The sequence below is a fragment of the Salmo salar genome, chromosome 17, assembly GCF_965601325.2.
Source record: "Salmo salar chromosome 17, fSalSal1, whole genome shotgun sequence".
NCBI lineage: Eukaryota > Metazoa > Chordata > Actinopteri > Salmoniformes > Salmonidae > Salmo > Salmo salar.
In genome coordinates, this window is record NC_138307.1 from 61590350 (window position 1) to 61660751 (window position 70402).

At 47.8% G+C, this 70402-nt stretch overlaps 3 protein-coding genes, 1 long non-coding RNA gene and 1 pseudogene across 20 annotated transcripts in view; 3 read left to right on the forward strand and 2 right to left on the reverse strand.

Moving 5' to 3' along the window:
• Positions 1-696: 696 nt before the first annotated feature.
• LOC106576014 (inactive histone-lysine N-methyltransferase 2E) lies at positions 697-37308 on the reverse strand. Of its 16 annotated transcripts, none has more exons than XM_082963999.1 (23): positions 36984-37308; positions 29166-29419; positions 27297-27481; positions 21371-21485; positions 18583-18812; positions 18068-18222; positions 17155-17363; positions 16676-16915; positions 16393-16523; positions 15963-16080; positions 15690-15799; positions 12895-13162; positions 9669-9773; positions 7084-7155; positions 6389-6562; positions 5877-6212; positions 5419-5712; positions 5045-5186; positions 4666-4901; positions 3965-4579; positions 3496-3859; positions 3314-3390; positions 697-2910 (listed from the first exon to the last, which is right to left on the reverse strand). In XM_082963999.1, exons 3-23 carry the CDS (start codon positions 27365-27367, stop codon positions 1864-1866), a joined length of 5109 nt encoding a protein of 1702 aa, XP_082820125.1. In that variant the 5' UTR covers positions 27368-27481; positions 29166-29419; positions 36984-37308; the 3' UTR covers positions 697-1863. The 16 variants fall into 16 exon arrangements, with proteins under 16 accessions (XP_082820125.1, XP_082820127.1, XP_082820124.1 ...); XM_082964001.1 differs by lacking the exon at positions 29166-29419 and adding an exon at positions 35961-36014 and having other exon boundaries at positions 21371-21482; XM_082963998.1 differs by lacking the exon at positions 29166-29419 and adding an exon at positions 35961-36014.
• Positions 37309-40929: 3621 nt separating this feature from the next.
• On the forward strand, positions 40930-42366 carry ndufb2 (NADH:ubiquinone oxidoreductase subunit B2). Its single transcript, XM_014153479.3, has 4 exons — positions 40930-41139; positions 41542-41686; positions 41823-41923; positions 42255-42366. Exons 1-3 carry the CDS (start codon positions 41054-41056, stop codon positions 41895-41897), a joined length of 306 nt encoding a protein of 101 aa, XP_014008954.1. The 5' UTR covers positions 40930-41053; the 3' UTR covers positions 41898-41923; positions 42255-42366.
• On the reverse strand, positions 42337-63639 carry LOC106576355 (lysine-specific demethylase 7B). Its single transcript, XM_014153477.3, has 16 exons — positions 63392-63639; positions 54754-54839; positions 54075-54192; positions 53668-53828; positions 51774-51915; positions 51233-51419; positions 50418-50580; positions 48170-48364; positions 47972-48063; positions 47606-47692; positions 47069-47311; positions 46527-46818; positions 46187-46281; positions 45927-46069; positions 45232-45611; positions 42337-45095 (listed from the first exon to the last, which is right to left on the reverse strand). The coding sequence occupies exons 1-16, from the start codon at positions 63574-63576 to the stop codon at positions 45007-45009; spliced, it is 2658 nt and encodes an 885-aa protein (XP_014008952.1). The 5' UTR covers positions 63577-63639; the 3' UTR covers positions 42337-45006.
• A 1489-nt stretch (positions 63640-65128) lies between these two features.
• Positions 65129-66666, forward strand: LOC145861410 (uncharacterized). The gene is made up of 3 exons (XR_014381196.1): positions 65129-65274; positions 65867-65990; positions 66519-66666. It is a non-coding gene; the product is annotated as an uncharacterized LOC145861410 (long non-coding RNA).
• Positions 66667-66670: 4 nt separating this feature from the next.
• LOC106576358 (endoplasmic reticulum-Golgi intermediate compartment protein 2-like) overlaps positions 66671-70402 on the forward strand; it is a 12567-nt pseudogene continuing 8835 nt past the window's right edge. Inside the window, exons 1-5 of the transcript XR_014381195.1 lie at positions 66671-66899; positions 67014-67060; positions 67213-67316; positions 67747-67848; positions 69514-70402. The exon at positions 69514-70402 is cut by the window's right edge and continues 1560 nt beyond it. The product of XR_014381195.1 is annotated as an endoplasmic reticulum-Golgi intermediate compartment protein 2-like (transcript). The remainder of the gene's footprint in view (positions 66900-67013; positions 67061-67212; positions 67317-67746; positions 67849-69513) is intronic.

A 70402-nucleotide genomic window follows, 5' to 3' on the forward strand; every position in this document is an offset into this window, starting at 1 on the left:
TTGTAACCATGAAGAGGCTGCTTAATCATTGTTCATCAAGAGCGGAGTGTCCGCATTGATATGCACACAGCATCCCAGATCAAAAAGAGGTGTGTCGCACCATCTGCTTACCAGTGATGAACTACCACTACCCAACATGCACCCCTGTCAGGAAGAGAGGCAGGCACTCATTAGATGCAGTTACTATTGCTCTCCTGATGTTACTGTCTACAATCTGTTGTGATAAGTAAGATGGGAGGCAACCACTAAAGAAATATTCATTAATGGGCATATCTGTTGCTGGCATGATGGTACACGTTCCTTAAACCTGAAAGGTAATTCACTCGGTAAAGGAATTCTCAGGGGACATGCTGAAGATGGTTCAGGTCTCTATGGTTCCATGATATGGTGAAGTTGGTTTTCACAGGAGTTTTATTTGGAGGCGACAGGCAGCTTGCTGGTGGCTTGTCAGGTAGGTTAGTGCTACCCGGGGTTCCTTGGGACATCCCTACCCTAAACTTAACCATAATCCTTACCTAACCCTTTCCTTGACCATTTTCAACGGTAACTTCAATGGAGTAGGGACGTCCCAAGGATCCCGGATAACAAGAACCACGTCAGGTAGGAGGCATCCGTTAAACCGTTTGAAAGTGATGCCAACATATCAGCCTTCCTTCTCCCAGACAGACAGAACATACAGACAGACAACACCACCAGTGGTATAAAACTGTCATTACAGTGATTTATTATAATGAACCATGAAAATAGCCAACCAGTGCAGTGTTTGAGTCTCTCTCCTCTGCACAAACATACTCACACACACACACAAATAATAAAAAAGACTACACTGAATAGTCCAGAGAGGAAAAACTAAATAAAAAGTGCTATTGTCACAGAAACATTCATCTTTGCCAAGAAGAGCGCTCGTATTTACAACCAGATTCCAAAATGGGATGGGAGCCAATTGTACAAGCATAGGAAAGAAAAGAAGCAAATATATACAACCTGTTTCCGGAGAAAGCTGGAGTAACCACCTATACATTAAATTACAATTTCTACAAATAACCATTGATATTGAAAAATAAACCGCTAACGTCCTACCTACCGGTGAGACCTCACTCTGGCTACCTCAGAAGACTACTGCACTCCTTTCACACTATCACTCCCCTTTCTCCCACTGACACACAGCACAGACACACACATACAGTCCATACACCTCCCCACACACACACACACAGCCTCCTGGGGCAGTGAAGCGGTCTCCCAGAAGAGCATTTTCTGAATCACTGCAGCGGTGCACAGATATTTGTTACACAGAGGAATAAAAATAACTCTGTATTTTTTCTCTATACAAAAAGCTTTCTGTTTGCTATAATGAGCCACTAGATAAAACAAATAAACGGTGTAGAAGAGAAGACAATAGACAAAGAGAGGAAGAAGTGAAAGGCAGACTAACTGACAAAGGGGGGTGGAGGCTGGAATGTACATTGATACAGAAAGTGCGGGACCTTACAATAGAAGTCCAAAACAGACAGACAGACGGTCAGGCACTCTCTCCGCCACAGGAGGGAAATTGAAAAGAAAACGGAGGGAGGGAGGGACGTCGGAGAGAGTGGGATGAGCACCGGGGGAATCGTCCATCTTCATTTCAAACACAAAGTCTCTTAATAAGATTGTTTCACAGTCCTTGTTTTCAGTTTGTCCTTTAAAAAGCACCCCTTTATCCCACGTTCTCCTGTTTTTCCATTGGCCATGTGTTCAGGTACATAGAAAATATTTACAGCTTTTGTTGCTTGTTGTGTTCCGCTGTCTGTCGGTCTGTCGTCAAGCTCCTCTCAGAGTGAGTTCACAGGGGCTGGCAGGGCCAAGCCTGCATGGAGGCGGTCAGTGCCACCCCGTGCCCAGGTACCCAGCGTTGTGAAAGGGGGCGGGGGACGCAGGGGCCCCACGTGTTCCGCTGGGCATCTGAGTGGCGGTGGGCACGGCCAGGGCCGGCTGAGTCTGCTGCTGGGGAGGGGGAGGAGGGGGGGGCAGTCCAGTCTGCTGGTGGGGAGGGGGGTAGGTGGAGGGGGGCACAGAGGGGTTAGCTGTGCCGCCGGTGTGCATCAGCGGGGTTGGAAAGCCCCCCAAGTTCTGAAAGTGGTGAGGGGCCTGCACTTGCATGGGGACACCGGTGGAGGAGGCAGGAGGAGGGGGTGGGGGTGGAGGAAGAGGCAGGCCATGGTTGAGTGACAGGAGGGTGCTGGCACTGGGCTGCTGCAGCTGGTGGGTCTGGCCCTGTGGGGGAGGGGGCGGAGGGGGAGGGAGGGAGGATTGGGGGGCTGTGGTCAGGAGGAGCTGGTGCTGCTGGACAGGAGGAGGCTGCAGGTTAACGTGCAGCAGGGCTGGGCCGGGCCCAGGGTGTTGTGGTGGGGGAGGGGGAGGAGGAGGGGGAGTGGTAGAGCTCTGGTAGTGCAGGGCGTGGGGAGGAAGAGTCTGCAGGAGGGGCTGGGCTCCAGGGGGGAATGGGGACGTCACGGCAGGCTTGAACCCAGGGAAGGATCCCACGGCGGGGGCTGACTGGCTGGGGAAGTAGGCCGCTGAGGCTGGAGGTGCTGGTGGAGGAGGGGGAGGCGGAGCGGACTGTGGGCTGTACTGGGAGAAGGGGGGCGGCCCTGGTTGAGCCTGTGGCTGGGACTGAGGAGGAGCAAAGAGGAAGGCCCTCTGGCTGCGGTAAGGGGAGCCCTGGGCCTGGGGGTTGGGGGAGTGGAGGAGGGAGGGAGCAGCAGGGTGCAGCTTGGTGGGGGTCAGGTGGGTTGTCTTGGGTACGGCAGGCTTGCTGGGCTGCTGTGGGGCGGCCTGGGAGGGGGTCCGAGGCCGGCTGTCACTCTCCTCCTCCTTCACTGGGCGACTGCCAGGCTGGGACGGGCTGATGGGACCAGGAGAACACGGCTAGGGAGGAGAGAGAGACTGAGCGAGGGAACGGGTAAGTCATGAACAATAACAGCCTACATCAGGGGTAGGCAGCTACATTCAGCCGCGGGAGGATCTTTGTTGGAACGAATGGTCAGGGGGCACACTGCAAACTGACTACAAAAAGAGATTGTATTTGAAAAGAACAATCATGTCATACCTTGATTACATTGAGACACCATCACGTCTCTTATTCTTTGTGGGAATACTTGAGAACAGATTTCCTGAATTAAACACATTTTTTGCAGAATTTTACAGACCAAAAACTAAAATCAAAACTTTGCTGACCCCTGGTCTACACTATAAGCTGTGTGATGGCTGTGTTTGGCAGCAGCATGTACTTCACACTACTGTTTGAGCCAGAAAGCAGAATGTTTCTTACCGTGTGGGTTGGGGTCCTCTGCAGGCTAGGAGATGAACAATCTCTGACTGGGGCCTCACTGCCCTCGGTCTCTCCATCTGTAACAAGCACACATTATTACAATTAAACTACCATCAGTAAAGAAGTTATGTCCAAGTGGTGTGTGTGTGTGTGTGTGTGTGTGTGTGTGTGTGTGTGTGTACCTTTGTCCTTGCTGTGGTCACTAAGCGACAGGGCTCTGTGGTAGCCACGCTCTCTTGCCTGCTCCACCGAGGTGGACGAGGTCCACTGTCCCTCTCCCCCCTCTCTCTCCCCCTCGACGGGGGGCTCTGTGTCCTCGCTGGGCTGGAGGGTATTTGACTCAGGCGAGGTGGGGGCCACTGCAGCAGGGGCCACTGGGGCTTGGGCCGGAGCAGGAGCCAGGGGTGGGGGCTCTTGGGTGGTCTCCAAGGGCAGAGGGATCATCTCCACCAGGGTAGGTGTTGTAGAGACAGGCGAGCCGCATTCCATTTTGGAGCCACTGCGCCGCGCCTCGCGCTGACGTTTCCTGTACTCCAGCAAAGATACCTGGGAAAACACATGACATCACACGAAAACAGACATACCTTTATCAGTCCAGCAACCGTAACACAGCTTGAATGGGCAGGCTGAATAGAGAATATAGCAACTCACCTTTTTCTTCTGTGGGGGATTCTGTCCTGACCCTCCCTCTCCGGTGCTGTCTCCACTCAATGAACGAGAGAAGGCCAGGGTTCCCCCCTCCTCAGGGCAGGGGTAGAAGAGAGACCCTGCAGCCTCTGTGAAGGGTCCTGCTGCCAAGGGTACTGGTACTGTCACTGCCACAACACCAGCCCCAGCCACAGCCACCGCCTCAGGCCTGAAGGCCAAGATGGGCTCCAGGGTGTGTGAGGGGGTAAGGTCCCTCAGGTTAGAGTTGATGGGGGAGAAGGACAGACCCCCTGGCCCTGACAGACCCACTCTCTCTGGACTCTTCATCCAGGGGGGGAGGAGGGAGGAAGAGGCTGGATCTGTGGAGGAAGAAGGGGCCTCGCTGCTGCCCTCGGCCTCCGTCTCTGGCCCCTCCTCTCCCCCACAGTCCTGGGACTCGGCGGTGGGGGGCTGGGGGCTCAGGGGGGCGCTGGTCTTGGCCTCGTGGGGGGGCAACGCGTCCAGACTGGGAGCCCTGACCGCTACACAGGGGGAGGAGAGCAGCGAAGGTGGCCACTCAGCCTCTTGGGGGCTGGGTCTGCGACTGCCCTCTGGTGAGCTGTCCAGAGAAGACTCGCTCTGTGGACACAGGAACAGGGATATTAACACATCGTTCACTTCCCTCTATGAGTGTGGGTGTTTGTAGGTGAGAGTGTGTGTCTTACTTCCTGCGGGGCACTGAGTGTGTGTGTGGGGGTGCTAGGTAGAGGCTCGGGGCTCGGCTCCTCCGTACGGGTGATGCGGGGTGGCGTGGCCAGCAGCAGGGGTGTACCCGGAATCTCTGATAGGTCGGCCCGGGTTGGCGTGGCGCAGGGAGAGCCGTAAGGGGTGGAGCTCTCTGACATGCAGGCATCCAGCGGACACAGACCCAGGCGCCGCTTCTTCAGAGGAGTGGGCAACTCTATCACACACACACACACAGAGAGAGAGAGAGAGAGAGGAAGGGTTACTCACATGCAAAAAACCAGACAAGTCTTGCATACAAGACAACAGACAAGTCTTGCACACTTCTAAGTGATGAGAAACACATTCCTGAGTCCTCACCTGGCAAGGTGCAGCTGCCGTTGTAGGGGAGGGGGCTGTCAGAGTCCCCGTTGATAGGGGGGCTGAGAGGGCCCTCGCTGGGCATGACCAGGGTGGGTGGAGGGGTGGTGGTCTCCTCCTCTAGAGCCTGCTTCAGCCAGCGCTGTGGGAGAAGACAGGGAGGGAGAGGACTTAGACATGTCAACCACAAATACAAATCACATTCACTGATCTCCAAGGCAGCTACATCTTAGAAAACCTAAGTCTCTTAGAAAACCTAACCCCGTCAGCCTGTCCCTCTGCCGGTTAACCCCGTCAGCCTGTCCCTCTGCCCTGCAGCTATACCTGACAGTTAACACTCTCTCCATTCCCCTGTGAGCTGGTGAACAACATACCTTCTTGCAGGAGCCTGAGGTGGGCGGCGTGTCGGGCAGCTCGCGGGAACGCCGGCGTCCGGTGGGCACCCCAGGGGTGGTGGGGCTGCGGTTGGCCAGGAAGGGTGAGGAGAAGCGGACGTAGTGTTTGGGCGTGCTGTAGACATGTGGGCTGGGGCCCATGCCGGGCAGGGCGTTGAGCTGGGTGGCCAGCACCTCCGGGTCGCTGCTGATCCTCAGGGGCCTCTCCGGGACCGGCTCTGGGGTCCGCAATGACCGCTCCTGCTTGTCGACGCACCACTCACTCACTAAGTGCTGTAGAGAAACAAAGAGAGCGAGAGAGCTTAATCACAAGCACACTGCATTTGACTAAAGTATTGAGTAACATTTCACTAGAAGGAATAGAACATTCCTATTAGTCTAAATAGAATAGTGACTAGACGTGTTTAGGGGTGAGCACTGAGCAGTGGCTAGGGTACCTTTTTAGTTTTGGGGTACTTCTGCCCGGAGCGGTTTCTGTCAGGGGCCAGGGAGCCACTGTAAGGGGGGCTGGTGTCGGGGGCATGGGAGGAGAGGGCCTCTGGTTCAGGGTCCCTGGAAGCCTCTACGTCTGGGCTGTCATTGGCCAGGGGGTCCAGGAGTTCCCCGGGCGAGCCAGGAGGTATGTCAGAGCAGGTGCTGATGGTGCGCGCTCGCCGCCGCTGCTGCCCGATGTGGGTGCGGCTCCGCGAGAAGCTCTTCCTCTGCTTGCTGCCTCGCAGCTTGGCCGGCGTGGGCTTGTTGAGACCCGGCTCCTCCTTCACCTCTAGCAGGGGCTGGGAGAGACAGGGTTAGGATAGTACAGTAGCGTAGTTTTGGATGGGTTTATAGTCACCTTCTGCTAACCCTTCAGATTATTGACAACATCCTCTTTTATACTAACGACCTGGTGGAACCAATGTGTCAGAGAGAGTGCAGGCATAAAGAACATGTTGAGTCAACTATCACTTACCGTCATGATACCAGGAGACTGCATGTCGGCCTCGGGGGTGGCAGGGGGCTCCTCCTTGATGCCCCCCTCTGACTTGGTGCCGATCTTCTCCAGGGCCTGCTCCCGCCTCTTCTCCCTCTTCTCCATGCGGGCAAAGGCCTGCAGGATGGCCTCCATCTTCCTCTCTTCACGGGTCTGTAGAGGAGAGGAAGACAGAGCGGTAAGCGTTAGTCCACGTGGCCTAGTCTCCTGCCCCACTGGGCCTAGAGGGGGAGGGACACGTATTGCAACACAGGACAGGCAAGAGGCAGTCTGGCTGGCTAGCTGGCAGAGAAAAAAACAGCGGCGGTGCAGAATGACAGAAAAAGGACCACCATTTCCCCTTCCAGTGGAGGGAAAAAACCAATGGAGATGGAACAAGTAAAAACCCTGTTGATGTGAGACCAAACTAACTGAATCTGGGAGGTGGGAACGTAACATTAGCCCTTACCAAACCATTCAGGGTGTGTGGTTTATAACACCACGGCTGCCCCCACCAGACTAGTTTTACCACCCCCAGCAGCAGAGACACACTGGGGTCTGCCACAGGGCCGGTCAGTGGAGAGCAGATGGAGGTGGGGGGGGGTTAGTATGTTTGTCAGTCAGTGGGGTCCCCTATGAGGTGGAGGGGAAGGCAGGCAGTGGGGTATGTTTGGGGGTTGGTGGGTCAGGTTTACCTCCGGTTTACTCAGTCCCAGACAGCTGGAGGCCCCCACGCCTTGCAGATGGGACTCCTCCGCTGGGCTGGCCTGAATGGTTTACAGAGAGACAGCCTGGTTTAGAAGACAAGAGGCCCGGCCCCCCCCCAATAACACACATAGAACATACACACTCCACCACGGTTCCCCACTCTAGGGGTGTGTCGCCGACCCTCAGGGATCCTCTGAGACAGGTGGGGGTGTGGAGAGGTGACCTGGCCACTACAGGGTTATGAAAGAGGGGAGAGAAGAGGGGCAGACAGGGAGAATGGCTGCCTTATGCCTGTAGACGCGTGTCAAGTCAGGGCTTCTTCACCTTGTCTGCTTACACCAGCATATCCAGTAGGAAGACTTTATTTGGGCTGAATGAATGAACAGTGATTTCAACACAACCCACCACCACTGGAACTCAGCCACATGTTCACCACCTCACCACAGTGTCATTAACCACATACTGAACCCACGACACATGGAAAGAAAACAAAGACAATAGCAACCAACCCAATCACCAACTTTCACCAAGATCGATGACAAGCAACTGCATACCATCTGCAACACCCAAACCAGACCTTAGTGCAACCTTCAACATATTAACTGTGTGTTCCATGCCGTGTCTGTATCTTTAACATGAGTGTGGGAGACATACCATGCCTAACACACAGACATCACCAGTGTTAGGAGCCCATGGGGACAGGGCATTGTTGTGGATGTGTGGTTGAACACCGTACATACACCAGACCAGAGGGCGACGGTTACGCCCGCACGCCAGGGGGCGACGGTTACGCCCGCACGCCAGGGGGCGACGGTTACGCCCGCACGCCAGGGGGCGACGGTTACGCCCGCACGCCAGGGGGCGACGGTTACGCCCGCACGCCAGGGGGCGACGGTTACGCCCGCACGCCAGGGGGCGACGGTTACTCACGCCAGAGGGCGACGGTTACTCACGCCAGAGGGCGACGGTTACTCACGCCAGAGGGCGACGGTTACTCACGCCAGAGGGCGACAGTTACTCACGCCAGAGGGCGACAGTTACTCACGCCAGAGGGCGACAGTTACTCACGCCAGAGGGCGACAGTTACTCACGCCAGAGGGCGACAGTTACTCACGCCAGAGGGCGACAGTTACTCACGCCAGAGGGCGACAGTTACTCACGCCAGAGGGCGACAGTTACTCACGTCAGAGGGCGACAGTTACTCACGTCAGAGGGCGACAGTTACTCACGTCAGAGGGCGACAGACACTCACGTCAGAGGGCGACAGACACTCACGTCAGAGGGCGACAGACACTCACGTCAGAGGGCGACAGACACTCACGTCAGAGGGCGACAGACACTCACGTCAGAGGGCGACAGACACTCACGTCAGAGGGCGACAGACACTCACGTCAGAGGGCGACAGACACTCACGTCAGAGGGCGACAGACACTCACGTCAGAGGGCGACAGACACTCACGTCAGAGGGCGACAGACACTCACGTCAGAGGGCGACAGACACTCACGTCAGAGGGCGACAGACACTCACGTCAGAGGGCGACAGACACTCACGTCAGAGGGCGACAGACACTCACGTCAGAGGGCGACAGACACTCACGTCAGAGGGCGACAGTTACGTCAGAGGGCGACAGTTACGTCAGAGGGCGACAGTTACGTCAGAGGGCGACAGTTACGTCAGAGGGCGACAGTGCATCCAGAAGCTCTTTCTTCCACAGTAGAGGGGAGGGTTCCTCCTCCTGGACCAGCTTGCAGCTTCCCTTGGAGGGAGGCAGGCCATTGGATGTCCCAGACTCAATAAGGCCCTGGCAACAGAGAAGTGTCCCCCCCCCCCCCAGGGCTATTTAGCAGAGAGCAAGCCAGTCCATTGGCCAGAACGATGAGTCAGCGCTTTACAGCTTGGGCCTCGTCGTGTGAAAGGGAGCTGACAGCAGGGTAATTTCCAGAGTGTGTGTGTGTGTGTGTGTATATATATGAAAGAGGGAGAGCGTGCCAGAGTGTGTGTGAGCCCAACTCTCTGGGTCACCAGAGCGCTTTAGCAGGGGAGAGGAGAGTAATTGGTCATTTCAAAACAGTTGGCCAATTCTGTACGTGAGGGTCATACTCAGACACACAGGGAGTGTTCCAGTGCTTACGTGTGTTGAGGCTAGGGCTCTTGTTTACTCAGCTAATAAGAGGGGAGGAGGAGGGGGTAGGGGGGGCCTGTGGCTCTGGAGGGCCCGGAATGGTGCAATGTGTGATGGTTTAGCAAATTAACTATTAAATAAATGAGGAAAATATGTATAATGATGACCAAAACACAGAGCCTCAGTGTGAGGGCTCTGCCAGAGGAAGTGAGTGAGCGACAGAGAGCAGGGGGGGGGGGGGGGGGGGGGGGCGGGCTAGACTACACAGCAACAGGATGAGGCAGAGACAGCAGCAGAAGCGGGGGGGGGGGGGGGGGTCGTGGGGGAAACCACCACCACACAAACAGTGACCCATACCAGCAAGGATGAGCTTTTTCCTATGGGGGGGGGGGGGGGGTTATGGGCTGCACACAGCAGGGCGCGCTGCAGCCCTGGCTCACGGAACTTACCATCTTCCTCTTTCTCTCTGCAATGGTCTCCTCTGACTCCATCTCTACTTCACTGTTAACGGAGTGATCAGGCTGGTCTTCTACACCCTCTAACTCTGTAGGATCCTGTTAGAGGGGGAGAGGCGCTTTATCATGGCACTGACCAACCACAGGCAGTCTGGCTACAGACTACAGGGTCTAGAGTAGTGAGGTGGTAGGTGGGGGGGGAAGGGGGGGTCTGGGGGAGAGTGACAGTTGGGGGCACTGACTGGGGACGTTGTGGTTTTGTCTGTGCACAAACTTGCTCAGAGCTTATATTCGGTCCTAGGCAGTCAGAATAACAGCGAAATGCAATCGTACCCCTTATCAAAGAGGAGCGAGAGACCAGGCTCACTTCTGTAGTGCCTTGTGATATATTGTTTTGAGCCCACTCCCAACAACTACCCAGTCGCCAACAACAACAACAACTACCCAGTCGCCAACAACAACAACTACCCAGTCGCCAACAACAACAACAACAACAACTACCCAGTCGCCAACAACAACCACCCAGTCGCCAACAACAACCACCCAGTCGCCAACAACAACCACCCAGTCGCCAACAACAACAACAACCACCCAGTCGCCAACAACAACAACAACCACCCAGTCGCCAACAACAACAACAACCACCCAGTCGCCAACAACAACAACAACCACCCAGTCGCCAACAACAACAACAACCACCCAGTCGCCAACAACAACAACCACCCAGTCGCCAACAACTACAACCACCCAGTCGCCAACAACTACAACCACCCAGTCGCCAACAACTACAACCACCCAGTCGCCAACAACTACAACTACCCAGTCGCCAACAACTACAACTACCCAGTCGCCAACAACTACAACTACCCAGTCGCCAACAACTACAACCACCCAGTCGCCAACAACTACAACCACCCAGTCGCCAACAACTACAACCACCCAGTCGCCAACAACTACAACTACCCAGTCGCCAACAACTACAACTACCCAGTCGCCAACAACTACAACTACCCAGTCGCCAACAACTACAACTACCCAGTCGCCAACAACTACAACTACCCAGTCGCCAACAACTACAACTACCCAGTCGCCAACAACTACAACTACCCAGTCGCCAACAACTACAACTACCCAGTCGCCAACAACTACAACTACCCAGTCGCCAACAACTACAACTACCCAGTCGCCAACAACAACTACCCAGTCGCCAACAACAACTACCCAGTCGCCAACAACAACTACCCAGTCGCCAACAACAACTACCCAGTCGCCAACAACAACTACCCAGTCGCCAACAACAACTACCCAGTCGCCAACAACTACCCTGTCATATGTCAAGTTGTGGCTCACACGAAGGTCTGTTTGCGCACAATGACAGATGTGGACAGCTTCCCTATTCAGCGTGTTCAGTTCATGGTTTGTGCGTGTTGTTCCGATAGAGATGCCTCGCACTTCATCTCTGACGTCAGAGCCTCTCTTCACCGTTCCTCATTCTAGACCAGGCCTGAGCAACTCCAGTCCTCGGGGGCCTGATTGGTGGCACACTTCTCCCCCATCTTTAGCAAACACACTTGATTTAAACTAATTGCATTCTAAACTGAAGATCACGATTAGTTGATTATTGGAGGCAGGTGTGTTAGCTGGGGGGAAAGTGTGACACCATATCAGTCCCATGAGGACTGGAGTTGCCCAGGCCTGTTCTAGACCATACATCAGTCTAACCAGTCTCCATAAACCATGCTTCTGTGTGCTTCCCTCAGATCAGTCCTTAAAAAGGGAACTAGCAGTCCCTACCACAGAAGCAACATGCTTGCCGATCAGACCTATGGCCTGGGGTTATTAGACAACGCAACAAAATGTTTTGCAATGGAATAGGACAGACATTTCTTACTGGACAGGTTCAGATTGTTCCTCTCAGTTTCATCTAGTGAACACAACGTTGGGGACCACCGTAGAGACAGAGGGCTTTCTCTGTGTGTAACACTGAGTAGAGGGATGCCTAGTGGTGCATTCAGGAGCTACTGCAGCAGGACACAGTGTGACAGCATGTCTCATCTGCCACTAGCGTGACACGGCATGGTGAGAGATGGCTGGGTGTAGGAGTGGGCTTTGGGCCAGGGAGAGGGGGAACCAAGATGGATGATAAAGGAATACAAGTAGTCTACTAATGGATAACACAAATAAAACAGAAACGCAGCAAATATAACAGAAACATTGAAAAACGGCTACACGCATGGACATTGGACGCTAACTAAATGGAAAACAAGCTAAATATGATAACACAATGGTCTTTAAGGGGAAAGCCAACTTATAGACTCCTATGGGGCAATCCATCACAGAGAGAGTGATGGAGAAGTGGGAGTGGGTGAAGGGTATGTGATGGGGACGGGGGCTGTGTGTGATGAGGACGGGGACGGGGGGCTGTGTGTGATGAGGACGGGGACGGGGGGCTGTGTGTGATGGGGGGGGGGGGCTGTGTGTGATACGGGGGCTGCGTGTGATGGGGACCGGGGAGGCGGCTGTGTGTGATGGGGACGGGGGGGAGGGGCTGCGTGTGATGAGGACGGGGGGGGGGGGGGGGGGGGGGAGGGGCTGCGTGTGATGGGGACGGGGAGGCGGCTGTGTGTGATGGGGACGGGGGGGAGGGGCTGCGTGTGATGAGGACGGGGGGGAGGGGCTGCGTGTGATGAGGACGGGGGGGAGGGGCTGCGTGTGATGAGGACGGGGGGGGGCTGCGTGTGATGGGGACCGGGGGGGCTGCGTGTGATGGGGACGGGGAGGCGGCTGTGTGTGATGAGGATGGGGGGGAGGGGCTGCGTGTGATGAGGACGGGGGGGGGGGGCTGCGTGTGATGAGGACGGGGGGGGGGGCTGCGTGTGATGAGGACGGGGGGGGGGGGGCTGCGTGTGATGAGGACGGGGGGGGGGGGGGCTGCGTGTGATGGTGATGGGGGGGAGCGTGCGGTGATGGGGGGGAGCGTGCGGTGGCGGGGGGAGCGTGCGGTGGCGGGGGGAGCGTGCGGTGGCGGGGGGAGCGTGCGGTGATGGGGGACGGGGGGGAGCGTGCGGTGATGGGGGGGAGCGTGCGGTGATGGGGGACGGGGGGGAGCGTGCGGTGACGGGGGAGCGTGCGGTGACGGGGATAGGGGGAGCGTGCGGTGATGGGGATAGGGGGTGCGTGCGATGGATTGAGGTGAGTTGTGTTGCCAGGGAAATCTTACCTGGTTGTTGGAGATGGAGAGGCGGAGGGGTGATAGCTTCCTCTGCTTGCCGTCGGCCCCCAGGCCCTTGGCCCTGCCGTCACAGTCCAGGGTCATGTTCTGATTCTGGCCCAGGTCCAGGTGGTCCCCTCTCTGCATCATGGGCTCCTTGTCCTTGCGGCCCCGCCGGCGGCTGCTGGCCTCTAGGTTCTCGGTGGGCTCCAGGTTGTGCTTCAGCACCGGGCACTCTGGGTTCCCCCTCACACATGCACAGTCCACCTTGTATTTACTACAGAGAGGGGAGAAGAGAGAGTGAGAAGGGGGGAAGACGGAAAGAGAGAGAGGGGTGGAAGGATCGAGGGAGAAAGAGAGAGGGGGACAAAAAAGGTAGGAAGACAACATGGTTGAGGTTGACCAATCTTGTCGTGTGTATATATAAACTCAGCAAAAAAAAGAAATGTCCCCTTTTCAGGACCCTGTCTTTCAAAGATAATTCGTAAATATACAAATAACTTCACAGATCTTCATTGTAAAGGGTTTAACTTTTTTGGGATAGGGGGCAGCATTCGGAATTTTGGATGAAAAGCGTGCCCAAAGTAAACTGCCTGCTACTCAGGCCCAGAAGCTAGGATATACATATAATTATTTTGAAATGGCTGTTTTTCCATTGAAAGCCTATCCACCATACAAAGACTTATGACCCAGTTCACGATCCCTATGGCTTCCACTACATGTGGCCAGTCTTTAGGCATTGTTTCAGGCTTTAACTCTGAAAAATTAGGGAGAAACACCACTTTCAATGAGAGGACAGTGGAAATTTCCAGACATGAGTCCAGCGCGTGACCGGGAGCATGCCTTTCGTGTTTTTCCTTTTCTTTTGATGAAGCTATTGTCCGGTTGAAATATGATTGATTATTTATGACAAAAACAACCTGAGGATTGATTATAAACATCGTTTGACATGTTTCTACGAACTTTTATGGTACTTTTTAGATTTTTCGTCTACCTGCTGTGACCGCGCTTTGTTCCAATGGATTACTGAACAAAAAGAGCTAACAAAACTGAGGTTTTTGGATATAAAGAGAGACTTTTTCAAATAAAACAAACATTTATTGGGTAACTGGGAGTCTTGTGAGTGCAACCATATGAAGATCAAAGGTAAGTGATTAATTTTATCGCTATTTCTGACTTTTGTTACTCCTCTACTTGGCTGGTTACTTACTGTTTAATGTTTTGTGTGCTGAGCGCAGTCCTCAGATAATCGCATGTTATGCTTTCGCAGTAAAGTATTTTCGAAATCTGACACGGTGGCTGGATTAAGAACAAGATAAGCTTTATTTTGATGTATTGCACTTGTGATTTTATGAAAGTTAAATATTTATAGTAATTTAATTTGAATTTGGCGCTCTGCAATTTCACCGGATGTTGTCCATAAGAAGTTTTAAACACTGTTTCCCATGCTTGTTCAATGACCCATAAACAATTAATGAACATGCACCTGTGGAACGGTCGTTAAGACACTAACAGCTTACAGACGGTAGGCAATTAAGGTCACAGTTATGTAAACTTAGGACACTAAAGAGGCCTTTCTACTGATTCTGAAAAACACCAAAAGAAAGATGTCCAGGGTCCCTGCTTATCTGCGTGAACGTGCCTTAGGCATGCTGCAAGGAGGCATAAGGACTGCAGATGTGGCAAGGCCAATAAATTGCAATGTCCGTACTGTGAGACGCCTAAGACAGCACTACAGGGAGACAGGATGGACAGCTGATTGTCCTCGCAGTGGGAGACCACGTGTAACAACACCTGCACAGGATCGGTACATCCGAACATCACACCTACGGGACAGGTACAGGATGGCAACAACAACTGCCCGAGTTACACCAGGAACACACAATCCCTCCATCAGTGCTCAAACTGTCCGCAATAGGGTGAGAGAGGCTGGACTGAGGGCTGGTAGGCCTGCTGTAAGGCAGGTCCTCACCAGACATCACCGGCAACAACGTCGCCTATGGGCACAAACCCAGCGTCGCTGGACCAGACAGGACTGTCAAAAAGTGCTCTTCACTGACGAGTGTTACACCGAGGCCTGTACTCTGGAATGGGATCGATTTGGAGGTGGAGGGTCCGTCATGGTCTGGGGCGGTGTGTCACAGCATCATCGGACTGAGCTTGTTGTCATTGCAGGCAATCTCAACGCTGTGCGTAACAGGGAAGACATCCTCCTCCCTCATGTGATACCCTTCCTGCGGGCTCATCCTGACATGACCCTCCAGCATGACAATTCTACCAGCCGTACTGCTCGTTCTGTGCGTGATTTCCTGCAAGACAAGAATATCAGCGAAGAGCCCGGATCTCAATTCCATTGAGCACGTCTGGGACCTGTTGGATCAGAGGGTGAGGGCTAGGGCCATTTCCCCCAGAAATGTCTGGAAACTTGCAGGTGCCTTGGTGGAAGAGTGGGGTAACATCTCACAGCAATAACTGGCAAATCTGGTGTAGTCCATGAGGAGGAGATGCAGTACTTAATGCAGCTGGTGGCCACACCAGATACTGACTGTTACTTTTGATTTTGACCCCCCCTTTGTTCAGGGACACATTATTCAATTTCTGTTAGTCACATGTCTGTGGAACTTGTTCAGTTTATGTCTCAGTTGTTGAATCTTATGTTCATATAAATATTTACACATGTTAAGTTTGCTGAAAATAAACACAGTTGACAGTGAGAGGACGTTTCTTTTTTTGCTGAGATATATATATATATATATTGTGTGTATGTATGTGCGATACTAGGTGATCAATTCCACCCTGCTTACCAGCAGCCATAGTCATAGTCGAAGCCTATGGTGATCTCGGTGCCTTTGCTGATGGACCTCAAAGAGTAAATGTACAAATGGAGCATACCATCCTCTATGACATGTCGCACCTGAGACAGAGACAGACAGAGAGGTGGAGAAAAGGGGAGAGAGAGAGAGAGACACCTCTTGAAACTCATGAGGTTACATTAAGTTGAAGTTAGTGGCTCTGGGGGGTGTGGTCAGGGTTTAGAGCCGTAGATTTTGTATCGTGGTCTGCGATTGGCCACTCACCTCAGAGTTGGGGGTGCAGGAGCGTCGGATGAAGCGGGCCTCGTTGCCAAAGCTGCGGGCGTCCACACACATCTCCAGCCCGTCAAACTTTGAGTAGAACAACACAAAGGGGTATGGCCTGGAGAGAGAGAGAGAGAGAGAGGAATGAAATGCAGTGCTGGGCACAAACATAGTAACAGAATGGGGATGTCCATATGGTGACCAGGGGAAGATAGCCAGGAGCTCAACAGGAGCTGAGAAAGAGAGTGAGGGACTTCACTGCCCACTGCCAAGGAAGGACCACAACAAACACACCCCTTCCTTCTATCGCTTCCTCCCTCTACCTCTCAAATGTCTCAGACAAACGACTATGAAAAGGAGTAGAATTCCACTTTTAAATTTGAGCTGAGGATTCTACTTGAGCTCAGGTTTCCACCAGACGGGACCTCACCTCTTGAAGAAGCATCCGTTGGCCTCAAACTGCTGTCGCAGCATGAACTTGCCCCTGTACTCTATGATGAGGGAGTCTGGAGCCAAGTCCCTCACTGCCTTCAGGATCTTCTTGTTCTTCTGAACCTGGCTCTGGAGAGGGGAGAGACAACAGGACATGAGGAAAGAGGCTGGCTGACACTGATATTTGCAGAGGCAATATGTGTGTACAAACTGTGTGTATGCTGCCTGCTCAGGCAATTTGAGGACAAATGTTTGTAGGTCACTGTGTCGGTTCCAGCTACCTCCACGGGCGGTTTGAAGGTGGCCGTGTGTGTGTTGTAGGCCAGGGTCTTGCCGTCGCCGGCCTCCTTGACGCGGAGCAGGATCTGGACGTCCTCGCTGTACTGGTTGCTGCCGGCATCCTCATAGGCCTCCATCCAAGCCTTCATCTTGTTCTCCCACAGAGACGGGTGCTCCCCGGGCTCCATTTCTGGAGCTCCACCCTTCACTCTGGAGGACTTCCTGGAGCCCTCGCGGAACGCCTGTTAGACAACAGACTCCGGTAAGCAGACAGCATAAAACAACAAGGTTTACCATCCGTTTAAGAGCGTTACAGAGTGCATAACAAATTGACAGATTTCTGTTCAAATAAACATGCCAAAACTTTTTGGGGGGTGAGTTGCTCCACATACAAATACATGTAACGCTCAGAGGTACAGTTGGGGTCAAGATAAGAAACTATTGAGTGTCAATAGGATTGAATGGATGTTTGAACACAGACCTTCTTGGCTCGGGCCGAGGAGGCGACAGGCTCCTTGTCTCCGCTCCTCTTGCGTTTCTTGTCGGCCTGCTTGTTGCCCGCCAGGCGGCCGGTGGTGAGTGTGATGCTGGTGGGCGTGTGCTGAAAGGCCGTGTACAACTCCAGCGGCACCTCGTCCCCACTCTCTGTGGCACTGGTGTCCCCGTCTGCAGAGATACATACCGGTATGCCTTAATAAAGCATTGGTAATAAAGGTTTATTTGGGCATCTTGTACAGAGGGTCCAACCAAAGCAAAGTGTTCCTGGTTCTAACCTATTTAGACAACTTATTTAAAAAAACAAGATTTTCCATAGCAGTCTGCCATTCTAAATGTCTGCAATGTAGTATTACTCAATGTGACCAGCAGGTGTCAGTGTGCAGCCAAATCAGAAATGTGGTCCTGGGGGCCGTGTACATTTTGTTTCTTGCTCTAGCACTACACAGCTAATTCAAATAACCAACTCAGCATCAAGCTTTGATTATTTGAATCAGCTGTGTAGTGCTAGGGTAAAAACCAAGTACAAATTACCTTGACTAACCTGTACCCCAGCACCCCCTGTATATAGCCTCGTTATTGTTATTTTATTGTGTTACTTTTATTACATTTTTTTACTTTATTTCAGTAAATATTTTCTTAACTCTTTCTTGAACTGCATTGTTGGTTAAGGGCTTGTAAGTAAGCATTTCACATTAAGGTCTACCTGTTATATTCGGCGCATGTGACAAATAAAATGTGATTTGATTTGTGGCCTGGGTCTCTCCAGACCCACAGGGGGAAGAGGCTGCAGTAGTGAGCAGAGCAGCCTGACTTACACAGCCTTCATCACACTGCCATCTGATCTGAGAGCTGTTTACTGGAGCGCACTGGGAGGGACTGGAAAAGGTATATCTCACCATCTCTCCACTCACCGGACATGTTCTCCCTCTTCCGGGTCTGCAGCACGATGGCCCGGTCTCTGTCCAGGATGCGCGGCTGACAGCGCTCACACAGGTACGTCTCAGGAATGTGCTGCCTGTCGATCCCCATGCAGTCTATGTGCTGCCACACACTGAGAGAGAAGAGAGAGGAGAGGGCAGAGAGTCAGTAACAGCAGCCATTCACAATGCAACAGGGGATCTAGACAGGGGTCACTAATCCCAAAGAAACGTTGAGATGAGACATGGACACCGTTTGATGGCTAGAATGTTCATAAATCACTGCCAGGACAGTATGGACTCTGGTCTAAATCACTGCCAGGACAGTATGGACTCTGGTCTAAATCACTGCCAGGACAGTATGGACTCTGGTCTAAATCACTGCCAGGACAGTATGGACTCTGGTCTAAATCACTGCCAGGACAGTATGGACTCTGGTCTAAATCACTGTGACCTGTGACCTGATGAAGGAGAGGGTCTATCCCAGTTCCTACCTGCACTTGTCGCAGCAGATCATGTAGCCATCGTCATGGGTGAAGCCACAGATGCAGCGTGTGATGTCGGCCCCGTAGCTGCCGTCCTCCGAGGTGCTGAGTGTGGTGCCCCTGGAAGCCTCGTCCTGCAGACCCCCCGGCACAAACAGCCCCTCGCCTGGCCGGATCAGCATGGAGGGGGGAGGGGAGGCCGGGGGAGTGGGCGGGGGGCGCGCCCCATAGTTGTGGTCCTGGGGAGGAGGACAGAAAGGTGTTTAAGGTGACACATACAAGCCCCAAAATTAAAGAGAGTAGCACACTATATATAAACTCCCAGTAAATCACCAACTTTTCAGCATCACTGTGCCTTCTTCAGGATGACACACACACAACAGGTTTATACCAGAGAAAACGAAGGCGTTCTCTCATTCTCTATGGTTTATAGTATATGTTAAACATTGAAATTCTGATTCAACAACTGCAAACGGCCACTTATTTCCAATATGAATTGTTCAATTGACTTGAATTGGAATTTCCTTTTCGTTATTCACTAAGCTAAGACTGCATTGTGATTGACCCTAACCCATATCCACAGTCTCCTCTCCCAAGTGAATGAACTAGCCTGGAGGAAGCTAGCTACCCTTACTGATGATTAACCAGGAGGGAGAGAGTTCAGGTATATTAGGTCTGGTAGCGAGTGAGACAGAAAGATAACCAGAGAGAAGTATGCTGTACAGCCAGTACTGTAGTCTTGTAGCACTGTATTATAGTGTACGGTAGTGTCAGTGTATTGCATTATAGTGTACGGTAGTGTCAGTGTATTGTAGTGTACAATAGTGTCAGTGTCCTTTATTATAGCATACGGTAGTGTCAGTGTACTGTATTAGTGTACAGTAGTGTCAGTGTATTGTATTGTAGTGTACGGTAGTGTCAGTGTATTGTATTATAGTGTACGGTAGTGTCAGTGTATTGTATTATAGTGTACGGTAGTGTCAGTGTCCTGTATTATAGTGTAGTGTACAGTAGTGTCAGTGTCCTGTATTATAGTGTAGTGTACAGTAGTGTCAGTGTCCTGTATTATAGTGTATCGTACAGTAGTGTCAGTGTCCTGTATTATAGTGTATCGTACAGTAGTGTCAGTGTCCTGTATTATAGTGTATCGTACAGTAGTGTCAGTGTCCTGTATTATAGTGTATCGTACAGTAGTGTCAGTGTCCTGTATTATAGTGTATCGTAGTGTCAGTGTCCTTTATTATAGCATACGGTAGTGTATTATAGTGTATGGTAGTGTCAGTGTACTGTATTGGTGTACAGTAGTGCCAGTGTATTGTATTATAGTGTAGTGTACAGTAGTGTCAGTGTCCTGTATTATAGTGCACGGTAGTATACTATATTATAGTGTATGGTAGTGCATTATAGTGCAGTGTACGGTAGTGTCATTGTTTTAGTGTACGGTAGTGTCTGTCTACTGTATTATAGTGTACAGTAGTGTCAGTGTATTATAGTGCATTATAGTGTACGGTAGTGTCCGTGTACTGTATTATAGTGTATGGCAGTGTACTGTATTAGTGTGCAGTAGTGTCAGTGTATTGTATTATAGCGTACGGTAGTGTATTGTAGTGTACAGTAAAGTCAGTGTTTTGTATTATTGTGCATTACAGTGTACGGTAGTGTCAGTGTACTGTATTCCACTGTACGGTAGTGTACTGTATTATAGTGTACTGTATTATAGTGTACGGTAGCATCTGTACTGTATTATAGTGTACGGTAGTGTCCGTGTACTGTATTATAGTGTACTGTATTATACAGTACGGTAGTGTACTGTATTATAGTGTATGGTAGTGTCCGAGTACTGTATTATAGTGTACAGTTGTGTACTGTATTATAGTGCACGGTAGTGTACTGTATTATAGTGCACGGTAGTGTACTGTATTATAGTGCACGGTAGTGTACTGTTATAGTGTACGGTAGTGTAGTGTACAGTAGTGTCAGTGTATTATATTATAGCGTACGGTAGTGTATTGTTTTATAGTGTATGGTAGTGTCCGTGTACTGTATTATAGTGTACTGTTTTATAGTGTACGGTAGTGTCAGTGTACTGTATTAGTGTACAGTAGTGTATTGTACTATATTATAGCGTACGGTAGTGTGTTGTAGTATAGTGTACGGTAGAGTCAGTGTACTGTATTATAGCGTACGGTAGTGTCATTGTACTGTATTATAGCGTACGGTAGTGTGTTGTAGTATAGTGTACGGTAGAGTCAGTGTACTGTATTATAGCGTACGGTAGTGTCATTGTACTGTATTATAGCGTACGGTAGTGTGTTGTAGTATAGTGTACGGTAGAGTCAGTGTACTGTATTATAGCGTACGGTAGTGTCATTGTACTGTATTATAGCGTACGGTAGTGTGTTGTAGTATAGTGTACGGTAGAGTCAGTGTACTGTATTATAGCGTACGGTAGTGTCATTGTACTGTATTATAGCGTACGGTAGTGTATTGTATTATAGTGCATTATAGTGTACGGTAGCGTCAGTGTCCTGTATTATAGTGTACGGTAGTGTCAGTGTCCTGTATTATAGTGTACGGTAGTGTCAGTGTCCTGTATTATAGTGTATGGTAGTGTATTATACTGTACTGTAGTGTCAGTGTCCTGTATTAGTGTCCTGTATTATAGTGTACGGTAGTGTCAGTGTCCTGTATTAGTGTCCTGTAATATAGTGTACGGTAGTGTCAGTGTCCTGTATTATTGTGTACGGTAGTGTAGTGGTGTGTACTGCAGTTTAGCGTTGAAGTGGAGTGTACTCACGGCGTAGGGCAGCCCAATGTAACTGTGGGAGTGGTGAGAGCTAATGCTATAGATCTGGTGCGGGTAGCTGGACTTCTCCACCACCACAGGGCTGGCCTCTACCGATTCTGGTCTGCTGGACAGAGAGAGAGAGAAACAGAGTTAGGAGGGGGATCCCATTCATAACGTAACAGAGATCTGTGTGTTGTAAAATGAAAGATAAACATACAAGTGGGACAGAAACAGTATGAAGGGGGGTTCCATTTACAACAGTGGGTGAGAGAGAGTGTGAGTGTGTGAGAGAGAGAAGACATAGAGAGTAGACACCGAGAGAAGACAGAGAGAAAAATGAAAGCTAGACATGAGAGGGAGAGAAACAGGAGGGAGATGAGTGTAGCGTTAAACGACAGGTAGCGAGAAAAAGGGTAGAATAGGAGAGCAGAGAGAACCTCCTCATAAGCAGTGAGTGTATTGTTGTGCTTCATTGATTCTCCTCTTCCACTGGCTTAATGAGGAGTGTTTATTTGGGAGGGCTTTAGGGGTGCTGACAGAGGTTGTGACAGAGTGGAAGTTGCCTGCCCCCATATCATCTCAGCTAACTGGACAGAGCTGATAGCAGGGCCAATAACTAAAATGGGGGGCCTAATCTCTCCACAATATTTAAACCTGAACCCCATTTCTGGAGGACACAACCACAACATTGACACACACAGAAACAATAACAGGCATTCACTTCCGTGAGATAATTTATCAAACTGGTAAATCCACTTTTATTCTATGACATTGCAGTGGTGCAGAGAAAGCCTGTCTGGCTGTTTGAACATGAAACCGAGGAAATGGGGGTATGGTTAACTAGGCTACTTCTCACTGGCATTGAAGGAGGGAGGAGGGCTTCAAAAAGAAGACAAGTGGGATTGGCAAACAGACAACAGAGAGGAGATGAAGGAGGGAAGGAGAGAAGGAGTGATGGGAGGAGTGGCACTGTCAGGAGAGAAGAAAAGAGACCAGTAACAGCCCAGGCAGTTGAGACTCCAGGCTGATGTCATGACAAATCAGAAGGCTAGCTGATGTTCCAACAACTAATACTGCAACTCCTACACACAGACAGTCATGAGGAAGAAACTCCACCAAATCCTCCCCTTCTCCTACAGGATAGTCCAGACAACTGCTACAAGGTCAAAGAGAGGGAGAGTGAAGGAGAGAGAATAGAGATGCCCCCAGGTGTATCCGAGGCTGGCTTTGCACATCCACAGTCATCTCAGAAGCTAAATGAAACCTTGACAAGAGGCCAACTGCCCTTCCAAGAAGTTAGGCTAACAACGCAGATTACAAGAGAAAAGCCCACTAAACAAACTGGACAGCTTCAAAGGTACCGTATTACAAAATGTGTATGTGGTCTGATGGTGTAGTAGAATGATATGGCTACATGGCTCAAACAGGCTATGTAGCATATTTGGACATCAAGTACTGGGAACAGCTGACACACAAACCCTAAATAATAAAGAGAAAACATGTCAAACACCACACACACTGCCCCGCAGAAACACTTCCAGCCAGTAACTGGAATACATGACAAGCCAAGACAGTTAGTAGCAGCACAGTAGGGTAGCAAAACTAGGCTACTCAAACGAATGGACGTGCCACGTGTCAGCATGTTAAAGTACACACACACACACCTCTCCAATGCTCCAACCCTCCCTCTCCTTCTCTCTAGACACCCCGTCCCTCCAAGGGTAAAGCAGCAGTACAGTACCTGGTGGAGTCAGTCTTTCCCCCCTAGTCTCCCCGCGTGCTGCACACTGTGACCTCTCAATGCTCGCTGTGCAGCACTTCCTTAAACATGGTATTGGCGCTCAAGCAGGCGCTTTGTGTCAAACTGAAAACGTAAGTGCCTGTAAAAAGGTTTAGGGGCGGGCCCCGGGGAAGGTGTGTGTACATCTCGCTCACACACACACACACACACTCCCCAGAGCAGAGAAGTAATCCAACCCAAGCCAAACCCAAATAAACTTTAAAGTAGGCTACTGAAAACTGTGTGAATCATTTACTTGGGTAAAAATGTATACTTCATAATCAGGGATTTGCAGGGATGCAGCATGCATCATTCAGTGGTGAGAGAGAACATTCATGTATTAAAATGAAATCAGTGATCGTATGAGGAGTCATTAGGATGGGTTTATTGGGTTTTCCTGGGATAGTCCCTCTGGTGAGAGAGGGGGATGATAGACAAAGGAGAAGAGAACAGACTTGTGATGAGTGAGTTTGTTTGACGGATGGTGAGGGGCCATGTTTGGTTTCAGTGTGAGTGGCCAAAGGGACTGAGACTGACTGCATCAATCATGTCTGTCTCATAGGAAGTCAGGGACGAAGACAGAGTACCTGACGCTATAGTCAATCACAAACGTCTAGGGGGAAGCTATGTGATGCGAGACACTGGGAGACTCAGAGAGCAGAGACAGCAGAAAGACAGCAGAGATGGAACAGAGGTTTCAATTAAACAGACAGCTAGGCTAGGCATGTGCTAATCATAGCTCACAGCTCAAGAGAGCTTAATATGGAGCAAGAGATCACACACACACACACACACACACACACACACACACACACACACACACACACACACACACACACACACACACACACACACACACACACACACACACACACACACACACACACACACACACACACACACACACACACACACACACACACAGAACACTTTCTGAACAGCCAGCCAGCCAGCCAGCCAGCCAGCCAGCCAGCCAGCGTGCGCACACGCGCACACACCCCCTTCAGAGGGAGGTGGAGAGGCAGTGACTGCTCCTCTGGGAGTAGTACTGCTGTTCCTAGGGTTAGCAAGTTAGCACAATAATGCCAACCTCTGCCCTGTGTTGAGAACACGAGGGCCTCGAAGAACAACAAGGATCTGTGACTTGTTTTATCAGCAGGGTGGAAGGAAGAGGGCTAGATGAGAACTACCCTGGTCTGTGGACACAGTGGAGGTAGGTAGTCCTGTGTGTGTTTTACAGCCAGCTATACTCTGTTCTCCCTCACAGTGGAGGTAGGTAGTCCTGTGTGTGTTTTACAGCCAGCCAGCTATACTCTGTTCTCCCTCACAGTGGAGGTAGGTAGTCCTGTGTGTGTTTTACAGCCAGCTATACTCTGTTCTCCCTCACAGTGGAGGTAGGTAGTCCTGTGTGTGTTTTACAGCCAGCTATACTCTGTTCTCCCTCACAGTGGAGGTAGGTAGTCCTGTGTGTGTTTTACAGCCAGCTATACTCTGTTCTCCCTCACAGTGGAGGTAGGTAGTCCTGTGTGTGTTTTACAGCCAGCTATACTCTGTTCTCCCTCACAGTGGAGGTAGGTAGTCCTGTGTGTGTTTTACAGCCAGCCAGCTATACTCTGTTCTCCCTCACAGTGGAGGTAGGTAGTCCTGTGTGTGTTTTACAGCCAGCCAGCTATACTCTGTTCTCCCTCACAGTGGAGGTAGGTAGTCCTGTGTGTGTTTTACAGCCAGCCAGCTATACTCTGTTCTCCCTCACAGTGGAGGTAGGTAGTCCTGTGTGTGTTTTACAGCCAGCCAGCTATACTCTGTTCTCCCTCACAGTGGAGGTAGGTAGTCCTGTGTGTGTTTTACAGCCAGCCAGCTATACTCTGTTCTCCCTCACAGTGGAGGTAGGTAGTCCTGTGTGTGTTTTACAGCCAGCCATACTCTGTTCTCCCTCACAGTGGAGGTAGGTAGTCCTGTGTGTGTTTTACAGCCAGCTATACTCTGTTCTCCCTCACAGTGGAGGTAGGTAGTCCTGTGTGTGTGTGTGTTTTACAGACAGCCAGCCATACTCTGCTCTCTCAGTGGAGGCCCAATTCAAGCTTGTTAACTTCTTTTGACAAAATCTGCATCAGGCAGGGGGCAGGCAGACGCAGGGCGTAGAGAGAAGGATAGAGAGAGAGCTTAAACCCTGTCCCTACGAACAGAAGGGCCCTGGGCTGAGACGTGACCATAAAAAAAGCTGACTGGAAGGGGGGAGGAGGGGGAAAGAGGTGAGCGCGACGGGAACCATTTAAGACGCCTTAACCACAAGAGGGCCACCTGTCATTCAGCCCGGTGACCATGGCAATGGCCCCTGCGCAGTGCGGAAGGGAGACATTGGGGAGGTTTCTATGGCAACCAGCTGTGGCCGCCTGCAACAGCTCTTAAGGCTGGGGGAGAGTGACACGGCCCCATTTAAAGAGACAAGCCCTCTAATAGCAGACCTTTCTATTCTTCCACCACAGGAGCACAGAGGAGGTCTCTCTTATTTGTCTATAATACTTTGCCAGTATCCCAGAGGAGAGTATAGGGAATACTGTGAGGGTGGTAATGTTGTTGCCATGGCGACAGGCTCCACTTCCCTAACAAGGCGCACAGCGTACAGACAAGGATCAGGTGCGTCATTTTCAGAGTAAAATTCTCCCTCCACCTGGTGGTGTCAGGTTGGTAGGAGTCATTCTAAATCATGACATTGGCTACACTGACATTGTATTACACAGAATCAACAACTCAGAAATAGAAAGTGAACAGTAAGTGTGTGTGATGATAGATAGTCATAAGCACAGCATATGTTGTATTTAAGTGACAAGCTCTTTTGCCTCATATCTTCTCTACAAAGTGTGTTTTGTCATAAATGGAACTTGGGTGGTCTGGTCAGATTAGGGCATTGAGAATGTCTATGGGAAGTGATGGGTGTGAGACGGTGAGTAGTGCTCTGTATGTGATCAATGGCAGTGATTGACCAGGCCTGTCCCTTACAGCAGACAGCAGGGCTATGGCGCTCCTCAGCAGGGCTAGAGCAGAGAATGTAGCACACACACACAGACAGAGAGAGAGAGACACACACACACAAACACAGAGAGAGACAGAGAGAGAGAGAGAGAGCGAGAGACGGAGAGAGCGAGAGACGGAGAGACAGAGAGACGGAGAGAGCGAGAGAGAGAGAGAGAGCGAGAGAGAGAGAGAGAGAGAGCGAGAGAGACAGAGAGACGGAGAGAGCGAGAGAGAGAGAGAGCGAGAGAGAGAGAGACGGAGAGAGCGAGAGACGGAGAGAGCGAGAGACGGAGAGAGCGAGAGACGGAGAGAGCGAGAGACGGAGAGAGCGAGAGACGGAGAGAGCGAGAGACGGAGAGAGCGAGAGACGGAGAGAGCGAGAGACGGAGAGAGCGAGAGACGGAGAGAGCGAGAGACGGAGAGAGCGAGAGACGGAGAGAGCGAGAGACGGAGAGCGAGAGACGGAGAGCGAGAGACGGAGAGAGAGAGACGGAGAGAGAGAGACGGAGAGAGCGAGACGGAGAGAGAGAGACGGAGAGAGACAGAGAGACGGAGAGAGAGAGACGGAGAGAGAGAGACGGAGAGAGCGAGACGGAGAGAGAGAGACGGAGAGAGCGAGACGGAGACAGAGAGACGGAGAGAGAGAGACGGAGAGAGAGAGACGGAGAGAGAGAGACGGAGAGAGAGAGACGGAGAGAGAGAGACGGAGAGAGAGAGACGGAGAGAGCGAGACGGAGAGAGCGAGACGGAGAGAGCGAGACGGAGAGAGAGAGACAGAGACAGAGAGACAGAGAGAGAGAGACGGAGAGAGAGAGAGACGGAGAGAGAGAGAGCGAGAGAGAGAGAGCGAGAGAGAGAGAGAGAGAGAGAGAGAGAGAGAGAGCTTTAGGCCGTAAGGGGGAGATATGGAAGACAGACACAGGCCGATAACAGGGCCAATTAAAGCGAATGAGGAAGCGGGGGAGAAAGGATGAAATAAAAGAGAGAGAGTGGGTGAGAAAGAGATAGGAGGGGGGGATGACAGCAGCAGACAATGGAGGAGAGGCAGAGAATGAGTGAAAAGGAGAATAGAGAGAGTAAGAGAAGGGTGAGATGAATCATGAGATGCTGGGTTGGGTCTGAAGACGTTGGTATACTCACTCTGAGCCTGCAGCCATTTCCAGGTATGAGGTGTCTGCTGTGTCCACCCCTACAGGGATCACTATGCTCATGACGTTCTTTGCTGATCAATTCTTGTCCTACTGAGTCCAGAGCATGGGAGTCCAAAACACTGAGGCATGCCAGCCACAGCACTCATTGCAGACATCTAAGTGCATCCACAAGGCCTGCCAACACACACAGAGAGAGAGACAACAAAGGAGTTAGCATGGTGAAAAGGGGACAGTCACCTATGTGAAACTAGATCAGACACACTGAAAACTGGGGTATTTCCAGGAATCACCATGATTCATAAATTCAGCTGTGTGAGATGTAGGTACTAGCTAACTGCTACTAACACAGAAAATAAACAGCACGATAGGAATTTCCCTAGTAAAGCTCTCAAAGAGAACCCTCGCCCACCTCACTGGCTACCTGAGACATTAATGGATGCAAGGGGGAAGAGAAGCTATAGTAAGGCGATGCCTGATGTCAGTAAACTGGTCAAATGCTACCTCTACGTAGACTGCCAGGAATGCAGGATGCTGCGGTGGCAGTGTTCCACCACAAGGGGGTGTGAGAGAACACAGAGCTCTGTCTGGCGGCCATTAATGGAGGAGGAGAAAGAAAAACGCAACACAGAGAGGCCATCTTTTCACCGAGCAGGATTGTTCTATTGAGCAGAACAGCACCCACACACACACACACTCTCTAAAAAAAAACACACACACACACACACACACAATCCTTTAACGCTGTAATTAGAGCTGTCACAAGCCCCTGGCTGTGTCTGCATGTGAAAGCCAGTGTTAAATAGGCATATTGTCTCTCTCCCCTCTCACACTGTTTGTTCGGCATTGCAGGTGGACAGGAGATGCATAGAAAGACTAAGTCAATAATGAAGTCCATTAGGTGTCAGACAGACTGCAGCCTCTCGGATGAAGAGAGAAGTAGGATGAGGGACTAAATGGTAGGTTGACCGAGAGGTAGCCACTCCCGCTAACAGGCAATAACAATGCTATGTACATAGATTAAATATACCTGTCCCAATTAGCCTATACACAAACAAACAGTGGGTGGTAATGTACAGGCTATTATAGCTTATAGCCTACGTAATGCAATGCATGTGTCCAGACAGGGGCATATGGCCCTGATACTGAGAGCGCAGCATTGTTGATAAGTGGGATTAGTGGGAGGGACACATGCCTAGACAAAATAGGCTGGAGTTCACACCTCTGTGTGTGTACCAGCCCAGGCATCCAGCAGAGAGGGCTCATCTCTGACACACTGCTATAAAAATCTGGACATTTCAGGTTTACTAGACCGCTGAAACATTTTTTTACAGTCCCTTTAAACAGCAGGGTCCATATCACAGCACAGCTTTGTGTGCCTCAATTAACAATAGAAACCAATTGTTGGTGGAACATTTCCCCGTAACAGGGCACTTAGCCAGAACACTGAAATGACATAAAACCTTTTTGTGTTATCTCAAAGGCTCACTATGTTTTGGTGTAGTAAAAATCCCCTCCTTCAGAAACAGACCGTCTGTTTCCAAGCGTTTTGCTTTGATCTTCTCTGCCTGTCTAAGGGAATCCTGCTGTCACTGCTCAGGAATGCACACACACACACACACACACACACACACACACACACACACACACACACACACACCCCCGCACAGAAAGATAAACCACTCCCCCCCCCCCCCCCCCTTCTAGACCCTTGCACACATTCCTTTGCTGGGAGGCACCCAGGGGCGCGCGCGCGCCCCACACACACACACACACACACAGCACCAGGGCCAGACACATTCAAGACACACAAAAGGGGGGTTGGAAAAAAGGCTAACGAGTACAGTACAGCATTCCTTACTAAATCTGAGCGCTGTGACTGCCTCCGACGCTCCTCCCACTTCCTCTAGCGGAGCTGTCTGTCACACGGGACCAACATGCCAAAAAAAGCAGAGGAAAAAGACAAACACTCCCTCGCTCTTTCTCCACCTCGCTCCTTCTGCCCTCCCTCGCTGTGCCCCATCCACCCCAACCGGATGTCTCTCTCCTCTTCCTAAATAAACCTCAGAGCATGGAAGGGGAGTGCCGCAGACAGGGCTCCTAATTACAAAGAGTCTGGAAGAGAAAGACAGAGCATGGTGAAGAAGGGGAAAGGGGAGAGAGAGTACAGGAGGGAAAGGGGGAGAGAAAGACAAAGCAAAAAATGATGACGGCAGAACACCAGTTAGTCAAGCGAGGAGGAAAGCTGTGGCACTTTTGTCCCCAACTCCCCCTTTCGTTCTGTCTGATGTTCTCTCATCACAGATCTCACAGCGCTGCAGGGAGCCTTCCAAATGATCAATCTACCCTCTGTTTGGGAGAGGGGTGGGGGAGGCGCCCAAACTCCTGTATAGGCACTAGGGTTCCTCTAGCACAGGCACAGCAGCCTTCTGAGACTATGTGGGAGAGTAGAGCAGAGAGTAGAGCTGAGCCCACTCTCCCCCCTCTTCTCATTTGCCCCCCTCCCTTTCCCAATCTCCCCTCCTCACTAACGCCACAGTCACGTCATTGTGTGGGGGAATAACTTTCCTTTTCAGACAGACCAGTCACTGAACTGCATTCAGCAGGGAACACACACACACACACACACACACACAACCTCGTGCTAGGCTAGTTGGAGCTGCCGTACGTCAGAGCTTGTTTTCATTGAGGCTCTTTGGGCCAAGTCTCAGTGTTTGATTTTGAGCCGGGAGAAGAGAACGACGGACATAAAGACGGGCTTCTAACGGACGCCCAACAGAAAGCTGAAGTGACTTCACACCATCCTCATAGGCTGAGTCATCGCAGCAGCCAGCCATGAGCGCACACACACACACACACCAAAATAAAGACACTCCTATACACTGGAAAAAGGCACCATCAGAATGTCACAACCCTTCCTTTCACAGTGCCCAAACAGGGCTACTCTCTGCAGCAGCTGTCCTTCATTAATCACTGTGCCCAAGCTGCCAGGGCTCCCTCTGTGCTTTACCTCTGAAGGTGAAGCCATACATCAATAATACAGGACATTAGAGATGTAGGCCTACATTGTGTGTATGCGTGTGTTAGAGATTGGGTGCCACTAGTGGCGAGAAGATAAGTTCTACTGTAATGTTTACCATTGACCACCTATCGCGCAGCAGCAAACTGCACTGTGTCCAGACCCACTAAAAGGCATTGGAGAGAGAATGATGTTGCTTTGTCCACATCCACACTCTGCAGAGCACACTAACCAGCAGACAATGGCCCCAGGCCAGCACTCTCTGTGTGTGTGTGTGTGTGTGTGTGTGTGTGTGTGTGTGTGTGTGTGTGTGTGTGTGTGTGTGTGAGAGAGAGAGAGTGAGTGAGAGACAGTGGGCCCTAGAGGCTACTCTATACACATCAGCCTACACACTTTGGGCTTGTACCCTGTCAAACAAACACACACAGAGGGTAAATGAGGGATCTTCAAAAACAGGGATTTTTGCATCTCCCATCTCAGTGCAGGGTACAGCCAGCCAGCCAGCCAGGGTTTTCAGTGCAGTACATCCAGGTTCTGACAGCTGGTCTGGGGCAGACCTGTTCTGGCCTACTCTCCCTCCGTACACCCTCCTCTTCTCTCTAACACAGCACGGCTCCATTTGGCATTCTTAAATTTGATAAGGATGACCGATGACAAACAAAATCATTGATTTGCGTCGAGCTCGCCTGTCAACCTGAGTGACTCAGTCTTGTCTATATTAGGAAAGAAAGGTCAACTACTCAAACCAAATAAAAGTGAGACTTTTAGGCTCAAATGTAGCTTTTCTGTGCCTGGTGTTAATCGTAGGCCTAGATTTTTTTGCTCACATCGTGCAGCGCTACGTGGCAGTGTTGCAATTATCTCAAATGAGTGCAGGAAATGCAGACATTTATAAAAATGCCAGAAAGTATGTTTGAATGAGGTTGAAAACCGTATAAAACAATCAGAATGGAGAAAGACTCATTGAAATCACCCTAGGGCCTCGCACTACTCATAAAGCTAATTTACAACATTTATTAAAAAAACATTAAATACCATCAAAAATGTGAAAAATAAAGTGATAAGATATTTTGGCCATATCGCCCAGCCCTGGTCAGAGACACTCACCCTCGCCTCCACTGAGTCTGCCCAGTACCCAGCGTGCCTTGCATTAAGTAAGTAGCGTTAGCATGTAGAATAGCAACAGGAAGTGGGCAGGGCTAGGGAAGTATCAGGATTGATGTTGCAGCAGCCCCAGCCCAGGGGCACCTATTTGGGAGGTAGTCTAACTAGCGAAAGGCCCATTTAACAAGGGATCCATTACAGCCCAGCACCGCAAAATACAGGTTACCTGAACCCTGTCTCCCTCTCCTCCTCGTGAGTGACCTATGCGACTGTGCTGGGCCTCAGAGCAAGGCCAGCCTCCCATGAGCTACTAAAGGCCTGACTCTAGCTCTACACAGAAAGGGAGGACACTGGAGGCTTAGAACCACAGAGCCAGGCAGCCCCTCAGGGTAAAACTCCCTAGGCTGGCAGTGTACTGCTGTCAGCCAGCTATATCTATACAGATGATACAGTTTCAGGATGGAGTCTGTTGTTCTCCAGGGACAGAGGGAACAACACAAACCCAAGTGGCACTCTTTATAGTGGAGGATGAGGCAGGCAGAGAGGAAGTCAATAGATTCTCACCAGCTCCATTGAGCTATGGCCTTCTTCTGTCCTACCCAGCGCTGCTTTCGATACAGCAGACTAGCAGTAACCATCCTGTATAGTGAACTTCTTCACTTCTTCCCTCTGTGGCCCACTGTCCTGGCTATTGGCCGCTGGAAAAGCCTTCATAGCTTCTCTTATTGAGCCCTTCATGGATGTGTGTGTGCGCCTGGGGTTGAGGTGAAAGGAAAGGTGTCACCCGAGACAGCAACGAAAGCTCCCTGCCACGCACTCCTCTGTCCCCCAGGGGGGAGTGGCAGGCAGGCAGGCCACCTCTCTCTGTCAACACAGCCAGCGAAACACACACACCATATCAGGTATTTACAGCTGTTTAAGAGTGTACAGAGAGGGGGTACCCACCAGGGGGAGCGAGGAGAGGGAACCAGAGAAGGCAGTGTGAGTCAGTGTGTGATGCAATTTGAATATGGTGCAGTTAGGGAGACTGTTAGAACGCTACGAGACCGTGACATGGTTATAGTAACATGACTGCCACGAAGCAAGAAGCGCTCCAGCCAGTACATGGCGTCTAGCACCAGGACAGAGCAGAGGCCACGGTCCCTTTAAGAGGAAGAAGAGGTAGGTGACTGGGGATTGTGTATTATATATCAGCTTCTGATTAGACACAGCAGGCCCGCTCTCATCCAGTATTTATAACATGTCCACATAAAATGGAGACATTTTTGCTGTATTCAGAGAGGCCAACATTGAGGGAAACAGTCGTTTTTTTTTTTTACTGTGCCAGCTACATCCATACATCCTCATTACTTGTCAGAGGGTTCCAGCCTGCAGCGGTTCAAACCGGTGTCTATTTTACTTCCCGGCAGAGGCCCAAGTCTCCCAGGGCCTCTCTGCATCTAGGTCTACACTGCATGAGTGACATCACAAACGTATCATGACATCATTCCTTTGGTGGAGGATGAATCCCACTATGCAAAGTGAAGCTGTGGAAAGACTAGAGGGAGCAGAGTACAGCAGTCTGAGGCCTTACTTTACCCCCACTGTTGACAGGCATTTGTGAAACAAGCACCTGTGTCAGTGAAAATAAAGATCAGGAGTCACAAGCAAATGAGTGCCTGTATCAGAGTGTCAGTCAGCTGTGGCAGCGACGATAGCCTACACAGCCCTCTCACTAGGCTCCTCTAGAGAAAGAGAGCAGCTGCACAGCCTCACTGTGGGGAAAACTGAAAACACCTCTGCCTCCAATGATTTGTCCTCCTGTCCTCAATTGGCAGAGGGGGAATTAACATAACCCTCGCCTCATAAGGACACAGAAGACTAATTAGTGCCGTCCTGGAGAACCAAAACAGAATAGATTAATGGCAATCTCTCTCGGCAGCCTCCATCCAAGATGGCCACAAATCCAGATAATTTTCTGTTCACGTAAGGAGGAGTCTCTTCTTACAAGGCTATGGCAACATGGGGTCATGAGGAAAAAGGAGGAGAAAAAAATAATAAAACATTGGGCGACTGTCTAAAACTGGCATTTGGACAGAGGCTGACAAAGTTTGCACCACAGAGAAGTATCCAGCTTCTTCGGTTTGTCTCACAGGCCATTAGGGAGGAGGTAATGGAGCGGTGTAGAGCTGCCTGCCTCACACCATCCCAAAGCTAGAGCCACCATCAGGGGACGGAGCCATACTACTGTGAATGGGGCCTGAGCTGATGGAAAATTGTCACAACACATGAAAGGAAAGACATGCACTGTCAGGAGAAGATTGTTTGGGCAAAGTGGAGTCATGTGTGTATGTGTGAGGTGTAGCCAGGCAAGTTTAAAAAGCCTTGTTGGGGGACTGGGGGTCCTTGTTATTTCAATAAGGAGTGATATAGAGCTCCTCGCTGGTCAGCTGGGTGTTATGAATTTTCAACACTGTCACCAAAACAACAAAAAACTGGCCATTTATTTTCATTGTTGGGTTATTTGATGACGGGCATCTGTTCTGAGCCTGTGAGGAGCTGGGGGGGGGGGGCAAGAGGAGGGCAGCAAGTCTTTGTCAATGTCAAAGGGAAATAACCAAGTCACAGCTGCTGTTTCATTCCCCCTTAACAAAACTCAACGCCTCAGGCCACCAGGTAGGACTTCAGAAACAGCCTGTTTATCCATTCATGAATTTAATGTGAATTAGACAAATTTTCCGAATTGGAAAATATAATTGAGACAAATTAGCCTATGTTCCAAAGAGCTAGGCCAAACCACACTGAAATCTTCCTAGCTAATTTAATGACTAAGTTTCTAGTACTAGTTATCCCTGAACACTGGTAAATATTACACAGGAACATAGTTCCAGCCATAATGACACAAATCATGTTTGTGACCTGCTTGTTCTATGGTTCATATCCACAATCAGTATAATGCTTTCCTCCTCAGTCGAGCTGACCTTCAGATAATCACTACTTATTAACTACATATACATGCTTACCCCATAAAATAGCATTGATGTTTCATGAACCTACTATTCTACCACAGTAAGAGAATGGGTAGGTAATGATAGTGAATTATGAGATATTAAAAATGCCCGTCTAGTGCTTTCTACAAACACATGAGTTAGACTAGTAGCCTACTAACTGTTAAATGCGGTAACTTGGTCCAACTTGCCAGAAAAGGGTGGGAATGTTTAGTGTTGGACAAAGCATGAGGTCAAAGAAGAGTGGGGTGGCAATAAACCTCATATTGTTCTTTATACAAAGTGCTGCGTTTGTATCTTGTTATGCAACTCCTCAATATGACAACCTGCTAATAACATAGCCAAATTCAGCAACTACAATAAATCTGATCTGATGTATATTGCGTTGTAGTACAATCTGTATATACATCCTGCTCTTCAAATACAATGCATCACGAAACACAATATTAGCAAAGAAATGTGATTGAACGACATGAGGGGGGGAACTATTAGCTAACTTGACAGTTGGCCAGCGAATCTCTAACGATTATGACCTGACAAGTGTATGTTTGCATCAAACGCGGACATTGTCATTATTTTAAATGTACGACAGAAAGCGGTCCTTATTAATGTATCCCATTGTGCACTAGCTTGCCCGTGAGTGTGTCGGCGCTGCAGTCAGCTCAGCCGATAGGGGTGTGGAGGGCTGAACACAGCTATTAAATTACCACAACATCAAGCCAAGCCGCCATTTTCATAGCGCTTTTCTAAGGACAGCGAGAAAACCGTGTAACTGGGGGACGGACCCTCGCCACGAGAAGAAAATCCCCAAGAAAGCAATCAATCGTCTTTCAGACATTCTTACTTAAGTATCAATCTGTCGATGCCGTTTCTGTGTAGTTATTATTTGAAAAATGTAGAATCTCGTCGATAATTTAGCCAACTGATTAGCTAACTAGCCATGCTAGCTAGCTGCAATGGCTTTCAAAGATACAAAACGTTGGCTAGCGCTTCTCGGCAAAGGAACCATTGTCTCAAGCTACGTAGCTAGCGGCTAACAAATTACATTGGGCCTCTCTTGAAAAAATACATAAGTGAGTTATTGTATCAATATTTGAAGCTTGTACTACTACCAGACTGCTACATCAGTTGTCGTACTTAGCTAGCTAATATTAGCGTTCGAACTGCGGTAAACGTCGTTACGCTGGCCAACGAGGGCTTTAACATGGAAAGATTAGCTACCTAAGCTAGTTAGAAAGGCAACTTTGCACGTCATGGTGTGAACAATGCGCAAAGTTAACACGCTTGCTGAATATACATTCTCGCATTTAATGATTTCCCTTTGAAATAACATTGTCTCAATCTATTGTAACCAATCGCACAACTTAAAGTCAGAGGCTACATTGTCAGTGGAGGCAAGATTCCCCGATTTGAGTATGCCCCCTCCACTGAGGTATGGTCCCCTCCCCCCACGTTTGCAGCAGTTAAACCACATACCCTCTGAATCTAAATTAAGGGATATAATGCATTTGTCAGCTAGCAACAAAATAGAAGGGTGGGAATTTACCGGTCCAATAGCAGTTTGTTCATCTCGTGACTGAGGAGGCCTCTAGTTTTATATCTAAAAAAAAGCATTTACACAATTATGGACATGCGATTGAACTTTGAAAATAAATATAATTCAACTACAATTTCCAGAAATAATTATACGTAGTCTTTAGTTATCTAGCTGTATATGTAAACAAAAGCCTGTCAATGCCCTCTGCGCAACACCACATTTTGTGGACTAGCTGGCTAGTTATTCATAAACGGAAATAAACCTTCCTTGGATCAACAAGAAGCGCACTTCCAACCACATGAAAATGTAGCTAGATAACGAGTACGGATGTGTTAAACCAAGCCAGTCGAACAAATACTGCAATACAATTCATGATTTACTTGTTCTGTAAGTACATTTTTACCACTCGCCTATTGCATGGGAGTACATTGGCAAACTGACCATCCTTTGGGGACTGGTTGAAAAAGAGAGCGGGGTAGTTCTTCATGCCACCTAGTTAGCTAGTTAACGTTACGTTCGACTGCAAAAGCATACTGACATAGCTAACTAGCCAAAATAGTTAATGTTTGATTAAGTATTGAGTCCCTTTCTCTTCATTAACAATCCAATGTGGTTATTCAACTGCATTAACTAAGTAAACATGCTAACGTTTCAGAAGCAGCAGGTTAAATCTAAAATTCAAACGCGCTAACGTTAGCTAGCTAAACACTGCACACTGCACTGTCTAACTAGCAAACGCTAACAGTTGTTAGCCAGCTAATACCAGCTAACGTTACACCAAAACAACTCTAATTCAGGACTAACATTCTAAATAAGTGGCTCACTTATATTAAAAACCAACTGATTTGCTACCAGAAAGTTAGTTATTATCAACTAACAAACTATAGCGCCATCAGCATCCACGTAGCTAACGTTACTAGCTACAGTAGCTAGCCATGAGAAACCAAGTCTGTAAGCTGGCTAGCTAGACTAACTTAATGAGCTCTTGAAACTAAGACAACGTATGAGGTAGTTTTAAAGCGTTTTACTTACAGTTAAAGTCCACTCACTGTAGATACCCTGAATAAAGAAACAGCGACCTGGGTGAGACCCCCGTCGCTAGAGCCTCGCTCTCTACACAACCAAAACAATAGCTACTTCACTCCACACTGCGGCTCCATAAGGTTTAAAAATATTTACACTGATAGCAGTCTTCTTGAGACTCCCCCTACTGTAATTAATTTTCGCTGGTAGTTATTGGAACCCAATAATGACAGTCAGTTCCTAACCGTTAAAATTGTGTCCTACCTACGCCGACTGTTAGAAATTAGATCCCCTCTACCCTGTCTCTTTTCCCTTTGCAAAAATGGCGGCCCTGGCAGGACTGCCGTGACTCCGCCTCCTCCAGCCCCATCAACCCCTAACCCGAGCCCCGCCCCTACACTCTCCGGGGTCCACCGGCCCAAGATTACAGGGGCGCGGTGAAAGGAGATGGCTACATGCGCGTTCACGCGTCCCTGCCCTGCCTGTTCTGTAGTTTTGTGTCTGTAGTCCAATTCTTGCCACTGTATGATGCCACCATGCAGGATTTATGAGTTCAGTTGCAACGAGTTGGTTCTAGAAAATGACATAAATATTTCTTATAATCCTAATTTATACAATATCTCCAAACTTAATTTATAACAAATGTAAACATTCATAGGATTGGTAAAGAAAGAACATCTCAGATTGTGAGCACAGCATCTCATGCGTTCAACAACTCATTAAAAATGAATCAATTTCCATGAATAGAATCTCTTTATTGTCAATTAAAACGTTTCATAAAAATGTACAATTTCCTTCAACTGCATGAAAGATCAAGCAACACAAAATTACAATACATGACAGACACCACAATACAAGGCATAGACTAAACTCATGTACAACTCCTGTATGTAGTGTTTATTTTCAGATCACATGTGTTTTCTTTTCAACATGTATCTGAGAACAATTTGTACACTTTGATGTGTGAGGGGGTAAAATTAGGGTAGTCAGTGCTTGACTTGGCCAGAAGTTTACCGGAGCTGAGTACCGGCACTTCAAATGATCTACCGCTTGAGCTCCTGCACCTCCTATAGAATATTATCTCAAAAGTATTGTGGAGCTCCTGCACCTAAATATAAACAGTACCCAAAATGAGTACTGGCACCTACAGTATTTCAGTCCAAGTCAAGCACTGTGTGTGTGTGTGTGTAGTCAATGACATTTCTTAGCAGCCAAGGACAAAGTCCTGTTGCTTTTATTACTTCCTCTGGAGGAACTTGTTGAATTGTCAGCCCTTTCCCTCCTGTTTCACACTTCTCTTAACTGCAAAGCAATCTGATGTGCTTTTGTCAACCATATGACCATGATGTCCCGCACAGAGACATACCATGTTCTACATCTATGGTCTGCCATCTCACCAACACTCATGTCTCAAAGATTCCTTCATTCAAGTGCTCTTTTCACTTTTATCCTACCGCAAAATGTGAAACTTTATTAAAATAATAAAACAAACAGAAATATATTGTATTGTCACTGAGGTCCATGACACGCCTTCTGTATCTGCTACAGATAAAACAAACTCACAAATGGCAATTATTAGGCCCTAGTTACCAGAGTTTGAAATTAGCACCTAAATTTACTGCCCAAGGCAGTAGGAGGAAACAAATATCTTATGTAACCCACTTACACACGAGCCCATTCTTTCTTTGATTTAACTGAAGGCAAGGTGGGTGGGTGACAGGCAATACTGACCAACTAATACCAACACAATCTACAAATATAAGCATCATGTGCTATTGTTAACAAGTACATTTTCCTCATAATTGCTGTTACAGTATTCCAGTCTTTCAACAACAACAAACAAATCACTATTATGAATACATGTTACATGTAGGCCTAGTTCAATAATACTGACAACAATGCGTATAGGTTACAATGAAGAGGTCAAGGCACATGTATCGTTGCAAGTGTAAAGTAAAATGTCTCCATGTCCAAAAGAGGTGCGTCCAACTGTGCAACAATGTATCTAAAAATCCGTTGGACATCAGGGTACGTGTCGTTCGAATTAAGGAGAAGATACAGTGGCTCCTGCGAATCTTCCAATCCTGTTGACATATACAGTCATTGCCTGTTCACATGACATTACAGTTCGACCTCCCCTCCCCCACTGAGATCTAGCCAAACCGCATCCCCGCGCGCACGCGTAATACTGAACTCGCAGTTTGCAGGGCTTTCTCGTCTGTTGGTTGTATCAGATCGTCTTGACAGAGTAGATGAGCCTTCATAACTGCTACAACTACAATCATTTTCGGAAATCTTATAGCGAACGTAGGTGATATTGTACAACAGTCGTTGGGCTATAATACGGTATATATCTATTAAAAAAATATTCAGAGTGTAGGGTTTTCATTATTACAATATTTGGAGACGTTATCAAGAAGTAGCCTATTCGGTTTCCGGGCAGTTTGATTGGGATGAGATTCGGTGGTTAAAATCTAGGGTTCTCTCGTTTCGCAAAATGGCGTTCCTGTTTTGTTAGATTGACATTGCTCTCAGCCAATGATGCATGAATTGGCCTGTTTTTGCAGAAATGGTTGGCTTCTGATGACATCATTCGGACATCGGTTGTAGGCGGGTTCTGAGCTGTGAGGGGAGAGTGGCGCAACCGGAGAACTTGCAGAGCCAGGCGCCATTAGGGATGAGTCAAGAAAAACAATGCATTGAAATGCAAAATAAATATGGGATGAGAAATTTATTGCTGTTCGACCATAGGAATTACTCTAATTAACTCGCCATTCAACGTATTGTATGCAGAAAGCTATAGATCACTTTCCGTATTTTTGTGAAATTGCAACAACGTAGCTGGTGGCAAATAAGATGGCGCCTGCTGTTAGCGATCATGAACGTGCATAAAGCGCACTGACTAGGCGGCGGCACTGCGCGCACTCCCGAGAGGAGCGCGGAAAGCATAGTTTCTAAACCATACTGTACTGTCTTGTTATAGTTTATACTGTATTGTTTATGTATTTCCTATTTGGGTATTTAAACCGAGATGCAGACTATGAGCTGACTTATCTTCAACTACATAAGTCAAAACATGGATGGATAGAATTACGGTCATTGTCTATGGAAATGTAAAAGTGTCCAACAAAAGCTTAACTGCAACTGGCATGAAAGGGAAGAAACGTCACATTTTCGCAGGACTTTAAAGTAACAATTCGATTAAAGCTGGATACATTACAACTGATGGAACGCGAAGTTAATTGCAAATTTGATATTTTAGTAAGATTTTCCCCAAGGACAAAAGCAACTGTCAAACCGTTTAGCTGTTGATAGGGAGCTTAGAGCTTTCCGCCATGTTGTCCCACTCGGTTCTCCGATTCATTAATCAGTAAATGGCGAATAGACTCTCCACAATTACCCCAGAGATGAATTGCTCTCGTAATTTAAATGCTCATAAACCATTTGTACCTGTTATGCCTGTATTTTGTCACTTGATTATTCATTCAACCTGGTTGCCGTCCTATAATTTCCCTCCACCTGAATTTACTATACTGGATACAAAACAAATGCACTGCATTTTCTGCTACTGCGCACCACTCACCCATGTCATGGAAGACATGTAAACAAAGGAAGGATGTGCATGACGTTCCAACATACAACCTGTAATGAAGAGGAAGGAAATTGGAAGGACTGCCATGACCACCAACCGTCCTTGCTCAGTTGTCAGTCTCTGAAAGTTTGCACAGAAGCACGCATGCATTAATTCAACATGCCACAACACAATCTTCCAGCATTACATTTTCATATGAAAAATTAAATACACGTTTTCCCCAATATTTCCAATACGATTCCCTTTTAAGAGTTTCATACATGCATAAAAAAATCAGCTTCTGTAACTACCTAATATACATATACACGTATATAAAGGGCTTTGTCTCCATCTAGTGTGCAAAAGTGGAAACGACACAAGTCGATCCATTTTCTGAACAACCCTCCATCTCGACCAACCATAGCGCTCGTTGTTGGTTGGTCGCCCTCTGTGTCAAGGTGGAACGACATTTTGAGAAAACAACACCAGGGGAAGAGAGAAAAAAACGATGTCTTCTTTAGGAAGGGCCATGGGTGTCCTTAGGGCCGGGACGCAGCTTCTTACACGTGGACCTCAGAAAATAGTAACCCGAAAGTAAGTAGCTTAACTGGTGTTATAATGTAAACGTTAGATAACAGCGAGCTAGCGACGAAAGGTTGACTTCAATATATATTTTTAAAAAGGTTGACTTCAATATCGTCCTTAATATTTAAGGAAACATTATCAATCACACGTCAGCTGTAAATATATTCGTGTTCACATACATCACTGTCTTAGCTTTAAACAGTAACGTTAGGCTATAGCTTATAACTAGCTAGCAGTCTGACAGTAGGCATACCAAACAAGTGTCCAGAGGTAGGCGCCATGATCAGATGTTAACCCATTGGGTTGTTGGGTTTCATCAAATGTGTAGAGCGTAGCTACATTATACTGGTATACAGTGATGGGGTGTAAACAGTGATACCCTCAGTGCTCTGGTTTTCTGTTTCCTTTCAGAGCTGGTGGTGGACCACACATAGAGGCCCAGTACAGGCAATTCCCACAACTCACCAAGAGCCAGACGTTCCAAGCAGAGCTCCTCAGCAGTGCCATGTGGTTCTGGATCCTGTGGCACTGCTGGCATGACCCAGATGCAGTGATGGTGAATTAAATGTAGCTTAGGCTCCAATTATAGTTATGCCCTGTCCAATCTAGTTTTGCCAGTTCATAGAGGAAAGGATGGAGAGAAAGCCGGTGTCTGTCAGGCAGACTTAACCCCATGATGCCTCTTCTCTCAGGGTCACTTCCCATGGCCTGATGCATCCGCATGGACAGATGAGGAACTGGGGATCCCAGCTGACAATGAGGAATGAGGTGCCCTCTACCCCACTGACTCCAGGTGTGCCTTTTGTCCTGTCCAGTACTGCTGCATCAGTCTTCACCACAGGATCTGTGACACATCCTCAAGGGATGTTTGTCAATGAGAATGTCTTGTCCTCTGATGAAAGATTGTGTCCATCACAACAGATAGTCATAAATTGTTGGTTTTATACGTATTTGCATTAGGATGGGAAATAGAATGCTTATTCAGTTAGTACAGTAATGATTGTTCATGCACTATGGCCCATCTGTGTTAATATGCCCATTTCAATTAGGTTCTATACTGTAGTAGTGGTATTATTTGAAACCATATGTGTAAGTATATTCTAATAGTACTTTTCTATTTCTAGACCTTGTGTGTGTGTGCCCGGTCGCTACCCAAGTCTACCTGGTGGTCACAACGGTGTCCCAAGAGGCTTTGTTGTACATAGACCAAGAAATAAAATTCAATTTATTCTGAAACATCTTTGGGGTGTGTACATATGGAACTCAATGACTGTTTTTGAATGTGTATAATAACTCCTTTCTAGTTGTTTCCTGTAAAAAAACAAAAAACAATCAGTTCATTTTTATATTTACAGGTCATTTTTGAAATGCTGAAACATATTCAATGCATCAAGTAACAGTGTCACAGTAAGCCAGTGTTTGTATGGTTCAAATCATGATAAATCAAACCATCGTAAGGACTAATGCACAGAGAAGAAACATGACCATTGATAGAAAAAACACGTAAGAGTTTACGGTAAATACTGTACAATGAGAGAACTGCTGCTAATAACAAACCCTGCCTGCAGGCTAGCTGTTGTGCTTATTATTACACAGACGAGGGGTGAGGACTTGAACATGCAATAAGAGTTAAAAGGTGAACGTGTAGAGTTCATGGAAATGTCTGGCAATAGGATTAAACACTATTCCATGGAGGAAAAGACATGAAAGTGTGATCTTTGTGTCATTAGGTAAAATCTCATTAAGGGCTGAGCAATAGACCACAATTACACCAAGGTTAGGTGCACTGCAAGTTGATCTCATAGCACAGCTTTCAAGTCAGATGCTGTTCAAAGGGTGCTATTAAAGTTACTTGGTGACTGAGTAAGTCTGGGTGTCATTTAGTGAAATACTCTAGACTAGAGCGAGGGTGTTTAAGGATATTGGGACAAGTGGTGTTTTTTTGGGGGGGGTGGGGGGTCTGCTCTGTCAGAAGGTAGATGCTGGAAGATTTTGAATGTCTTGGATATTGAGTTAGATATTACATTTGATACAGTGGAGTTAAACTTGTTTAGTAGCTAGGCAGAGCTTCAGTATAGATGGTATCATCTCCAAATAGAGATGACCATGTTGATTTCTTCAACCTCGTCAATTCCAAAGCACAACTGCTTAGTTCGAGAAAGAAGTGGAACAGGAGTCTGGTTGGAAGAACTTGCCTTATACTGTACATGATGTAGCTGGTGATTAAATCAGAGGTCATATCTGTGGCATCATTCCCTGAGAGTGAAGAACTACAAATGCAAATCAAATCACACACCTCACTTCAGCACCATATCATAGGAACCCCTCACCCATAAAAAAACCTCACCTATTAAAATTCTTCAAAATGTATTTTTCGTTATACAACGTCAAGTAGGCTATAGGTGTAGCAGGGCAGGGGTGGAGTCACATTATTACCCATTCTCTTAACACACAACCCCACTAACCCCTGGTAACTAGGAGAGGAAACCGGAAGAGATATGTTCAAGTTAAGGAAGTCTACCTGGACAGAAGTGGAGAAAAAAGATTGTGTTAGAAATTCTTACTGACCTGCACAATATCATGACCACATGAAGTCTGAAATGTCCACATATACAATAAGCATGAGAGAGAAAAATAAACCTCTTGAGAAGAAAATTCCCAGAATAGACGAGGTTTAGGGCCAAAATATAATAAAATCAATATTCACCTCTTTCAATTAATAAATACATAACTCAGAATCCATAAAAAATAACATTAAAAATCACGTAACAAAACTTGAAATAAATTAAGCAAGATATTATACAAGTTGTTTTTCAACCAAGTAAACAACTTACACTATAAAACATTTCTTATTGAGGCAGCACTCTCTGTGTTAGTCTCCCTTTGACCATCAGAGGGCAGCAAAATCATATAAATTGTATATAGAGGAGTATGGCTTTCATATGATCGATCAAAGCATTAAAACGTGAAATTCAAATAGAGAGACTTATGATGAACTAATGCAGACAGGTTATAATGTAATTGTTTTAGACCTGATGGGTTTTTACCTTCCCAAAAAACAGTGCAATGATAAATTAGGCAATCGTCTTTAAATAGATGAATGACACAATGTGGCAGGGAAGGCTAACCAAGAGTGCTGCCTCAAAACTTCTCTCTCCTCAACGTCATTATTGCTGGTGTGATTGAGATAAGGGGAGTTGGGAGCATGGAGGACGTACAAACATTAAGCACCATTTCGTAAAATTAGCTTAGCACTTTTTTCTCAGGGCCAAAAAGGACCCTGCTAGAGAGAGCCCAGACACGGAGCCAGGTGGGTCAATGCCAGTCTGTCTATCCCAACTTCCATCTTGTCCTGGGTCTCATCCAGTTCATAGTGTTGCAGATATTCAAGGAAGGCAGCGCTGGGAGATACAGATGGTGGGACATCAAGCAGCCTACATTGGCTTATGCGCGTCATTAACATTGGCTGAAGAATTGTCTTCAATGTTGCGATGTACTGTAGACCTCATTCCTACCTCATCCGGACATCTAACATTTCCTCATGGCACGTTAATGCCCACTGGAACTCTCTAAGTTTCCCTGAAGTTGAGTAATCAACATGCTTTTTTCCCCTTCTTCTCCATTACATTTCAGCGTGCTTGCAGTGAAGCTGTGCGCTTGATTGGTAGCCTGCTCATGTAAATCCAATACCCTGTGGTCCTAAGCATGCACAGTAAAGCCTGTTTGTGTGTGTGACAAGTCTCTCAGATGGGCCCTTTCCCCAGGCAGTGATTTCTCCAGGACAAAAAGGTGTGTCGATTAAATGTACAGAATAATCTGGATGTGAGGACAGGGGTCTGTTACCCTCCTTTAGCTTTGCCTGTGGCCCTCATCGCTCTATACAAAGACGCCATTGTGTCGGTTCATCTTCAGGATCTTCCCCAGTCTCTGCTTGGCCGTGGCCATTCCTTTCTTGGGCCGCTTGCCTGAAAAACAAAACACAACCCCACATGAATGGCTGACGTGCTGAATAAAGAGAGTTGTGTCACAGTAGCATCCAATCCCTGAGAACATCAACTAATTACTAGACAAATGGAGAGAATCAAATATTTGGTTGCGTACCTTTCGTGGCCTGGTTGCTGACGGGAGGGGAGTTGGAGGCATGCCTTTTGGAGGGGTGTAGAGGGGGAGACATTGAGGGATCACAGTACTGGTAGTTGTCGGCCTCTGGGCTGGCGTCGTGGCTCAGGGCCCCAAGAGAGAGGGGCCCCTGATTGTCCCAGGCCTCGCTGCTGCTGTTGCCCTGGCTGTCCATGGGGCTCTTGTCCCCTGCCACACAGCGCTGGTGCTGCTCTCGGCACTCCGGCGAGCATCGGCTCGGGCTGGACCACCACGGCTCCTGGGAAGTGGCGACCTCGTCTGACTTGGAGGGGCACAGCAGGCCAGCCATGGACAGCATGCCTTGAATGGCCTCCTCTGTGCTGGGTGAGGTAGGACGTTCTCTGCAGGGACACAGAAGAGACACACTCAGTCATTTACAGCCCATCGCCAGACTCCACAAAAGCCAACTGTGCTGATCTTTACCAGTCAAAAGGGAAGTTCTAAATATAATCTTTGTATGCATAATTGGCACATCCTTCTGTTTCAAATCCAATTCCATCGTTATGAGATTACTAAACCGATGGCGTGAACTTCTAGACACTTCTACAAGAAATTATCCCTTAATAAATAACTCAATTGCTAAAATATTTTTGTGATTCCAATAACAGGAGCTGTGTTTTAGCTCGCTCACACACACAACAGGTCAGACCACCCACCTTTTGAGTGGCTTGTGTTTGTGCCGGAGGTTCAGGTCTGTCTGGTCCAGCTCTATGGTGTGCCCCGCGGCCCTCTGGGATGAGCCCCTCTCCTCATCTTCACTCTGGGAGCTTCCTGAATCTTCCTCAGAAGAGGTGTTTTGCTGCAGAGGGAGAGAGAAGAGAAACTGGTTGAGGGATGATGCACAACAGACAGTGTTAAGTGCTATATTCTCACTTACAAAACCACAGTGGGGGTAGACCGTGTTAATATCAGGTACCTGTGTGTTGGAATCACTGTCTGAGTCCATGTCTGACACGTCGGAGTGTCCTGAGGCGTCTTCCCTGAGTTCAGTCTTAACCCTCTCAATACCCCCTGGGAAGGCACACAGACATCATTAACCACAGATAATGGTAGGAACCATTCCCTCTCTGTGTCCAAGTCAACAGGTTACTAGACCTAGTCTGTGCCAACAACATGACCCTTTAGAAAGCATGGTGTGTCTGGGACAATGAGGTCAATAAACTGACAAAGTTGAGTCAGATTATAAATCATACAACGTATGATATAGATAGATAGATAGATATATCTATATAGAACTGTTCAGCATCATGACTTACCGAGGTGGCCTGGTTTCTCCTCTCCTCCCATAGTGCTGTGCTGCTGTTCCTGGTCTGACTCCGTCTTCATCTCCCCTCTGCTCTTCAGTTGGCCCACGGACGACCTCCCACTCTCCGCCGGGCTGCTAGCCGTGCTACTAGCCGTGCTACTACCTGGTCTCCTCGCGTCTCGGATGATCCGTCCATTGTGCAGCGTGAGACGCAGGTGTGTGTCTGGGTTCTCAGCAGCAGCGGCAGAGGCGGTGGACACCATGTTGAACTTCCCATGCACCGGGGGACAGAAGGTAGGGTCCTGTGGTAGAGACAGAGTTATAGGACTCATTCAACACAGGTATCAGACTTTTCTATTGAATTGTATTACTCTGTATAGCATGGGAACAGTATTGCTTTCGGTAGGAGTAATGCACGGAAAATACTAATGTGGTTTATTGATTGATCTAATGATTATTTCCAATAATAACAAAGCATTTAAATGTGACATATGCCAGAGAGCGTGTGACATTCAAGTTTTGCGTTGTGGGAGTTTGACATGTTCCTCTCACCTCCTCCAGAGGGCCCACCTCCAGCCTCCTGAGCACCTCTCTGGTGTGCAGCTCCAGGATCTCCAGGTTAGAGGGAACCTTAGGGCCCTGCTCCTGCTGCTCCCGGAGCCTCCGGGCTGCCCGCCGCGCCTGACGGGCCGGGCACACCCTCTCCAGCGTGGCGCGCGTGGCCGGACACTGGCCTCCACCGCTTCCCTGAGATTTCACTGGCTTGTTGGTGCCACCACTGCTGCCCTGGTCTTCCTGTTGGACACACACACACACACACACACACACACACACACACACACACACACACACACACACACCACCATTAGAGGAGAGAGGGGTTTGAACACAACCTCAATATTTAAATCTAATCTACGTCTATGGACAAGGAAGTCATAAGAGAAAGATTACCAGTTACAAATAAGGTGCAACAAATCCATCACATCAGCGACAGATGAATTAGAAGCACTTCTCATACAGCCCCTCAGATTGAGTGCTCTTCCACCTACACAGACTGATGGCCCTTCCCCCTGTGACCCCAGACCTTACCTCCAGGTAGCGGATTTCCTTGGTCAGCTCTTTAATGAGACGGTTGGGCCTGATATGGTCCGGGACCTCGCTGGTGGGCTCCGTAACCTGCAGTCAGAATGTTCCACACACAATTAGGGTGGAGTTGAACAGAGAGGCTCTGTTTCCACCACTGGCACAGTGTCATCAGATCCAGGTGAAACCACTATGACCCCCCCCCCCCCCCTTCCATCAGAGCTCAGCTGGGAGATAAACCATTCAGTCTAGAGATTCATCAACCAACATTGTAGAGTCAGGTGCAGTATAGAGAAGGTGAAGCCAGGACCTTCACCCATAGATAAAATGGAAAAAGAACACAAATGTTCCATTTCATTCTGTGCCCCTCACCTCTCTCTTCAGCCAGGTTTTCAGTGGACTGATTAAAGCTTTCACTCCCTCCACTAGGTAGGTCTGGGGCGGGCAGTTGTCTTCTCGCAACTCTGAGAAAGAGAACAAAGGCATTACATTTGTTATGATGCTGGTGAAATAAAATAAAAAGCCAATACATATATTGTAGTATCATGTGGATTTTACAGCTTCACTCACCTTTCAGCGTCTCCAGCAGGTTCTTGGCCACATACCAGCAGATAGCCTCAAAGTAGGGAAACTTGAAGAGGTCTGGAGTCTTCAGACGACGCTCCATCTCGTAACACCTGAGCTGCATGCCAATGTTGAGGTTGTGGAGGAAGTTGCCTCCGAACGCCATGCAATCCTGAGACGTGAGGACAGCATGGATCCATCCTGCAGAGGGCAGCACACACAAACACAGCCAATGTTTGACTCACTGACTGTGGTAATACAAGGACACTGGCCAGGTGTTGTATTTGTCAAATCGGTAGCCAGGCATCGATCATCATGTCACCAGAATAAGACCCTCGATATTCATTGGGAAAAAAGCATCAAGTTCATCACCTTGCACTTTCACCGCCCTGAGAAGGTCATCATAACTTATTTCATCTGTAGCCTAATAAACTGCATGCTTTCCCGATGAGTCGTAGCGGGATGACCACACAACACATCATCGCGTGACTAAGTTTACTTCGATATGATGGTTATTATATCATCAGTTCTATCGCATTATTCATTTTATCGACACAAAAAGATCCCACCTTGTCCAGCGTATTTTGTTTTGACAACAATTGGAAAGTTTATAGACAAATGTTTCCATCAGGTCTGTGGTCACAGTCCCTCTCCGACATCTACTTTACTAGAATAAAAAGGTTGGATGTAAACCTGGTGTGTGACACACAAACACCAACCTGATAAAAACCGACACACACACTGTTCGCACACACACTGACCTGATAACACAAACATACAGGGTCATATCAGGCCTGCCTGACCTGGTAAAGATAAAGCAGTGCTCTTTATACCTCCGGAGATGACAGAAAGCAGAGACGCAGCACTGATACTGCAGGCACTGACGCGGTTACCGCGGTTACGGGGTTACCGCGGTTGAGCGGCCAAGTATGTTGTGCTCTACCCCCTCCCCAAATATCCATCCCACCTCTCCACACCCTCTTAACCCCCTGGAGAAAACACAGCTGCAGTCCTTAACCTTTGGGAGCATTTTAAAACATGTGTGGGGTTTCTTCTTGTTCCTATGGGAGTACTGACACAGAAATGGATGGATACACTGAAGTTGTGAAAAGTCTGTTGAGTTGCACACTATTGCTGTTCTGAACCAATTACATATCCTGTATAGTTTTACATCATCCTCAGGTGATCTCCACAGGCAAAAAAACATGGAATCCTGTGATTTACAAATGAAATACGACCCCCCCATTAGGTAAGCTTATGGAAGGATCCTTGTGGTGATAACGGAGACGGTGTGAAGGGGATAAATCACTAAAGGACATGAGTGAAACCACTCTAAAAGCCATCTGGAGTTAATGAGGAGAACAAGGAGCATGTGTTAACCATGAGGTTCTGCTTACTGCGGTCGCCCTTTCATGGCTCTCTACACGTGTTACGTCATCAAGACATGGGGTGGAATGTGAGAGGTGAATTACAAGTCACATGCTATAGCAGAGGCTTGGCTGAGGATAATGTAGGCCCAAGAGCTTCTAATATGGTTGCTTTCACGACATTACTGGTGCTGTTGTTCCATTAGGGAACTTCCTATTGTGTTACGACAATATAGACGGGTGTGTCTAATGTCTAGGCTGTTGCTGAGCAAAGAATCCTTTTCCAAATTCTCTTGGCAATGACATGTCAGGGTTTAAATAAAGGGAGTCATTTTCCAGGCAGGCACCCTGGGAAACTAGACTGTTTTGTTTCTGTCGACTTTGAGGATATAGACAGGTTTCTCTACGGAGGGGCAGACAAGACTACCAGATAGTCTATTTATAGATCACCAAAAGCAGGCGTGTGAGAGAGGTATTTAAGGACACAGTGGAAAAGGTATTTTAGGGACACTAATTCCAGAGGGGTTTCTGTGGCACACGCTCACAGGGCCAGTCCACAGTGGTAACCTCTCTTCATCTACACTGTCGTTCGAGGAAGACAAGCATAATGTAAGCTATTTAGCTCTTCTCAGGAAAACTAAATACATGGCCTGTTAAAAGAGAAGGCAAATAAAGACCAAATGCTTACGCACGCACGCGCACACATACACCCCCGCCAGTGGAGGCTGCTGAGGGGAGGACTGCTCATAACAATGTCTGGAATGGAGCAAATAGGATGGTATCAAACACATGGTTTCCATGTATACCATCCCACCTTTTCCGCTCCAGTCATTACCACGAGCCCGGCCTCCCCACCTAAGGTGCCACCAACCTCCTGTGATACACACCTGTGGGGATGAGCAGTGTGGTTCCTTGCTGCACGACACACTTGTAGCACTTGTCCACCTTGTCCCCGAAGAACACCTCACTCTGGTTGGGAGAGGAGCTCCACGCCTCGTATAGTGCAAGGTTGGCCTGGGTGGGCTTGATCATGTAGAAGATCTTCTCACCCTGGAAACACAGAGAGAGTAGAGTTAACCAGAGTTCATTAAAAATAAAGCATTTTTACCCAAGAAACGTCACAATGTGACTGTAAAACGAGGAGCTCTCAGAGATGCAGAGGTTTCATTTCAGAGACACACACGTGGTTGACTTTCACACACCAGGGGATTTTATTCTTCCATTTGGGTGCATTTCCCAGCCCTCTTTTTCACAAGCTGAGCTGCACATTGCTTCTGTAGCTAAGGAGAGTGCTTGCCTGCCAGCCTGGTGATGTCACCATGAACACAAAGCATAGTTTGTGATCAGCAGCGGCTGGTTACTTTGTTGCCGTTGAAAGGATAATTTATTACCACGGCGGGGACAGAATTCCCCCTGGAGCTTGCCGACGACAAAATGTACTGCTGAGGTGAACTTCTGCCAGGGTACCAATCAGCCTAGATTGCTCTAAATAGCCCCCCCATGTACAAACATACTTGATTAAATGTCAGCACGCATTACAAGTGGTGAGAGGAATGCCAAAGAGCGAGCCAGGCCATCGATTTATCACCAGATAATGTTGTGGACACAGTTGATTTTATTGACTTGACAAACTGCCCTCAGCTCACTGCTAGGATTTGACAGCCTAGTGTACATGTAGGACTTGTAACTAACACCCACTCACCCAGAGAACGTGGTACCACACAGAGGTGCCCCCGAAGTCTATGTGGAAGTCAGTGTAGCTGTTCTTGACCCCCATGAGGCAGTACTTCTGGACAAAGGGCTTGGGGAAGAAGGAGTCATCTGGCCAGTAGTTCTCCACCCAGGACATGTTCTGAGCTACGTCAGGTACCACCACCTGATCTGCCATCCTGGGGGGAGGAGAGTGAGCGGTAAGAGAGGTATGGCTACTTAAGAGGGTCAAATCACAGTAAAAGTGCTGAAATGTACTAAATAATGATATCATTGATAATAAGTAGTTTGATCACTTTCCATGAGCTGTACATAATGTATTGTTGAATGTTTGTGTTCATTCTCGTTTTTCCCTTTGTGTTGCATGTGTTTTTGAAGCACCCGAAAATGAATCATGAAGAACTTGACGGCAGTCTGGATGCTCTTGGTGTCTGTTTGCATGTCTGGTAAATAGCATTCATTTCAAAATGTATCCATTTGAATGGAGAGAGTCAGCAGTGGATTATTGGAAGTAGGACCACATCACAGCTTACTTGGTATCAGAGAACTCCAGGCTGATCACGTTGAGCACCTTGGGTCGATGAGGCTTGTAGTAATACTTGATAAACTCTTTCAGCTTCATCTTGCTGTCTGCTTGCCTGGCCACGTCGATGACGTCAATGACTTTGTCACCGCCTGTGGACGACAAGAGAACGATGACCAAGCCGTCATATAGTTGAGCAGACAGCAAAAAGTGTTCTCAGTCTGCCCATGGAATCATCATCATTTTGTGTCTACAGTCTAACAGTTGCACCATTCAGTCAGATATAATACATCTGGTTAAGAGAAAGGACCATTCCTACTGAAGTGACAGACACCAGGGATAACCATTTTAAATGGGAGTCAGTGGGCGAGAGGATCTGAACTCTGAAGCTCTCTGGCATTTCCATGTCTCTGTACAACTCCTAAGGGAGAGACTGGCACAGCCAATACACCATAGGAGTGGATGGAGTGGGGGCGGGCGAGGGACAGACAATCTGTCCAGTCCATATGAGTCCCAGAGGTGGAGACTGGGGAAGGGGCCACTGTCTTTAATGGGTGTGTGAGGGTAAAAACCCACCAGCACTCACACAGCTGGGAGACAGTGAATCAAACGACACAGTGAAGGCCGGAGAGAGAGAGGGCTGGAAACGGGGGCCTGTCGGCAGTGTGGGGACAGGACAGCTGGTGCTTGTGTGATCCTCCCACCACCAACCCACACACCCCTAATGTTCCCCAACCCCCTACACACACGGCGGGTCCAGCTGGCCAGCGTCTGATGACAGTGAACAGCTGGAGTTAGGGTAGCTAGCCAAACAGAGAGAGCAGAACAGAGATGTTCAGTCACTACCAGCCAAAAACACACCATAGTAAATACTCCACACTACACCTTTATAGTGGCTGGTAGCACATGGCCAAACTATTCCTGTGTTTTAAGCAATGCACTAACACCTGGCATTCACTCCAGCTAGACCCTGTAGGGTTCTTCCAGACTCCATCCTTTTACATGATATTTACACAAAACTTCCCCTACCCCCAACGAGGAGGAACAACATTAAGTACTGGGAGGTGACAAATGCCAGGAGGTTTATCCTAAGCTGCCCGCCCATAGTCTAGGCTTGGGTAACCCCAGGAGACAGCAGGTTCCAGGCCTGTCCCCCATTGTGTCCCAACTGTAAGGAGGCAGGTAACCTGATCCTGGTTGTGTTCTGTCTCCACCCAGTCACAACACCTGTGCTGCTTCCCATCAGAGCAGCTTAATGCTCAACGGAGCATGACATTGGGTGGAATATGAACTTCCATGATAAAAACACAAGCGGGTTTGGGTTGCGTTGGGCGTCCAGTCGGTCCAGATAGCTGTGGGTTAGTAATGGGCTTGTAATAGGAGCCTTGTGGTACCAGGCCTTTCTATGCTATAGAGAGCAGAGGTCCTGTTGGGGGGCTGAGGAAGACCTCCCCTCCTGTAGGGCTTATTCAGCCATTGGGAGATGATTGATAAAGGGGGTAAATACCCTCTGAACCTGGCAACCCTCTGAACCTGGCAACCTGTTTGTTTGACGCACAGATGGCGTCCGCTCAACGTTAGGCGCTCATTATCTGACAGAGAATGCATTCATTAGCTTTTAATTCTATTCTATTTCAAAGCAATAGGTGTAGGTAACATATGTCCTATCAAATAGGCATCCCGTGCAGTACACAGGCAGTGAATGGGTTGTGATCAGTCTTAGCTGTGCTACATGCTAAATGTCTGCCCTACTACCCCATTTACTTACTTAGACCCTGGGGATGTTTGCAAATAGACAGAGCAAATCTAGCCCAGGATGCTTGAGCATGCCCCCCCCCCCCCCCCCCACACACACACACACACAAACAGTACACACACAGTATACACTCTCACTCTGTCCTTACCGACAACTTGCTCCACATCTTTGACAGAGAAGGATGGTTGAGGCAGCCTGAGTCCCAGTCCCTCCATGTTGGACACAGCGATGGGGTACTGCCAGCCGTGGCTTTCCAGGTACCTCTGGGTCACCTGCTCCCCAGGCATCCACTGCAGGATCTCATCCCCACTGCAACACACACACCGACAGAGAGACAATGGTCAATGGCTAATTCCTGTTGATATGTTCAACTCTATGTAAATACCCAATGAGAGAAGTTAAGAACATAATACACGTTAAGCATTGTGACTAAAACAAAGATCACAGTCTTGTTCATAGAAACACGACTGCTGAGGAAACGTGTGTTTGTTGTGCAGGTGTGAGAGGGTCTAGCTTGGCATCAGAGTCCTCGTGGTAGGTGTTCTGGGCTCCTACCTGGCAAAGGTCCTGTTCTGGAGCTCCTTGACAAACACAGAGGTGCCAGCCTGCACTGGCTTGGTGCCATCGTCCTGCTCGGTGTAGTCATGCCTGTGCCAGTTGTTGCGCTTTTTCACTACATGAGGAGAGACGCAGAACCTCAGACTCACAGAACGCCACAGGCTTCACTGGCCATGAAAACGATCACCACAGCCAGTGACAGACCTGAGACAAATTATTACTGTATTCAATTTTCTTCCCTTAAACCAACGGAGCCTTGTGAATTATGGATAACAGCCATTAGTCTTGATAATATATTTTCCCCGTTCATCCCCTAGCAGAGGCCAAGGTGAGGGCTAGGACCAATTTAAGTCGAAGGATTACAGCCCCATTCAATTAGCCTATTAATGTCTGGCCCCGGGCTCTCAGGGGTCAGGCTCCTCTAAATCAGACTGGAGACTTTGCTGCTCTCCTGGGGACAGTCCATCAGCCATGGAGGGAGAGAGAGGGGGAGGGATGGAGAAAGGGAGGGAGAGTGAACAAGCACAGGAACAAATAGAGAAAGAGAGAGGGAGAGAGAGATGGTAGTAAAACAGATATGAGAGAAAAGAGATGGTGAGAGACCGACTGAGAAAGAGAAGACAGAAAAGACAGGATGGACAGACAGACACACACAAAGACAGACTGGAATACTGACTCAAGGAGGGTCCGTGTTGGGGTTCACAGTTAGGACAGTGGTAAACGTCAATGTCCACCGCATGGTGCTCCTCCACCTGGACACAGCTGTGGGGAGACAGGAGACATCACTGTCAGTATATACACAACTATGAAAGAGACAGACAGGACAATGATAGCCTGGTCCCAATATGTGGCGTCACATTGACCATAGCGGTTGGCAAGTCAGTACAAACAAATCTGGGGACCAGGCTATCGCCATGGTGTTTCCAATAAATCAACTAATGGGACAGGAGACTGTTCTCTCCGGGATCATAACACCAGAGAAGCTGTTGTGGAAACAGGCTCTCTCTCACGGATATCCCCATCCATGGTTCCAGGGGGGGGGGGGGGGGGGGGGAATCCTAGTTACATGATTTAAAGCCTTTGGGAAAAGGGGTCACACAAGTTTCTCTCACTGGGTCATCCTTTGGGCCAGACTTGAGACTTACGAGAGACAGAAAAGATATCATGGTTTTGCTAAACTGACAGCCTGTTCTGACAGTCTGTGTGGCTGTGGATAGTGACGTATAGGAGGAGCAGAGAGAGGCCATAGAGAGGTTGAGGTAAACATAGAGCCAGAAGCACTACAGAGTAGTGACGTATAGGAGGAGCAGAGAGAGGCCATAGAGAGGTTGAGGTAAACATAGAGCCAGAAGCACTACAGAGTAGTGACGTATAGGAGGAGCAGAGAGAGGCCATAGAGAGGTTGAGGTAAACATAGAGCCAGAAGCACTACAGAGTAGTGACGTATAGGAGGAGCAGAGAGAGGCCATAGAGAGGTTGAGGTAAACATAGAGCCAGAAGCACTACAGAGTAGTGACGTATAGGAGGAGCAGAGAGAGGCCATAGAGAGGTTGAGGTAAACATAGAGCCAGAAGCACTACAGAGTAGTGACGTATAGGAGGAGCAGAGAGAGGCCATAGAGAGGTTGAGGTAAACATAGAGCCAGAAGCACTACAGAGTAGTGACGTATAGGAGGAGCAGAGAGAGGCCATAGAGAGGTTGAGGTAAACATAGAGCCAGAAGCACTACAGAGTAGTGACGTATAGGAGGAGCAGAGAGAGGCCATAGAGAGGTTGAGGTAAACATAGAGCCAGAAGCACTACAGAGTAGTGACGTATAGGAGGAGCAGAGAGAGGCCATAGAGAGGTTGAGGTAAACATAGAGCCAGAAGCACTACAGAGTAGTGACGTATAGGAGGAGCAGAGAGAGGCCATAGAGAGGTTGAGGTAAACATAGAGCCAGAAGCACTACAGAGTAGTGACGTATAGGAGGAGCAGAGAGAGGCCATAGAGAGGTTGAGGTAAACATAGAGCCAGAAGCACTACAGAGTAGTGACGTATAGGAGGAGCAGAGAGAGGCCATAGAGAGGTTGAGGTAAACATAGAGCCAGAAGCACTACAGAGTAGTGACGTATAGGAGGAGCAGAGAGAGGCCATAGAGAGGTTGAGGTAAACATAGAGCCAGAAGCACTACAGAGTAGTGACGTATAGGAGGAGCAGAGAGAGGCCATAGAGGTTGAGGTAAACATAGAGCCAGAAGCACTACAGAGTAGTGTTTGTGGAAGACAACCTTTTCACCTTTTGGTCCCTCATTTTTTAAAAGGAGGTACGAAAAGTCAAGCAACCTTGAAGTTGGGAGGCGATCGGTTTTATTTGTCTGGAGGACAGGGGTGTTAGGGCAAGGAATTAGTTAGTTAGGGCAAGGAGTTTTTCCCTAGGAACTAACAATAACCTCTAGACCACTCTGGGCCAGACCTTTCCTATTGGCTATTTACAGACTGGGAATCACAACCATGCTTTTGTCTCAGTATCCCACAGAACTGCGACAGTGTCGACGTCACTCAAACGCCTACACCACCAAACCGCCGACCGCCCCACAACAGCCAGACCACAGGCAGCAACACACACAATCCTCTGGTGCATAAGAGAACGCTGAATAACACACAGAATCCTGTGAATAGGCTTTGAGTGTTGCCATTATGCGTGGATGCCCACCGATGCATGGAGAAGGGGAGAAAAACAGCAGGCAACATGTGTGTCACTGGGGTATGGGAAGAATCTAAGACAGCACTTTAAAGAGCTTCTTCTGAAGTAAACAAAAAGATAGACAATTTAAGCTAAACTTTCGTTTCAGTTGACAAGAGCATAAAGAGACAAATGTGGATTCATATCTTTTGCTACTCTGACATGGAAGATTATGTAGCAGAAAACACAAAGTGCCTATTTCTTCATAGTGACCATCTGTTTTCTTGTGAAAATACAAACAAACAGAGTTTCCCTAGTAGCTAGTTTAAGAGTTCATAAAGATGGCAACAACTTAGCGAATCTCAAGCAATTCCGCCTTCTTCCCGCTCTGCAGTCTTCCTCTCATTCAAATCTCCCTGCTCTGTGACTGGTCTTCAGTGGGTAAATTTAAATGAGTTTGGAGGTCCTGCTCTCAAGAGTGACAAAAGTGGAATTCCTTTCAGTGTGAAAACAGAAAACACTGGGGGACTTGCTTAGGGCGGTAAATGACAGCCATTAAAGTTCCAGCTCCATCCCTCAGGGTCCTGGAGTTAGCCTGGAGGCTAGGTACTGTGTGAGGATGTGGTGAAGGTTTCAATAGCAGAAAATAAGACTATTTTCACAGAAGGCCTGCCTAGGAGTGGACACAGTTCTCACCAGCCACTATCAGCGTTGATCAGAGTGGAAATTGCAGGAAATTGTAAAGGGAAACAAAGGCCAGCAGGAAGCGGCGTCACACCTGAACTTTCTCTGGTGGTGTACTGTTGCTGGTTAAGTCTCCTTAGCAATGGTGTTGTTGTTCAGCAGGATATTGATAGACAGCAGCTCACACTCTCACTAACTGCAGAGCCAGCCTGAAGCCGTAACAGGTTGGGACTGGGAGTAATAACCAAGGTATAGGAATAAGAGTAATATATATTTTATTATACATTTTTGGGGTATTTTTTTCTCCCTAATTTCGTGGTATCCAATTAATAGTAACAGTCTTGTCTCATCGCTGCAACTCCCGTAAGGACTCGGGAGAGGCGAAGGTCAAGAGCCGTGCGTCCTCTGAAACACAACCCAACCAAGCAGCACTGCTTCTTGACACACTGCTCGCTTAACCCGGAAGCCAGCCGCACCAACGTGTCACAGGAAACACCGTCCAACTGGCGACAGTGTCAGCGTGCACGTGCCCGGCCCGCCACAGGAGTCGCTAGAGCGCAATGGGACAAGGACTAGCCGGTCGGCCAAACCCTCCCCTAACCCGGACAATTGTGCACCATCTCATGGGTCTCCCGGTAAGGGGCCGGTAGCGACACAGCCCGGGATTGAACCCGGATCTATAGTCACGCCTTAGTGGTCTACCGTGTGGTGCAGCGGTCTAAGAGTTTTTCCTGGCCAAGTAAAGTCATCGGAAAAAAAACTCGGGGCCCCATTTATAGAAGATCCAATGCTATAAACACCTTCAGTGTCCTAACCCTACAGAGTGACCTCCACAGTCCACCTCCACTCACTTCCTATGTCAGCAGCCAAGACAGAGCACAATGCAGCAGTGGGCTGGAATCTGGTCTCCTGAGGTGGCTCAGTGGCGTTGCTGGGGAGACTAGAATGAGTCACAGAGCCAATTATGTCACCCCGGGCCTGACATGAATTCTCCTGCCTCTCTGTCGGGGTGGGACATGCTAGAGCGAGCGCGACAGACTGAGCGTGTGGCTGAGGGATTGAGCTGAGCCAAGCTGACCTCCTACACCTCCTCCTATGCCTGGTCATCTTGTGTAACACCCGCGCAGCGCGGGCCGGCACGGGGGCAGAAGCAGGACACTGTGCCACCAGACTGATGCGGTTTCTTCCCTTCCGCAGTCATGACGGGTTGGGTGAGTCACTTGGAAACTGGAGGGCTGGGGAGTGTTGATGATGATGCAACTTGTGAAGCTACTTATCCTTGACTCCTTGTACTCAAATCAATCTCATTCTTTAAAAACTACTGAGGCTGCCCCATCGAAGACAACAAAACTATAAATCTCACTTAATTTAAGAGCTGTGTGGAAGACAAAACTTCAGTATTTAGTGTATAGTAATAAATAAAGTGACATCAGCCCTGGGGGAAATAAAGCCCAGTATGGGTCTGTGTGTGTCTGTCACTGTCTCACCACTCTCCCAGAAACAATGCCAGCCCCCTGCCAATGGTGGGAAGCACCAGAAGCTATTTTCTTCTTCATTGGCTGATTGCTCCCAACTCTTAGAATCCACACCCAGTTGACTACTTTAAAATGGTGGAAGCCCTCAATGGCAAAGTCCATGCTAAAATGGGCTATATCCATGATGAGTTCTCTATCTCTATGGGTCAAACATCCTGTCCTGAATCAGGAGAGCTGTCAACTCTCCCACCGCCATCAGCTCCTATCCCTCTACATCCTCTGTTGTGGAGCTGCCTGCCTTCCTGTATGACTGAGGTTATTCATTAGTCTATGTACTGTGAGGGGTTCATTGTGTCTCAATGATCAGCCGAGACACACAAAGGGTTGTAGGCGGGCTCAGCCATTGCTTTAAGCACTTAATAACCCCCCTGCATAGGGCTCCAACCCGCCTACATTAGAGAACTGGCAGATAGCTAATGGGGGAGAGGATGGGAGATGGGGAGGGGTGAGGGCAGTTAAACACACCTGCTTGGATTCATTTAGACCCAAAGGGCACCTGACTCTTGCCTTTCCAAAGACTAGGGTCCAAGTGGGCATAAAATCAGACCATTTGAACCCTCACTGAGAAATGGAAAGGATACCCATCATATCAATGGGGTACAATGCACTGATAACGGGCCTTCACACACAACAACCTTTCCCCACCATTAACCCACATCACTAAGCTTCTACAGACAGCTTAGGGTAGAAGGACTTCTCCGTAGGCAGCTGGAAAACAAAAGAGGATTGCTGCTTTGTTGTTTATGGGGCATTGCAGTCCCCCGGGGAGGGAGTGGAACAACTTCATTGTTTATGGTGCAGGTTGCATTGCCTTGAGGTTCTCATGATGAACTGAGTAGTTTCTTCTAAGGCGGTGGGGGACTGGGTTTGTGTCTTCTCACACATGCTCTCAACATAGGCCTACATCTTTTAGTGAGCCTCATACACCTTGGCCCTACACCTTGGCCATACACCTTGGCCATACACCTTGGCCATACACCTTGGCCATACACCTTGGCCATACACAGTCTCTGCCTCTCCCACTAGATCTGTCAACACATGATTACACTGGCTCACAAACTGGATTGGCCATCGTTACGTTTGGAGGAAAAAGGGGGAGGCTTGCAAGCCGAAGAACACCATCCCAACCGTGAAACACGGGGGTGGCAGCATCATGTGGGGGTGCTTTGCTGCAGGATGGACTGGTGCACTTCACAAAATAGATGGCATCATGAGGGAGGAAAATTATGTAGATACATTGAAGCAACATCTCAAGACATCAGTCAGGAAGTTAAAGCTTGGTCACAAATGGGTCTTCCAAATGGACAATGACCCCAAGCATACTTCCAGAGTTGTGGCAAAATGGCTTAAGGACAACAACGTTTGAAAGAAAAGTTTGACCCAAATTAAACAAGCAATGCTACCAAATACTAATTGACTGCATGTAAACTTCTAACCCACTGGGAATGTGATAAAATAAATAAAAGCTGAAATAAATCATTCTCTACTATTTTTCTGACATTTCACATTCTTAAAATAAAGTGGTGATCCTAACTGACCTAAGACAGGTAATTCTTACTAGGATTAAATGTCAGGAATTGTAAAAAACTGAGTTTAAATGTATTTGGCTAAGGTGTATGTAAACTTCCGACTTCAACTGTACATCCAACTGTACACCTCCAATTGACTCAAATTATGTCAATTAGCCTATCAGAAGTTTCTAAAGCCATGACATCATTTTCTGGAATTTTCCAAGCTGTTTAAAGGCACAGTCAACTTAGTGTATGTAAACTTCTGACCCACTGGAATTGTAATACAGTGAATTATAAGTGAAATAATCTGTCTGTAAACAATTGTTGGAAAATGTACTTGTGTCATGCAAAGTAAATGTCCTAACCGACTTGCCAAAACTATAGTTTGTTAACAGGAAATGTGTGGAGTGGTTGAAAAACAAGTTTTAAATGACTCCAACCTAAGTGTATGTAAACTTACGACTTCAACTGTATGTAGGCAAAGTAGGTGTCATTCAGGCGGTGATGCAACTTGCCATGCTACTTTTCAGAGGGTTTCTGTCAGAGTGATAAAAGGAATGCACTCAGCTAAGTGTAATCCTTAGTAAAATCCTACTTTCAACTCCTCATTGTATTTCCAACAGAGCAAAACATTGGTCCATTCTCCCCATTTCCCATCAGCTGCAGAACCAGTCTGAAGCCAAGTTCTCCCTTGCTTCATCATCATTAGCGGACCAACTAATATACTGTGAGTCTAAACGACTGTAAATCAATACATGATGCTGTTGACCTCCTAATCAGCATTGATCAATCTGAGACTAATGTCATTGGCATACCCCAGAGACAAAGACCCCACAGAGTCCCACTAATGAGTGTAAACATGACCATCATCTGAGATCTGAGTCACACACACTAAAAACACAAGCTCTCGCACTAATTCAAATTCTCTCACAACATTAAGAGGAGGACAGGGGGAGAGCATCCATCTCTCTTCAATCTTTTCCCCTGGCTGAGAGTGTAGAACATAATGATGGATGGTACATTGAAGTTGCCTCTGTGGAGCGACCATCAATCATTCCCCTGTGTCCGATCCAGTCTCTGCTGTCTCACCACTACCGCACACTCTACCAGAACCAGACATGAACTGGGAGTTACACCCACACAGCCTGGAGAGAGACGCAGGTCTGTGGGCTGCAACGTGAGCCACTGACGCCATACGGGGTTTGTTGTCGGTCGTAATGCAGTGTCTCAGCAGAAGCATCCGCAGCACAGGCCTCCTCAGTGGCTGTGAGGCTCTTTTACTGCACAGGCCCTATGCACATGCCTGTAGTGTAGAGTGTTAGGCCATTAGGAAACTAGCAGGGCACTATCTCTGTCTTCTGCCCCCTACCTGGTCCATAGTCTACACCTTATAAACAACACAGAGCACTCTGGTTGGCTCCTCTGCCTAGTTCCTTTTGGGAGCCGTAAGCTCTACTGGTGTATACGAGCATCCAGGGTTCAGTCACTGGTGAGAGAAAAAAGATTCCCTCCCGGCCAGGCAGCTAGACACAACCCAAGCTCACACTTGGGGAAGTATGGTGGTGTGCCGACAAGCTGGCACCAGGATTCCGGTGCAGGCTGGCAGCTTCTCTGCTTTCCACTATGTTTGCATACCATCCACAGCCAGAGACATGCCACTTCCTTCTGGCGAGCCTCATGGGAAAGATTGGTAGAGAACCCCCTGGTTTTGGAGCAGAGCAGTGTGTACATGTGTTATTAGTCAATGGTGAAGCTCCAAAGTTCCTCTTCTTTTGGCACATGACACAGACCGAGTCTTCCCTGGCTCAGGCATCCCATCATTCTGGGCGTTGAGTTCTTGGCAGTCTACAGAGTGTAGTTACGCAATAGCTTTGTAATATCCACACAAGCCAAACTGTTATTGTGTTCATATTAGTTGTCTTTCATTTTCTCCTGAATACTCCTTTCTTCCACTAGGGGTATACCACATGTGCCTATTTTCGGTGAAAGGGGGGATTTAAATACCCAACCTTGAGCTGTCAATCAAAAGCTCAACAACAATCACATTTTCTCATCTTAGGTTTCTGGCCACTAAATAGTTAGGGATAAAAATAAACGAGGTCAAATGAGGACACTCACTCAAATCGTAGGATTTGTGTAGTTTACCCCTAAAAATGTTGATCATGCAAGAGGTCACTTGGCTAGTGAAGTGATGCCACCAAGAATGTGCCAGAGATTGATGTTCCATTTCAATCGAATTCACAAAAGCGCGTGGCCTAAATTCTCAACTACGAAAGTCTATTAGGGTCAGGTCAGGCTGTCACATGCACGAACATAGTCTGATTAATCAGGCTGTAATACACAATTACTGTATATTAGAGGCTGATTAATCAGACTAACATTAACCCAACTCTATAGTAAAGGATGACAAGCTGGATTAAAACCAGAACCCACGCCTTTAATCGATAACCAGGCAACTTTGTTCTCAAATCAATTGGATAGGCTAAGCCTACAGGCTTCTTTCAATAGACCAAATGTTTAAAGGGCTGGCTTTGATCACCGTGATTGACAACTCGTCACACAAGCTTAGCTGGCTAGCTAACGGTAGCAAACTAGTAACGATAGGCACATTTTTTTTGACAAACTGCTGTCGGGTAAGATAACATTTAAACCTCCAACACACACGATTAATAGCCCAATAAGTAGAGCAAAATACTAACTCCCAATATGTATAATAGAAATAAAAACACACTGGCTCGGTTTACTATTTTGTAAAGTTTAGCTAGCTCGAGGTGCCAATAGTGTGAGAGACCCGTGAAGACCCGGTTACACACAAATAGCCGTCACAAACGCATGACAATCCTCGCTTACTCCCAAGCACCTGCTGTTAGTTTAGTCGGTTAAATCGATTGCATGTGTCAAGGAAGATGTAATCTCCATACCTGCCATGAAACCAGTCGTTACAGAGGTCGCATTCGATCATAAACCGGCTCACATCATAGGACTGCCGGCAGACACAGTACAGCGGGGCCGCCGCCATCTTCCTACTGTCCCCAAACAACGCAGGAATAAAGTGGGGCGGGGATTTGGTTGGGTACGCGGAAAGAGTCGAGGGAAACCCGATCATATGCGAAAGAAAGCATGGCAAAGCCTATCTCTGACGTCAATTTCCAAATTATTTATTTCCATCTGGTCACTCAGTGTAATAGCAAATACCTATACCTATAACATTGTGGATGATGTAAATAGTTGTTTTTTTGTTGAACTCGACAGTGATCGTTGACCTATAAACAACAGTGATATGATGCAAACTGACAACTTGGTCAAAGTGCCTAAGGCGGCACTCAGCAGGAAAAGCACTGCCATTGGTTTGGACTCATATGGCCTGGTTCAGAATACAGGAAGCGTGATCAACACAACAAAATGCTCTCCCTGCCTGGTATTTCTCACGGAGCGTGTCTGACGTGCTCTACGTGCTTTGTGGGTAGGGAATAGCAATAGGACTGCCGACCCGTTTGATCTGTGTGAGCTGACAGTGCCCATCCCCCCATAAACCCATCTGTGCAGCTCTGCATAGTCAAGTAGGCTTAATGCATGCAGGGCATGCGGAACTGTGACTGCACCTATGGAATCATGCAGTTATTTGCTGACTTTGGCATGTGCCTGATACTGTATTTATACTAGAGAACCATTTATGAAGCCCTCCTAAGGAGAGACAATGATGCTATTTAGCAGTTGATATTTCATAAACATGCCAATAATTGTCGGATTTTAACATGTGTAAGTGTAACTGAGGTTGAATGTTTAAATAGCCTCGCTACAACTTGATTTGAGGGTGTTGCAGGGTGTTTAGGTCAAAGCCCATCAGTCATGATGGTGTGTATATGGCCTGGGGCATTCCCTGATGTTTCATGACAGCTCCCTGTGGGGAGCCACGCTGCTTTAATGAGCTGTTGTCACCGTAGTCGGCATGTCTGAATAAGCATCAGCCAGGCAGGATACTTCGCCTGCATTGGTCTATTTGAGCAGAATCGCATTAGTGGCAGCCAAGACTGTTCTCAGGGCAGGGCTGGTTGTGATTAGATATTTTCTACTTGCGGCAGAGACAATTTTTGCATTTTAGCTAACCCTAGCCCTAATTCTCATAACCTACTGATGTGAGCTGTTCATGAGCCCAACAATGCCTCTTAATTAATTACAAAGTCTAAACAGCTGGGGTTACTTCAGTTGTGTGTGCCAACATGCAGTCAGAGCAGGCCAATTATAAGGGATGAAGGGATAAAAATATGTTAAAATGGAAAACGGAATTGCAATGTATACTTAATGTTTAAAGTAAAAGGTATGTTGTAAAAACATTATCACACTAATTTATTGTGCAATAGCAAAATACTAGGCATGATATACCTAGGTCTAAAATAGTGAATCTTATACAAATAGTTATCATCCTGTAAACATAAAATAGTTTTGAACTTGATAAACTGATGCTAAATTTGAAATAATGTCCTACATTTTAGGGAACAAGCTTTGAAAGAAGACAAAGAATGCGGCGTGAGAATATTTTCACGGGCTTGAGCGCCATCTGGTGTACAATGCGTAAAATGACAACACATTTAGAGCCATTCGCGAGCTCGTCGACAGGTGGCGGTATTGGAAAAAGACCATTGACAGTTCATATCGCCTAGCGGGTGGTCGTGTTGCTAAGACAAGACAGGACCCTGTAAAGGAAGCTAGAAGCTAACAAACGTATTGTTTCATTAGTTATAATGTTATGAATTGATATCTGCTTTGCAATCAGTTTACCGGAGTATAGACGCATGAAACCAAGGTAAGAAGAGACAATGATGAATGAATGGTTCTGAGACAGCCATGAGCATCTTTGCTAACTTGTAGCTTACGTTGGTGATGCTGGTGTTGTTATGTGGCTGTACGATGTTTACTATCACTAGCCATTGAAGGAAACACTATATAGCCGATTGACGTTGGTGGGCTATTTCAGTTGTTTTGCATAGATAACGTTATTGGCGGTAGTGCTGAGCGATTAATGCTTTTTGAGGTCGGTTCGATTTCGGTTCATTATGAAAAAAAGAATCACAGTTTTCGATTTCGACTTTGGGTTAAATGCAGTAATAACACAGAATAAAACAATGAATACATGTACTATGATGGTGGTAGTGACTGCCCATTACTGCTATCACTTATTAACCATCATATTCACATTACTGTATTTCCGTTGTTTATATTACGTTTTTCTATTTGATGTTTTTATTATTTTATTCTAAGTCATCATCTCATCGCTATAGAGCTGCTGCCTATGCTGTCTGACAAAATCACTGTTTTGTAGTTCTTCAAAGTAAATAAGGCATACTTTTATGACTACTGAATACCAACTATCAATTACTTTGATCATGTATTTTCAGCTAGAGATACCTGGCCAAGCAACAGCTGCTCTCAGTAGAGGTCTCATAATACCCATAAAACCTAGCCATCAAAAGTGACCTTGTCCCAGAGAGATTTACACGGTTAACAAAACGTCACACCAGGGTAAGCCTACGCGAAACACAGACCTTATTTTAAGTGTTTCTAAAGTCCCCTATGGGAAAAATGAATGATGGAAAAATGATTGGAACCATTTCCTTGTTTGACCATTAGGTTTTTATGACTCACACTGTGGTACTCTATATATCCATCCCTTCATGATCATGCATTCTTGTATCTTCCTTAGCAGGTGTAAAAAAAGAAACGGACCTGACAGGTAGATGCAAAATGGATTATGGTCATTGTAGTTAATTACCATGTTTTATGCGCTAAACTATGTAGAATGTTGGCCTGTTGGAAACTACAATACCCTACTACATTGCACAGTTCAGGCTGGATCTCATTTCTCTTCAGAGAAACTGTGCACATTGAACTCACAGAAAAACATTTATAATTAGTTGTTTAAAAACTGAAAAAGCCTAGCCAGGTATGAACGATGTGTGCAGCGATGATGGTGGTAACTTGCATATTGTTTTATTCCTATATTACACAGATTAGAAAAAAACCCATAATTGTATGATTTCTCTTTCCCAGGTTAGGTGTATGAAGGGAGGACGTGGAGAGTGGTCCTGAAGATGAGGCGTCTGTACAGGAAGAAAGCCCTGAGTCTGGTTAAGGAGCTGGATGCCTTCCCCAAGGTCCCAGAGAGCTATGTCGAGACCACAGCCACAGGGGGGGGGGGGGGGGGAGGGGGGGGGGGACAGGTGAGATTCCACTCTCAATACTGCTTACATATGTCTGAATGCTGATTCAATAGCCCCAACTTTGAATGACGTCGCTAATGTTCTTCTCTCGCCCATCCATAGTGTCCTTGATAGCATTCACTGCCATGGCACTGCTGGCCTTCTTTGAGTTCTTTGTGTATCGGGACACCTGGATGAAGTATGAATACGAAGTGGATAAAGATTTTTCAAGGTACATAGAAATGTTGATTTTGTTTCATCATGATAAGATCTTATTTAAGACTGAAATGTGTTTTACTGCCAGTACATTATCTTGGAATCTGACAATATTTTTGTTCATTTACAGTAAATTGAGAATAAACATAGATATTACAGTTGCCATGAAATGCCAACGTAAGTATTCAACCTTATCACACATTATTTATTGGAATCATTCATGAAATGTAGGCCTTCATATTTTGTCCATAATTAATGCATTATGATGTCCTGTATAATTTCCCCCACAACCCCCTGGAGCTAAAGACTGAGTTGGTGTGCTGTTTCAGATGTGGGTGCAGACATTCTGGACCTGGCAGAAGAGTTTTTCTTCCCTGTGTATAAATGTTCAGGTGATTTTTGAGCTGACCCCGCAGCAAAGACTGTGGCACCGGTAAGCAGTTTAGAATGTAACCACTCTCAAATTCATAGACACAGCTATGGATCCAAGGACTGACCATCCATGATATCAAAATGATAATTGTTATTTTTTGTTGTTGAGCCTATACAGTGTTTGTTTACAAGTAAATTGTTTATAAACAAAAGAGTAAAACAAGCTTCTATTTTGGGTTCTGATTGGGTTAGACAGTTAAACTAAGCTCATGAGACTTTTATGTTTTATTCTTAAATAATCAATGGCTATAATAATCAATGTCTATATATCATGAATTTAAAAGTAAAACAATTGAGGTAGTAATGGTAGATTGGTCCTTTAAGCACTTTGTTAATAGTCAGAAAATCTCACTCAACCACATTCCAAAAGAAAAAAAACTATTTTGTCGTCCTTCCTGTATGAAATGAGTAGTTAACCTGTTTCTCCTTAGGACCCTGTTGCTGATGCAGAACAGGTTGAAGGAGGAGCATTCTCTACAGGAGGTCTTGTACAAGAGTGTTCTAAAGGGAGATCCTACGGCCTTGCCCCCTAGGTTAGTAGGCCTGCCTTGCCCCCAAGGTTAGTAGGTGTGCCTTGCCCCCTAGGTTAGTAGGCCTGCCTTGCCCCCAAGGTTAGTAGGTGTGCCTTGCCCCCTAGGTTAGTAGGTGTGCCTTGCCCCCTAGGTTAGTAGGTGTGCCTTGCCCCCAAGGTTAGTAGGCCTGCCTTGCCCCCTAGGTTAGTAGGCCTGCCTTGCCCCCAAGGTTAGTAGGTGTGCCTTGCCCCCTAGGTTAGTAGGTGTGCCTTGCCCCCAAGGTTAGTAGGCCTGCCTTGCCCCCTAGGTTAGTAGGTGTGCCTTGCCCCCAAGGTTAGTAGGCCTGCCTTGCCCCCAAGGTTAGTAGGTGTGCCTTGCCCCTAGGTTAGTAGGTGTGCCTTGCCCCCAAGGTTAGTAGGCCTGCCTTGCCCCCTAGGTTAGTAGGCCTGCCTTGCCCCCAAGGTTAGTAGGTGTGCCTTGCCCCCTAGGTTAGTAGGTGTGCCTTGCCCCCAAGGTTAGTAGGCCTGCCTTGCCCCCTAGGTTAGTAGGTGTGCCTTGCCCCCAAGGTTAGTAGGCCTGCCTTGCCCCCAAGGTTAGTAGGTGTGCCTTGCCCCCTAGGTTAGTAGGCCTGCCTTGCCCCCTAGGTTAGTAGGCCTGCCTTGCCCCCAAGGTTAGTAGGTGTGCCTTGCCCCCTAGGTTAGTAGGTGTGCCTTGCCCCCTAGGTTAGTAGGTGTGCCTTGCCCCCAAGGTTAGTAGGCCTGCCTTGCCCCCTAGGTTAGTAGGCCTGCCTTGCCCCCAAGGTTAGTAGGTGTGCCTTGCCCCCTAGGTTAGTAGGTGTGCCTTGCCCCCAAGGTTAGTAGGCCTGCCTTGCCCCCTAGGTTAGTAGGTGTGCCTTGCCCCCAAGGTTAGTAGGCCTGCCTTGCCCCCAAGGTTAGTAGGCCTGCCTTGCCCCCAAGGTTAGTAGGCCTGCCTTGCCCCCAAGGTTAGTAGGCCTGCCTTGCCCCCAAGGTTAGTAGGCCTGCCTTGCCCCCAAGGTTAGTAGGCCTGCCTTGCCCCCTAGGTTAGTAGGTGTGCCTTGCCCCCTAGGTTAGTAGGTGTGCCTTGCCCCCTAGGTTAGTAGGCCTGCCTTGCCCCCTAGGTTAGTAGGCCTGCCTTGCCCCCTAGGTTAGTAGGTGTGCCTTGCCCCCTAGGTTAGTAGGTGTGCCTTGCCCCCTAGGTTAGTAGGCCTGCCTTGCCCCCAAGGTTAGTAGGCCTGCCTTGCCCCCAAGGTTAGTAGGTGTGCCTTGCCCCCTAGGTTAGTAGGACCTGCCTTGCCCCCAAGGTTAGTAGGACCTGCCTTGCCCCCAAGGTTAGTAGGACCTGCCTTGCCCCCAAGGTTAGTAGGCCTGCCTTGCCCCCAAGGTTAGTAGGCCTGCCTTGCCCCCAAGGTTAGTAGGCCTGCCTTGCCCCCTAGGTTAGTAGGCCTGCCTTGCCCCCTAGGTTAGTAGGCCTGCCTTGCCCCCTAGGTTAGTAGGCCTGCCTTGCCCCCTAGGTTAGTAGGCCTGCCTTGCCCCCTAGGTTAGTAGGCCTGCCCAAGGTTGGTAGGGCTCTCAGGCAAATGCATCACTACTGAGGTTTTGGGAAAATGCATTAAGTACAGATATGTATTCCTACAAAGGTAATAATAGTATGTGTGTGTGTGTTCAGAGAGGGGACCGCCTCAGAGCCCTTAAGTGCCTGTAGGATACATGGGCACGTCAACAAAGTGGCTGGGAACTTCCACATCACAGTGGGAAAGTAAGATACCAGTACACATTTCTATAAGCGTGATATATTTAAGCAATAAGTCACCTCAGGGGTTTGTCATATAGGGCCAATATACCACAGCTGAGGGCTGTTCTAACGCACAACGCAACGTGGAGTGCCTGGACACAGCCCTTAGCCGTGGTATATTGGCCCTATATGACAAACCACTGAGGTGCCTTATTGCTATTATAAACTGGTTACCAATGTAATTAGAGCAGTAAAAATAAATGTTTTGTTATATACGTGACATATGGTCTGATATACCATGGCTTTCAGCCAATGAGAATTCAGGGCTCAAACCACCCAGTTTATAATTAAGCAATAAGGCCCGAGGGGGTGTGGTATATGGCCAATATACCACGGCTAATGACTGTTCTTATGCACGACGCAACACAGAGTGCCTGGATACAGCCCTTAGCCGTGGTACATTGGCCACATACCACAAACCCCTGGAGTGCCTTATTGCTATTATAAACTGGTTACCAACGTAATTAGACCAGTAAATAGTAATGTTTTGTCATACCCATGGTATACAGTCTGATATACCACGGCTTTCAACCAATCAGCATTCAGGGCCCGAACAACAGGGTTATATTTAAGTGCATGTTGTATGTAAATCATTCTTTATGGGTGTCATGGGGGAAAGCTATGTAATACTGCCACAGACTCAGAGATTCATGGAGTTTGTCTCATATGTTAGAAGCTTCCAAGCTCCACAAATTGATGCTGTGAATGATTTATGAGTCTATATGTCTGATGGGAAAAGGGCACTCAACCTATAGAGCACAGT

Excerpts from the sequence above, each read along its gene's own strand:
- LOC106576014 (XM_082963997.1), bottom strand. The coding sequence starts at position 27,367 with ATGAGCATAGTGATCCCTGTAGGGGTGGACACAGCAGACACCTCATAC. Across the intron at positions 17,364-18,067 it reads GTCCGGTGAGTGGAGAGATG|GCATACCGGTATGTATCTCT; the intron begins GTGAGATATACC and ends TGCTTTATTAAG. Across the intron at positions 9,774-12,894 it reads TCTCCATCTCCAACAACCAG|GATCCTACAGAGTTAGAGGG; the intron begins GTAAGATTTCCC and ends CCCCTCTAACAG.
- ndufb2 (XM_014153479.3), top strand. The coding sequence starts at position 41,054 with ATGTCTTCTTTAGGAAGGGCCATGGGTGTCCTTAGGGCCGGGACGCAG. Across the intron at positions 41,140-41,541 it reads CAGAAAATAGTAACCCGAAA|AGCTGGTGGTGGACCACACA; the intron begins GTAAGTAGCTTA and ends GTTTCCTTTCAG. Across the intron at positions 41,687-41,822 it reads ATGACCCAGATGCAGTGATG|GGTCACTTCCCATGGCCTGA; the intron begins GTGAATTAAATG and ends CTCTTCTCTCAG.
- LOC106576355 (XM_014153477.3), bottom strand. The coding sequence starts at position 63,576 with ATGATCGGGTTTCCCTCGACTCTTTCCGCGTACCCAACCAAATCCCCG. Across the intron at positions 51,420-51,773 it reads CTGGAGTTCTCTGATACCAA|GATGGCAGATCAGGTGGTGG; the intron begins GTAAGCTGTGAT and ends TCCTCCCCCCAG. Across the intron at positions 45,612-45,926 it reads AAACACAAGCCACTCAAAAG|AGAACGTCCTACCTCACCCA; the intron begins GTGGGTGGTCTG and ends GTGTCCCTGCAG.